The sequence below is a fragment of the Diadema antillarum genome, unplaced genomic scaffold, assembly GCF_040938485.1.
Source record: "Diadema antillarum isolate AM-2024a unplaced genomic scaffold, OU_Dant_1.0 seq00001492_RagTag, whole genome shotgun sequence".
In the NCBI taxonomy this organism is placed as follows: domain Eukaryota; kingdom Metazoa; phylum Echinodermata; class Echinoidea; order Diadematoida; family Diadematidae; genus Diadema; species Diadema antillarum.
This window is the reverse complement of record NW_027272230.1, coordinates 1-65,549: the sequence shown is the minus strand read 5'-3', so window position 1 is coordinate 65,549 and position 65,549 is coordinate 1. Positions and strand designations below refer to the sequence as shown.

The window sequence follows — 65,549 nt, the reverse complement described above, 5'->3', positions numbered from 1 at the left end:
ATGTTGGGAGAGTTCAAGCACTCCACTCTGTGGAGAATAGCATACCTCATGGGTTATTTTCAGACTTGAGTCAAAGAGGATGTACACATTTTGAAGCAACCAAGACATTCACCTTGTGCACTTATGCTACATAGAGGCGTCCCTAACAAAACAGATCAACTCTTGCTGTTATGGCATAGTGTGTGTTACACTCGTTCTTCAGATGTCAACAGCTAGTACGGTATGTTTTTAGACCACTTTGCATTCAAGTGCTATCTCTGGCACGGTACATTACAGTATGCTTCTGGAGTACATCAAGAAGTGGTCCACTTTTGGCAGAACAGTACGGTACAGTACACTTTGGGGTGTTCCAAGCACTCCTCTGGTACCAGGACATAACCTCATCTGTGTAAATAGGACTTTTGAGTCAAATCTCAAGATAGCAATGCACTAGAGTAAACAACTCTGTTTTCTGCAGGGAGCCTGTTTCTGGCAGGGGCACTTTCAATCATCAATAAAACAGCTAATGAGCATCATGTGCGCTTAGTCCCGATTTAGAATTCACAAGCAAGAGTTACTCGCAAATGTTATGGAAGTGACACATGATTGGGCCTTTTCATCAATGAATGAAATTGCCCTCGGCCGCAAATAGGCATCCTGTACAAAGCCTGCCCTGTACCAACAGGGTTGTTTATTCTAGAGAATTTTGAAAACACCATTTCCTCTAAATGGATAATGAACGATGCCAAAATGCATTTATCAGCAAATCTGTATGTTGTACGGAATGAAAATTTTTCAGCAGGATTTTAATACTTCCTTCATTTTTTGTCAAGGAGAAATATAGATAATTTGGTAAATAGAAAATACAGAATTTCTCACCCTTTTTCTTTTTCTTCTTTCCTCCTGCAGAACTCTTGGCCGATGCTGGTTTCTCCTTCGGCTCAGAGTCGGATAAAGCAGTCTTAACGCGTCCTCTCTCCTTTTCTAAAGCAGAAAAAACAAGCAAGCAAGCAAGATAATACCAACTGCAGAAAGAGAAGTAAAATTCACTCCTTCTTCCTCCCTCGGATGGAATATTATTTGAAAGTAATACATCCTTACTTCATGCAGGAGAAAAGCTTCTGAAAACTGTTCATCCAATAAAAATGAGTCAATGGTGCAAAAAAGGAGTCAAAACAGGCCAGAGCTTTCGATCCTGGCAGAATTCTCAACTTGTGCTCTTACCATAAAGATTTTTTTTAACCCAAATAAAAATGGCTTCACACAAAATGTTGTGTCTGCATGAGTGTAAATGGCAAATAATCTAATTCTGAAATGTTAGCAAAGTAATAGCACTAAGATAACAGCTGCAGGCTTCAAACTCTTCCACCGTTTTCAGATGCAACTGATTTGGACCAGAGAATACAATGAAAGCTTGCAGTACCTTCAAGCATTTTCTGGGCCTCCTCTTCAGCCAGCCTCCTGGCAGTTTCTGCTCTCTCATAGCTCTCCCCTTCAGCATGATCCACGGCAAGCCGGATCAACTCAGACACGCCCTCCGCCTCCAAATTATTTCCATTGATGTACAGCTCTCTGGATGATCACACAGTAGAGAGTTTTGTTCCCATTGATGAGGATGAATAAAGACAAGTGATATCGGAGAATGGCAATGTGTTTTTTGGTCACACATTTATCTTTGTATCGCACATCAATTTGTGATTTTGTGTTTTCCTTTACTTTCTTAATGACGGAGGAGAAATCCTCACCTAGAATAGCTTTCCTTTCCAAGGCATAAACCTTTCACAAAATGGATCTTGATATAAGCACAATTTAAAGTGTCATTCATAGCACCAGAAAATAAGACACATAATGATAATAATATCTCGAGATAAGTATTCACACAGCCCCGTGCAAAGTCATGAGGTTTTCCATGGTTTCTTGTAAGAGCAGTTTTGAGGCCCTGGTTATGTCAGTGGTGTTTACTATAGATTTAAAGTGTCGGTATAAAGAGCTCCTATCCAGCAAAAGCAACTCAGCATACATATGGACTTATATCTTGTTTATTGCTGTGGCACATAAAATCAATGCCATCTGCCATGTTTGTAAAGTGTAAGCCTCAGTTCCCACATTCAGCTTGTTGCTGGACAACCAACCTGACCGCTGTGGTGGACATCACACCTCCAAGGGCCGTCCCGCTCTCGACACCCAAGTCACAGTAGCACAAGCTGAGGCTGAGCATGGTTTCATTCTTGATGAGACCCTTACAGAGTCCAATGCATCCTTGGTCTCCAATGCTGGGGTTAGAGACATGGGATGAAAGAAAGAGAGAAGAGTACAGTTAATTTGTGGTACTGTATAGCAAAATGTTTTTGTGGCATGAAATTTTTGCAAATTGGAGCTGACAGTCTTCTTCATGGTACATACGAAATTTTCATGAATTGGAGCTGACGGCCTTTTTTGCAGCATGAAATTTTCCCAGATTGCCATTGGCATTCAATACATATGTGTAGACAAGAACTGTTGCATGCATTGTAATTTCGCAAATCTTGGCTCTCGCGAAATTTATGTAATTAAAATGCAATGCACGTGGACATTTCTAGTTTTCAATTAATCACTTTTACTTTCAGTAAACACATGGATACACCTAAAACAAAAATCCAGTCTTATTTGTTGCTTTTCCTTCTACAATTTGATTTGCTCAGTTTTGATTTGTTTCGGGTGATATTTTTGGCAGTATAGTATCTATAAAAGTATAACAGCATCAGACAGTAGACCTATACTATTTATTATCTCTTACATTTTATTTTGCTTACAATCAACAGCAACTTTTCATATAAGGAGGTACCAAAGTTCTAGAATTGAAGCAAAATTTTATCAAATCAAGAAACTTAACATTTACAGATGCAACAAATGAATCTGATCACACTGTACCTGCTTGAATAATAATTAAAAAAATGCTGAGGTAAGTTAGCTAAGCTTAAGTAGATTGTGATTATGTGTGATTAAAACACAGGGATGCCAACCTTGTAAACAGCATCAAAGTATTTTTAGGGCTGAAAAGGCATGGTTTTGGTGAAAACAAGTATTTTTACATATGTGTCTTTCCAGCAATAGACATGAGTAGTAATACAATTTTGGGGGAAAAAAGTATTTTCTCCATGAAACCTGCAGTATATTTGGCACAGAAAAAAGGTTAAAAAAAAGTAACAGTTGGCATCTCTGAAAGCATATCAAAAATGCAAATGACAGGACATTACCAAAGGGATGATACTTCAGAAAAAGTGGACATTTTATTTTTTGTGCTCTGATGAGTACAATGAATTTTGCACGTTTTTAATTCCGCAGAACCAAGACAATACATAGTGGTACATACAACAAGCAGAAATATTTGAATGTTTTTATTTTTGCACGAGTTTGTGGTAGCGCACAATGCCCGAAAATTTCCATTTTTAGAGTAAATCAAGAAGGGCAGTGTGTAGACCACAGCCGACTCACTCATTGTAGTCCAGACAGAGAGAGGTGAGGGTGGAGAACCCGACGCAATTCCTCATGAGTCTCTCCACAGCGTACGGCTCAACTTGGCAGTCGACCAGGTCTATCCGACTGATGGGGTATGGTCCTTTCTCCATCATCAGGGCCTGTATTAAAGAGAGGTTGGAGTTTCACTTAATGTGGCAATATAAAAATACACACAGTTGGTTCTAGCACAAGTATGGAAAAAAGTAATTCATCATATCTTAACCTTTTATCTAAAAATTGTGCACTTGCTCCTCCTTCTCTATCTCTCTCTCCCTCATTTCCCCTTTTTCTATCTCAGTCCACTTACATCTCTATACTTGCATCTATCTATCTATCTATCTTTTTATCTATCAATCTAGATCTATTTATCTATCTATCTATCTATCTATCTATCTATATCTATCTATCTTTTTATCTATCAATCTAGATCTATTTATCTATTTATCTATCTATCTATCTATCTATCCAGATATCTATTTGGTCTTTCTTTTTTCATTTTCTCCCCCTTAACTCTCTCTCCCATTCTCTCTGTGAGTGGCAGGTGATATAAGAAAAATTAAGTTCAAGCGGATGCAATCAGCATACATCATAACCACCCCGCCCAAAGCCACAACAAGTTTGCCTTTGGAGATTCCTGCATGTAGTTCAGCTGATGATAAATCAACAGTATGGTAGGAGAGGACGAAAGAAAATAATATTGCCCACGAAATATGTTAATCTGTGATATATTGTACTTCTAAATCCCATTAATTACAAATTGAAAATATCATCTAAAAATAACACAATCAACTTAAGGGCAAAATATTCTGTGGACATATCATAACTACATCAATGATAACTCTGATCATGAAATATTCTAAGTATCCATTCCTTTAAAAAAAAAAAAAAGAAGAAAAGATGCTGAAAACAATTTTAGTGTACAGTTGTAAATGTAATTACCAGATCAGCAATGTTGACATGAGATAAGGGGATGTCCCACACATGGAGTTCCTTGATGTACTTGTACCTCTCTGACCTGATGGCTGCAATGAGTGGTTCCAGCTTGACATTGGAAAGGTCTGGATCCTGAAAATCTGGGATGGGCTCTAGAATGAACTGATTGAAGAATACGAGACAGAGAGAAAAATTGGTATGTATCACTTTAATAAAGGAACTTATATTTCAATAACGCCTTGCCTCAGATACATTCTCCTGTAACTATCACTTGTATCTGGTCATTCTACACTCACATCATATATGAAATTATCAAAAACAGTATTGCTATTGCACAACAACAAAAATTTCTTCAGACTATAGATAGATCTAGAGCACGGGTCAGCCACGTATACATGTAAAGACAACTTATCTTTTCTCAAAGTCCTACCACAACAACCCTTTGTTTCATACTTGAAATGGATATATATAGATGCACTGCAAACTGAACTTTATGTGTATGCTGTTGTTTTCTTTTCCTTTTTCCTATTTGCCGATGCTATTCCTACCATTTTGCATACATGCATTTGTCATAAAATGGTTTATTCAATTGCAATTAACTGTAAACTATAGTGACAAAGGTTACTACAAAAATTTCAAAAGGAAAGCAACCAAAATCCTAGGATTACCTTGACTATCAGCCGATTGTCCTCATAGCAATCCTTCATAAACTTCTTGAGTCCCGGACAGACCACGGAGTTTCTGTTTTGGCAGTTGCTCATGTAAACCCTCTGCAGACTCTTGACGTAGTCGCCAGGATTTCCGATCATGCCTTTGGGCTTCTTGGATTTTTTCTTCCCCTTCCCCTTCCCTTTCCCTTTTCCCTTCCCTTTCTTGCCCGGCATACTGGTGGCTGGTAGTTGCTCTCGCACTCCGCTATCTACCTTGTGGAGGTTCCATGTTCACAAGAAACCTGTTTGGGTGGTACTGTATGAGAGATACAAGGATGTTTCATCCTCTGTTCAAGTTGCTAGATTAATTCAAGCAAATGCAACAGTAACAGTTTCATTGAAATCAAAGTTTGATAAATGATACAGACTAGAATTTGATACAATAATTGGTCATACTCTATGCATATTAGACACAAAATTTTGTCACCACTCCATAAATCATTCATTTGTATTTACATGAAACTAAGTGCATCTCAAAGTTACACAGTCCTGACTGCCATATTATTTGAACTTTGATTGGATTTTGATCTTGTTATGAAGGATAAGTTTATTCTTGTCAAAAAGTGAAACACGAGAAAGATTTGTCTGCGAGCATAAAGGAGAATTCAGAGGTAATGAAAGCATCTGACTGTGACTTATATCTTAAATTCATAAACATGTTTTTACCACTCTTACAATTTGTGAAATCTTAATATTTCATATCTCACATTTTTTGTTCCATTTTCATGAAATTTGTACTGATACATTGTATAATGTCAACTTGAATATGGAATGGACGTGAATGTACTTTAAGAAACAAAAGCACAACATTTCTGATAAACATCATGTGAAATATCTTTTTCTGAAATCTAAGAATATTGTTATTGGGAACATTAATTTGCTCACAAAAAGTACAAAACAAAAAACTCTTACAAAGACAGGTCACTTTCTTTTCAGCTGTTGATTCCCCATTGTTCTTAACAATATTTTGTATCAATTTGCAGATACTGTAAGTTGTTTGAACTTGAAGATATTAAATAAATAGGGTCTACCTAGACTAGTTGGTCTGTGAAGATTTTGGTCTGAAACACAGGCATACTGGTATGCAACATCCTCTGTGGAGTCCCCACAGCGCTCCCACAGTGCAAACATTGTGGAGCACCCTAGCGTTACATGTACAAACTAATTACATAACACACTGAGAAAACTTCCGCTTGGAAGATGGGCTAATCTACCAATTATAGTTATACCAATTACAGCAAGTACAAATAAAGTAGGGATAAGAGCTAAGCCCCATCTCAACAGGCCACGAAACACAGGGTAGCCTCCGGGTAGCCTCCAGTGAAGATTGTTACTCGGAAAAGATTGTGTCTATTAAGACGCAACATGGTGGACGGCCTCCGAGTAGCCGCCAGTGAAATCTCACCCTGCGATCAGCCAGGGTAGATGCGAGGTAGCCACTGGAGGACTGCAGGAGAACTGCTAAAGGTGTCTGTTAATTAAGAATAAGATGCTCACGGGGTGAATCTTACCCGCAGGCATCATGTGACCAGTGCTATGTCATGTGATCAGCACTGCACCACATAAATCCTGTGAACTCTCACACTCCCTATGTATTTGCCTGATCAGATGCCATGCAAAGCAAGACGACCTCTGTACAGTGACAGGGCTGTGATTAGTTACCTATGTAAATTATATGCAATCACACTCATCAAGTTCTGTGGGTTGAATGGTATCCTAATAGAGTCACATTTTGATGATAAAATATGTTGTTGATTTTGTTATTTCTACTATCTTTATCTTTTTTTAATCCTTAAGGAGAATTAAAACGTGTTTGCACGAAAAACGTGTTTTAAGAAACAGTACTTCAAACACCTCTGTTCTAATAGATGATATGCCTCTATCACTCACACTAGTCACAGTAAAGCAAGCCACCTATGATTCCACCATAATGCCATCCAAAATTTGACTGCCGACTACCGCCATGCTATCACGCGTGGTTGAATTTTGGTACGGGAGGTCGAACATGGTGCAATTTTTTTTTTTTACACATGTGCACAGCAGTATACAAATACAATCATGTATGCTACTGCAATGGCAATAATGTGATATGCTTCAATTTCTATCATATACATAATTATGTAATTTATCTGTAAACGAACTGGCCAAGGATAGTCTACCCGGAGAAGCTGGAAGGTTTTCAAGCAATGCCTGTTAAAACGTTGACCGAAAGATCAGTAATGGAATCCCCTTCTAGGAGAGCCAATAAAGACAAATAAAATGATAAAGGACTCCTCCGGACAGACGAATTTTTCTGTCTTCAACATTAAAAAGGTGCACTCATCATTCACTCGAGCTCCGTACCATGTTTTGATGGAATCTGTGGAATGCTACCATTTCAACCAGGTGATTCTTCACCAGAGAATGCCTGGAGAACCAGTTGGCAGTGTGTGAGTGAGTCTGTGAAGACGGGGCTCTAGATTGTTCAGGTTTCTACTGAAGGGAAAAAAAAAAAGTTTATGGTGCAATAGCCCGACCAAGACATCCAGACGCCGTGCACGTGCGAAGCAACAGGGCTCCTGTATATAATAATTATAATTAATCATCAATCATTTCACTGACATTGTGTGCAATCAATGGCAATATAATGGTAAAAATGCAACATTAGAAAACGTATGTGGGACTATGACAACCTACTGCGCGACTTCGAGAAAAGTACGATGCGTTGTGAATATCCGACTTTGTACATCGCAAACCTACATTCACAAATGAACGAAAGTGGTGAAACTTACAACGTGCTGCTTGGTGAATATTTGAACCAACTGACTTATACAAGATAAGATTTACTCGATGCATTCACCGAAGGGAATCGCAGAAGTTCATTCCGTAAATTCACAAATTGTTTACAGCTGTCGTCAATGCAACCTAGACTGTCTTGCCGTAAGTGGCGCTGTCGAAGAACTCCGTAAACTTGCATCAACCTGTCTCAGCAGCTCTCTAGACCAAACCTACTCAGTAGCTCGGCCTCCTATTTCAAAACGGATGTGTGGAGAATCGATACCCCCGTGGTAGTTTCACAGATTGTTTTAATTTTGGTAATAATTCTAAGAAAACAGATATTGTCTAGATTTCAATCCTCTCGAGCAAATATTCTCTTACTGTTGGTTTGTGGCAGCTGGTTGACGTCATGACGATGATGATGATGATGGTGAAGATGGTGATGATGGTGATGATGGTGATGATGGTGATGATGGTGATGATGGTGATGATGGTGATGATGGTGATGATGGTGATGATGGTGATGATGGTGATGATGGTGATGATGGTGATGATGGTGATGATGGTGATGATGGTGGTGATGATGGTGATGATGGTGATGATGATGATGATGATGATGATGATGATGATGATAATGGTGGTGGTAGTGGTGGTGGTGGTGCCGGTGGTGGTGGTGGTGGTGGTTATTAAAGACCTACCAAGTCTCATCAAGCCTATGGCCCAAGCAACCCATCTCATGCTCATCTGCCTAGCAATAACTTTCTCATGCCTCAACAACAACACCAACACAGTAAGGACACCACCAACAACAAGTGAAGAGTGGCATGCAGATCAATGATAAACGTTTAATGCTGAACTGAGTAAGGCAATCACTTTTTTCCTTTATATTTTTTTCTTTTTTACAAGCTCTCATGCAAACAAACCTAAAGGCCTTAATTACCACTTGCAGATGAAACAGAAACCCAGCTTTAGTGCTTTAAAATAGTTCTAAATTGTGAGTCAGGGATAGAAACAACCAAATGAATGTAAAAATTTGAATCATAATCAATGTTAAGTACCGGTACCAGTATTGTTGGATATGAAGAGTTTGTTCGCAAAAACCGATAAGTCCATATTTGCCAAATGGAGATACTTGCAATCAAAGGTCAAGAAAAATAAAGAGAATAATAAGAAAATTTTGCTTCTTTTGACCATAACTTTAAAAATGTACCTTTATTTGTAGTGACCAATATGTCATTTAAAAGGTATTATTTTGTACTTTATGACAAAGACAGTACTGTAAAAGTGGTTTCTTTCGGTACAGAAACTTTTGCGGTTTCCATCGGTTCCGACTTTTTCGTGTGTGTTTAAATTCGCGGTCGGTAATGATAGCATTGTAACAAGCGACGGGTTCAAAACATTTTCGCGTGATGTTAAATTCGCGGTTCAACCTCAAAGCGCGAAAATAAAACCACTCCGAAAGAAACCACTTTTACAGTACTTCAAAATCTTCAAAAATGGACTTATTTGTTTTTGCAAACAAACTCTTCATATACAAAGTGTGAACAGTTATCATAATAGAAATGCTTCTAGTTATTGTTTGTTGAGAAAAAAAAATAATACATGTATCTCCTTACATTTTAGGCTTTATCGCAAACTTTGTACATGGTAGGATGTTATGTGGAACAACTGACCTATACATACACGCATTAAATATGATATCTTGAACATTTTTGTTCTTTGGGAGTTCAGGCTGCACGTATTTGAGGTTTGCATGCGTGCACTAAAGTGCATGCTCTAGTTTCTGCTTAACCTAGGCGAGGCGCGCCGTGCAGCTGAGGGTTTACGATGTAACAAAGGCTTCTATATTGGGAAATCGGGCAACTTTCAGCACACAATGCTATATGGCAGTACGTGTGGGTGGAAATCACTGATATCTCTATGGAAGAACAAGATCAGTGGTGGAAACGAGCTGCATGCCTGGCAGAGGTCTGCGCTCTCAGAGTGCCTCTCTACTTATTATTTCTATTGTTGTAGTTGTTATTAATATTATTATTATTATTATCATTATTATCATTATTATCATTATTATTATTATTACTACTACTACTACTACTACTACTACTACTACTACTACTACTACTACAATTTTATTCATTTGACAATTCAACACCAAATTCAGAAAATGATATTACACGATATAAAGATTGTGGTGATTCTAAGTGAAGAATTTGTTCGCAAAAACCGATAAGTCCACATTTGCGATTAAAGGTCAAGAGAAATAAAGAGAATTATAAAAAAAAATGTTGCTTCTTTTGACCATAACTTAAAAAATGTACCTTTATATGTAGTGACCAAAATATCATTTAAAAGGTATTATTTTGTACTTTATGACAGAGACCATACTTTAAAATCTTCAAAAATGGACTTATCGGTTTTTGCGAACAAACTCTTCAAGTGCATACCACCGGTTGCCAGGGGAGGAAAAGGCAAACTTAATCACTGAGGCTCGAGGCCTTCCTGACCAGTGCACACACCCAGAATCAGCTATGTCACTGTTATAGTTATTAGGCCTTGTTTTCAGGCTACTCTACCATGTCTACACACAAACAAACACACATAAAAGCACACACACACACACACACACACACACACACACACACACACACACGCACACACACACAAGTAGCAGGCAACATTACATAATAGCAGATTGATTTAAACACCAATACCACTATGAAGATTTTCACTTATGTAAATGCACCAAATCTTTGGTTAACAGTCGTTGTGAGGTTCCAGTCCAGACACATTTTGACACTTTCCATGAAACATGTTTTGAGTAACATAAACTCCATTTAATTTATCTTGCGACATCGACAACATAATATGGCATCATTCCAAAGCAGATTCGTAATCACATGAAGCATTCAAGCAGAATTCATCATCACAACAACACAGAAAAATCAGTATAACAATGCAATTATTAAAATATTGGAACACAGTGATCGCTAGATAATCATTCTTGGATGAGAGCGATAGATATGATAGGGGGGTAAATGACATTGAATGTTTTTAAAACATTGAAATTGATCACATTCCTCCACAATACTTATTTTAGAAACTCAGAGAAGCTCATCATAAGACACATTTCCCTTGGGTTAGAATTCTTGGAATCAAACCATCAATCACTTTTGGTATTTAAGGCACCACTCAACCGGAGGTCTTTCCTTAGAGATAGGTGGGGGTAATCTAGAGCAGGGGTCAAACGGAATCAAGGCAGAACTAGGCATTATCACGATGTGACTGCCATCAATGTCTGCAATCATACCCATGGCCATTTTGACAGATAGTATCAGTGACTGCAAATGAGCCAGTATGTCGGTGCTATACATCTTCCGGGATGTAAATGTATGGATGCAGGCAAACCCAAGGATTGTAGCATTGTCATAATACAATACGGTAATGTGGAGTGTTCAATTTCTATATCAAGATAGCTGATCCAGATACATGTATATTGACGTTTCAGACATCACTTTCAGAACAACATGCACTGCTTTACCGTACCTTGACCTTGCTAACTAAGGGTGTGTTTATGCTCAAATTTGCAAAGTTTTTAACCACTGATCCAAAAAGCCAGTCACAGGGGTACTAAGCTCAAGAAAGAGTCGATTTCACGAACACGCACTGTGCATTGTTGAAAAACTATCCTATTGTTGCAAGCTGTTTTATGGCGTAAGTGAATTTGCATTTACGCTTACCTGTTAAAATGCATTTTACTTAGAATCACCACTCTTAAATGTGATTCACAATTATGCTTCCCCTACTAAATGTGATTAGAGAGAGTCCATAATCATAAACACAACTTTTTAGTGTGTGCGTTTTGAATCGGCATTTTAAAAAGGCATTGTTAATCAAACTGAGTCAGGCAGCACATGTGTTTTTGATTAATCACGTTTCAAAACACCAATTACAGTTCAAAAAGTTAAGCACAAATGCACTATGTGTCAGCAAATTCAAAGTGTGATGCCAAACAATTTGATTCTGACATAATTTCTCTGTATGGGCCTTGAAGGGAATGCATATTGAATAAAAAGAAGAGAGAAACATTAGCATTAAACAAGCTTAGAACACATCAGTACAACTTTGCTTAAAACATTTAAATATATATCTACTTAATGTTAGTATCATGCATATATATTTTGTTTTATATAATACACTATATCTATATATTTGCATCTATAAATATATTGTGAGAGATGAAGAGAGTCAATATATCACAACTCAGGCTGCTCTCCTGTGTATTATTGAACATGGTCTGTGATTTGGGAAAATTTCTTTGAAAACACAAGAGAAATTTGAGTCTGTGAGTTTGGAACTTACTTTTCAAGAGTGGCACTGTGGCCCGAATTCACGAAGGTGGTTTAAACTTAGACCATGGTTTCTGCAAATTTCTTCTGCGCAAATACGATTGGACAGATTGCATACACCAATGTACCACAACAGACGTCCAGTAACAAATGGGCGCTGATGCACACATGTCAAAGGTACGCCTATTTCATGCTTATTTTAGACCAGGTTTAAATTTGAACCACCTTCATGAATTCAGGTCAATATGTCTATTACACTTCACATACACCAGCTATTCGATGAGGGAGCTAGCTGATGAGGTGTGTGAGTGTAAATCAGTCTTCAGCCTTTATATAGATCCACAGAAAGCAGACATGCCCCCTCTCCTTTAGAGGGAGAGGTGCCCAAGAATCACCCCTACTCCCTTCTTGAATGTATGTCTTGCTGTCGAAAGGAAGAGGTTGGCACAGTATCGTTCAACAGATGTGAAATGCACATCAAATACTTGTATTTTTCAGATGCCCCTATTCACATGAAAAGTGTAAGCACCACCATCTACTGACAATCTACCTGAACAGTCTACACTAGAAAAGCTACCTCTACAACAGAACTACATTGTGCTTGAGCAAGGCATATTAAGTATATTACTTTATGTACCAAGAGTTAAAAGGCAGTTAAAATATGCACAGATATTTGAAATATGTGACAATGAATAAGAGTATATATTTGTTTCTTCCTTTGCTACAAGAATACAGCATATGATACACAGTGGTTTTGCAGCAGTAGAAAATACACATTATATTCTTTAGATGTTTTCAGGTACAGATACGTGATTAGCTCATTTTAATGATAAGTAAGAATGCTCCTAACTTGTCACATATCTAACCGATAAATGGGAACATCTCATTCTTCAATCATTTCTTAGTGTGAGAAAACAGTCCTAAAATTGGCGATGGCTTGGAAACAAATGACATAAATCTAATTAAGTACATTAGTTGAATATAGAACAATGCAAACACATCATCAAAGAGTTCACAGGAGTGCTAACATGATCTAGATCTACAGTATCTAACAATGCATCAACATGAAATATTTTCTCATGTACGAATACATGCATTACATGATTTATTGTGTCTTTTCAGACAAAAGAAATAACAATACCAACAATATTGATGAAAACAAAAAATGTACTGTCAGATATAGCCAGATCACCGCCATGGGCAAATGGTGATTCTCATATGGTACCAACTGATTTTGTGTGACACTCAAGTTAACCAGTGACATGATCAAAAAACAATCCATTACTGTCACCAGCTTCACAAATGTCCTTGACATTACCTACAAGTACCTCACCAGCAGCAGTTATTATAGCTCTTCTGCTGTTGTATTTTTTCATTGCTATTTTTACCCTTCAAACATATACCAAAGTATTAGTGCAAACGTTAACACACAAGCCTCAAACTGGAATTATGCAACATATGGCACATTCTATGACTTGTTCTCAACAACAACAAAAAAACTGTGAAAATTTACCCCTTATATACTGAATGTTACGAGTACATCTGAATTCGACCTGTTAACACCAATTGTATACAAATGTCAGATTAACATACACACAGCCACATTTCAAGGGCAGTAGCAGCTACTTCATAAATAATCTATTGGCAGAAAAATGACATTGCAGTGTTCACTCCTGCATATTCCAGACTAGTATTTTAGCTTGCTCAGCCATAATGCATAGGACCGGTGCAACATGTGCTGCATCTTGAAAATATACAAAGGTGGACCCCTAAACATTCAAATAATTTCTACTCCCCTCCTACGAAATGTCAACATAATGCTGTTATCAAACAAAGAACAGAAATATCATTCTAAAACAAGAAACAGCCCCTTACTGATTGCAATAAGCAACTGCTGCTGTATCAGATGTTGTGTGGTCTAAACACATGTTTACTATTAAATGTGAAAATGCATAACAATACTCTCTGCATAGAAATCAGGTACTTTTTACAGTCTACAGTCAATGATTGGGAGAAACTGCAAAATTAGCATTATAGCAACAGCACATACTTCGGAAATGGAAATCTATCAGAAATATTATGAAGCAACCTTTTCCACATTCCAGTTAATATATCATGGGAATAACTATATATTTCACATTTGTTAAATACACGGTGGTAAAAATAATGAATCGAACATGCTGTATGAAAAAGATCTGTACAATTGCACTCTAAGAGATGTTTTTTTTTTCTTCAAGATTTTACAGAAGAGAGCATCATCAAAAATTCAAAGCAGCTCGATGAAACTTGACGTGAGGACACTTCCTTTACTGATTAATTATTTCTTGTTATCTATTTTTTTTTTTATGATTGTGTTCAAATACATACACGTATAGTAAACCTAAGTTATATTTCGAAGAGAATCTCCATTAAGGAAAATATGTTTGGGCCAAAATGTATAATTAATGACAATTACATAGAAAGAATGAATCAAATTTCATCAATTGAATTTCTTTGCTAGGCGTAACTTGGCTAACTTTGAATTCTACGCAAAGAAGACTCGTGGCGTGGGGGGGGGGGGGAATTAACTTTGAAATTTTGACTGTTTTCAGGGATGGGGCAAGTTTATGGGAAAAGTCATCATATTCAGCAACATTTGGCAAGATAGTGTTGTAACAGCATCAATGAATTTTAATGAACAAACAGCTGAACAGATGTTCATAATTGTAGAACAATTATCTGATGTCATGATTGAATTACAAATGTCCTACAGGTGCTTTGCAGGACTAATTTGAAGACTTCATGGTGTGAGTTCATTTGGGAAGATTAAAACGGTTTCAACTTTTGCTCCTTTTCTTTCTCCTTCCTCAACAATATCCAGCAGAGAATTGCCTAGTACTGGTAGCATTCTATAATTCATATCCCCGTCAGAAGTCTTGTACAGTGTAATAAGTTAAAATGTACACAGCTTTCATACCCAGAACATCTCCTCTTGATTTTATGAGGGAGGACATTACACTTGAAGGGAGCTGTTAGATTGGACCACACCTTGCTGAAATCCTGCGCAAACCCTTTTTAGAAGGTATATAAGATTTACTGCAGCATTATGTGTTATCAACTGACCATGCTGACAACTTTATCTGATGGTTTGACAGTCTACCAATGTAAAGTGGGGGAAAAAAACACTCTCTAGCAGTCAATAAACTTTCCTAAACTACAGCTGCTTCATCTTTATTTATGTTTATTTGTTGTTGTCTTTTTTTTTATCCAGAGCATTTCCAAGAACCTAGTTATCATGTGTTATATTCTGCACACATTTGATTAAAGTCCAACTCGCCGACTGGGATCCACGCAGACAAAGTCAGAGCTAAACCTATCAGCACCACCTTCATTACTATCCTTGTAAATCTCTGCCCAAAAGCAGAGAAAACGGAATTAGCAATGCTGTGAAACAAAAAACCAAACCACCATATTCTGCTTCTATATTTTTATGATGAGATCCTCCAATGCATTAAAGAAGAAGGAAATGCCACGCAGCATAGTCACATACTAAGCACAACATAAAACAGAAACCCTGTACTACGTAAATAGGAAACCCCAATCATTCCAAACCGTGTTGTGCATAAAACAATTCGTTTTTCCCATAAGGGGAAAAATTGCCCTGAATTGTTCGTACGCAGTGTTGTTACAAGAGGTACAGGACGAGCCATGCAGCACAGTGTCATTGCGGAAATTTATGTGATTGGACATAAACTCGTGAGATGTATAAACCCATTTGAAATGAGAATCATGATTAATGTACATGCATACCTCTTAGAGCACAAGAGGAAGACAACTGTTTTTACAGACACAAATCAACATTGGAAACCTATCTGGTTAGTTAAATGTGACATAATCCATCCTTACAGCTTCAAAGATGTTATAGGGCATTCTTATTGTTGTTGCTTTTTCCTCCAGATGGTATTAGAACATGGAGTGAGCTCTTGAGAACAAACTTAAGTGTAGAAATGCCCTCTTTTGGTCACTGAACCATAAACCTAGAAAACCGTATCTTATCTGGGCCCCATTTCATAAAGAGTTGATATGATAGCAACTCTTGCTGGAATGGCAATTGTCATGGTAATGACAAGAATCCAGCTTCCTGATTGGCTGTTGCTATTGGAAGTTGCCATTCCAGCGAGAGTTGCCATCCTAACATCTTTTATGAAATGGAGCCCTGATGTAACACTTGTCTCGTGCTCACTGGCTCTCGATAGATTTACATCATAGCTTCTATTATAATTCCCCAATTCTTAGCAATGCACGCTACTTGCCATACCCACCAATAATAAACATGATCAAAGTATATTCCCTTCTGCACATCCTATTTTCAACTGATATGACAAAACCACAACAGAGCTGATTTTCATTTTGAATTCTGAGCCAAGATACAGAAACAAGGTGTCTGGGCATATTGCATCTGTAGTAATATTGGTTTTTGGACAGCAGAGAATGAATAGAATACAATGTCTTCCCTAGAGAATATGGCTACACATTCATTTAAACTTTAATGATTGACAGCGACACAAAGACAAGATAAGGAGTGATCTTGAGAAGAAAAAAAAAAATCAATGCACATTGTTTTCATACACCCTGTACTCATGCATTGCAAGCCTAATCGTTGACATCAAGTTAGTATGATACAGAGATGTCTACACAACATTCAACTTCTATCTTTTTCTCTTTTTGCTTTTTTCTTCTTCTTCTTTTTTTGATGGTGGTTTTTTAGTTTTTTGATAGAAAAGCTACACAAATAAATAGTGATTTACAGGTTTACTTAAAGAACAAAAATAAACAGACTCAGGTACAATGTTGGCTGAGGGGGAAAAAGGAAGGTGATGAACTTGTGAAAAAAAAGGAGACTACAATGGTTATAATATACTGAATACCTACATAATTTACTGGCTACATACAATTGCAATTTGCTGAAGTGTGTGAGTGCACATACAGTGTATATATATTATATATATATATATATATATATATATATATATATATATATATACGCACTCATATATTCTTTTGAGAGTTTCCTTTGTCCACACATCTCATCTCTCTTCTGTTGCTGTTGTTTTAAGTTTTTTTTCCTCATTGATTATCAAGCATCTGGATGTTTTTTGGCAATACATGGTGTCTTGCTGGGCAGGGAAGGGTTACGGAGTAAGGAGGGACAGTAGATGGCGCTCTCCGTCTCTCCCAATCTCCTTGGTCTCTCTCCCTCCAGCTCATCACATCATCTCGTACTTGTTGGCGTTGATCATCTTGGCGAGGCAGCAGGAGAGTACGATTCCAATCAGCTGTTGATGGAGAAGGAGAGAGCCCCCCAGGGGCAAAATGTCAGTCAAGATTTTAACCCTTCTATTGCCGCTATCTTGTTGTGCCACTGACATAATGCATACAAGTAGAGCGTCAATAGTTATGACAGACTTAAAAGATGTTTTTGAACATGCGGAAGGAAAGGGGCTTCATTCTCTTTGATATTACCCGGTAAGATTTCCCTTACCCTTAAATGTTAAATGTCCCTTAAATGTTACAAATTGAACCACAAGGGCAATATTTTACCTCATATTGGTACAATGCTTATAAATCTACACACTTTTGATGAAATAGACTTTTTTTTTTCATGAAAATTGATTGATTGTTCAGTTTAGTGTGTGCTGAAATCTTAGAACGCAATGGCGCGCAGCCAGTTCTCAGCTGACGATATACTCAAGAACATTAAAAAATTGTTACATGTTCTGTATACACTGTTATTTTCTCGTACAGATATTTTCGCAGATGAGGAGGTTATAGACATTTTCACGAGATATTGTGTTCGCGAATTGACGCCGATGCTGAAGTAAATGCACTATCGCCCAAGCACACTGAGACATTTTCGCGTGTTGTTTAATTTGCAATCCACCTATGATTCGCGAAATTTGCAAAAATTAGACCCTCACGAAAATAACAGCTTATACAGTAACAAAAGAAGGCTTTAGGCGACAATCGAAAGGCACACAAACAATGCTGAGCATAACTTCTGCTTGAGACAAAATACAAATATGTCTGTGAGTTCCCCATGAACTAGCATAATACAAAACTAATCAATTGATCGATGGAATTAAACACCAAAACTTACAGCACATCATTGCTAAACAGATCCTACAGATATCTCACAGGTCCTGCAAATGGACATGGGATAATAATGAACACTTTCATTTCAATCCATCTTCTGACACTACTAGTATCGCATATAACATGAAAAAAAAATTTGAGCACTTTTATACTGATACTAGGTTGATGTTGCAAGAAATGAGCGAAAATTTCAACAATGCAAAAATAATCCATTCTGGATACTAAACAGTGAATACTTGCCTGGAACGCTCCAAATGCTAGGGCACTTCCTGCAATGATACCCATTTTGCTGCTTAGAAAAGATGTCACCTTGGCTGAGCAACCCTGCAAGAAATTTGGGGTTACAAAATAATGCAGTTTGATGAGTAGTGCTATATGACTTGAATCACAAATTACTTTCAGAATCATCATCAATGTAAGAATCATTACTATTGATGCCATAATTATCCTCATGATCACCATCATCATTATCTTTTTTACCTTTGTCATTTTCATTATCATTATCACAATCACTATCATTACTGCAACCCATCACTGAGACATAATTATTATGCTCTAAAGTTTTAAACACATCTGCAGAAAACTAAAAGGTCTGCCAAAAAAGTTTCCTCCTAGTCAAGGGACTCTGTCCAAAGCTTGCAGCCTTGCACAAGAACGACCAGCTGGACTGGCCTAAGAACTAGAGCTACTGTTCAAAAGTTTTGTCTGTTTTTGGTTCGGGGAGTATTATACATGACATGCTCGTATGCAATCGAACAATTTGCTCTCAATGTCTATCTGCAATGTTTTGGATCATTTGAGTTGTTCTCATCAAAATTTGGGCAGGCCTACTTCAGTTTTGCCAGTTCTTTACCAGCTCCATCATTTAGAGGTCAAGCTGTCAATGTTTATTGTAACAGATCAAGACTAACTGAATTTTTGGCTAGAGTCAACATGAATGTCACTGATGACTAAAATATGCATTGATAAAGTGAACTGAAAATTGGATTGCTCCTGTATTGTATACTACCCATTCAAATCTCGCGTTAACTTGGAGGGTGCTTCCATGAATGATATTTTGGATTAAATAAGATGAAAATAGGAGATGATGAAATGGCTAAACATTATAAACTTTCCTTCTACACCAGACACTTCCACCATGGGAACTGTTATACTGGAATGCCAAACATACCTCTTGGAAGATGTAGACTGTCCCGTTGCTGTTGCTAATCATGACACCCTGGCCAGGGTTGGCGTCTTGGCACACGATTTCATCCACGGTGCGGTTACAGCAACTGACTGGAACGGTAGTCGTATGGCTCTGTGACCAGTACGTGCCCGTCAGCCAGTCAGTGTAGTTTGTCGCACCGCAGCAAAACAACTGTGATGGATGGAGGGATGAAAGAATGGAGAAAGCAGAGAGAATAGAATGGATGGAACTCAAATCAAAATAACAAAAGAGCATCTAGTGCATTTGAATTCAATTATAATAATAATACTAATAACAATAGCACATTCTCCATATATACATACATGCTCAAATGTGCTTTACAATGGTATCATCAATGAAACAACTGAGTTTTCAGATGTTTTTTAAAGATGATGAGGGATTGCTGGTGGCAAAGAGATTGTGTCTAATCATGTCTAATACTAGGGTAACTCCAAAGTCTACAGTTGTAAATTACGTACAGTGTTAATACACACAGTCAACAGACAATATACAATACATACAGCTTCATATCAAGGGATCACTTCTATTCAACAAGTATGGAGGGGAAAAAAATATGGCTGCTGCCATGAGAATACACTGTAGGGTCAGCCACTGCCATTGGCATTTCATTGGCAAAGCCCTTAGAAACATAAAAGATCTGATGCTTCTGACAGTAGCAGAGACGAAATGTGTGGTGCAAATGAGGCGATTCTAAGCTGGTAAAAATTTGAAATCTGAGAGAGAGAGAGACAGTCTGAAATGTATTACAGTGTGTACAGGTAGTTGCATTCTGTAATAACCAGACAGAATATGAATTTGGTGATCCTGACTCAAAATGAGGCAAATTATGATGAATAGATATTTTCAATAATCAAATCCATTTAATTTTGTCAAATGTCAATTCCATTCAAGCTTTAGCCTACAACATAAAAAATGTGTACACCTGTAAATTGTTAGAGTTAACAGACTTTGGCACGCCTCCCTAAAAGCCTATGAAAGGCATTGATGGTACATCTATTTTGCAAACTGAACAAATTTATTAAAATAAAAAATTACTTCTATATACTTCTATATATTAAGTCATATATCTCACAAATATAAAATTTCCCATATAGAGAATGGTAAAATAATTTAATGAGTACCAGTCGACGGCAACTGAATTTGCAAAATAGCAGTGCATTGATAAAATGAAAGTATTTTCACTGTTCAAGAGAAAAATTAGCAAACCCACCTCAGATACAATATTCAGGGCATTTATGTTGCAGGTGGTGATATTTTTGCTAATTGTTAATTTTGTGAATATCACTCTGCTCTCAAAATTTGCAAACAAAGCAAATGCCCATGAAATACATGCATTAATACCACTTACACACAGAATTGCATATTCAAGGAGTGACAAAAAGTGACAAAAATTATGACAAGCTGGATATAAACAAGGAACACTTCCCAGCAAAGTGGCAAGGATGATGCTATTGACTACAGGAATTTAACTTTAAAAAAAAAAGAAGAAGAAGAATTAGGGACTTACACTTTCTTGAAGATTGTCCACATAGTCATCTAAACCTTCATTGTCACTGCCAAAATCCTTGATGTGTTTGGAAAGCCCACTTTGGAAACTTGCTGTTAGCTGTTCAAACATTTCAAATATAAACAAAAGCATGCAAAAATGAAAGATGACATCATGATACCAATTTAAAGGGGTGTTTAATTCTTAGTATAAATATTGTCACATATTCATACTAAATACAGAATGACTGCTATCATCAACTATAAGTCTTGTCAAACCTGGAAATTCCCCCCCCCCCCCACCTTAAAAAATAAAATCATTGCAGTATGAATATTACAAAATATGAAACAAAAATACAGGGAAGACTTTAAAAACTCTAGGTATAGGATAGCATTGTGTCATAAGATGAAGAAAATACTGCTGTCCCATACTCCTCAGAAATATACAACCAATCAACACATAACAATGGGCATTTTAAAAAAAAGTCTCTGACAGGTTTTATTACCAATACTGTTCATCTGGCAAAGAAACAAGTCAAACCCTCTCAAGGACATTTTTTTTTTAAGGTATACTGTCAGAGTGGAAATTTTCGCGGTGTTGAAATTTTCGCGCATTTCGCGCAACTAGAAACTAGCGCGAAAATAAAAGCACGCGAATATTTTTGCTTGCCATATGTTCCTGTGCGTGATGTCTTGATTCCGCGGAATCAAAAACTGACCCGGCCAAGCACGAAAAATTAGTCACGTGAAATTATCCACTTTTACAGTAATGTTTTTACATTTCTTTTGAGCTGTGTGTAGCAGAAAAAAAAAATCAGCTTATATGTAGCTACATAACACAACTTGACATGCAAAATTGTTTTCTCAATTTTGCAATATGCACAATATTGCTTTCTCAATTTTGCAATTTGCACTTGGCACAAGCTAAATACTAGTAAAGGCCGTGTCACACCATTCCGGGCAAGCTACGCGGGCTTGTGGCGAGGAGGTAGTTTCCAGCACGTAGAAGATTTTCAGCGGGCGAACAAGAATGTTTGCAATTTTCATTCATGCCTTGTCATACCGTACGGGGGAACTTCTGCGGCTTGACTTGCGGGGAAACAAATTTACTCCCCGGAGCTCTACGCAGTTGGTCCGCACCTGACAGTATCTAGCGCGTAGTTGCCCGGAGGTGCTCACGCAAGTCCGATTTAACCGCAGCCAAGTTTTGAGCATGACCAAAACCTTTTCCGGGTGAGTCGCGGGAATGCCCGTAGAGGTCCACACAGAACGCCAGTAGGAGACCCTTAGCGGCAGTACTTCCCAGGCAATTCCCACACAGGTACTTCGCAGTCCCGTACGCAGCCAAGATAATGAAATTCTGTGAGATTTCAGCCATTCCATTAGAGGAATTCCTTCACTGAGTTGTCAGCCCCCACGCGACTGGTACAAAGGTCACACAGTATACTCGCAAGTATAACGCGTCCAGCAAGTAAGACACATGCGCTGACTCGCACAAATCCTTTTCCGCCCTCAGGAATGTCCGGTATGCTAGAAAATCCCTACACGTAACAAGCCCGAGTAGCTTGCCCGGAAAGGTGTGACAGGGCCTAAACACGGTTGCGGGTAAAAACATATGCGTGCGCACCTCCGGGCGACTACTTTTGAGATACATAATAGGTACTGTCATGTGCGGATCATCTACGGGGACCTCCGGGTAGTCAAAATTGTTCTTTGCAAGTCGCACGCAAGGCTGGTGTGACACGGCCTTTAGATTCTGCATGTTCAATGTTAAACCTCATATAAATCTCAAAATAAGCATTACAATGCACAGTTCCAAAACTGTTGCACCTTAATACGGTCAGAGTACTGATATGGGCTTCAGATAAACATGTTACTTCTGTTGCTTTGAATACTGCAGGATTGTAGAATCGAATTATTGCATAGGGGAAGAAAAGAGTCCACCACAAGGCAGAATCACTTGGGACGTTGATTACCTGGGGACAATTCATACCCTCCAATATCACCTGTCCTTGTCCTCGGTGTGAAGATTACACAGAGCCTATTCAGGCTTATCCGACACCTCTTCAAGCCTTTGACAGAGCGCTACCTGAATACCTTGGAGGTTAAGTCTACAAAGCCTCAGACAGTCATTTTTATTCAAATGACAGAATTGCCACAAAAGAGCAGAATTGCCCTTTCCACTGTGCAAGAGTAAGCACGATAAATTCCCCACAAGAGATAAAAAACTAATATTTTGAAGAAGCAAATACCTTGACTTATTGTGATTTTCTCTTTCTTTGCTTTTTTTTCCCTTCTGATCAGGGCATATTCAGCTAACACTTGCATCTCATTCCATCCATTCCCCACCCACAAAGAGAAATGCTTAAAAAAAGCCCCACTACATTCAGGGCTTTACACATCATTCATAGAATGAGGACAATTATGGTATTGTAACAATTCTAATCCTCTTTTTCAGTTTCCATACCGGACGATCAAAATTATCTTTCCCACAAAAGAAGCCGAGGCTGATCCTATTCAAGGGCGTCCAAGTGAATACTCACCCGCTTCTCGAATATAAATCCTGCGATGCCACACGCGAAGAGAGCGATGAATACAACGAAAACCATAACGGTGTACTGTGGGGGAAAATGACAATGAGCCAAAGAGATAGGAGAGAGGAGAGAAGCAGCAGAACAAGAAAATGAAGAAAGAAAAGGGAGAAAATGAGACAGTGAGATACAGATAGGAAGAGAGAGAGGGAGAACATATAAATTATAAATGGTTTTGTTGTTGTTGTTGTTATAGTGCTTCTACACTCACTTCAAAACTAGCCAGGAAGGTTATCCCCTTAATGTATATAGAGAGCAACGAATGAAAGATGTACATTGTAATATATATACACCTACAGTACTCCTATATCATAGCAAATAGAAAGACGGGAGATCTATTACATTACCACTGCAAATCACTGCACTTTTGCACTGAGATGTCTGTCAAGTGTGCAAACAAACATAAATGCAGTTATATTTATTTCTTTCTCTCATAAAAATGAGAAACCACCTCCCTTTCCTCAAGAAATAAAACAGGCAGATTATGTCATATGTAGCACTGTGGTTCAGAATATTGAATAAAATTTCCTGGTCAGATTGATTTCATACATTGTAGCTTCACTTGGAGAATGTGCATATAAGTATATCTTCATGTTGCTATAACAGCATTGTTACCATAAACAAACTACAAATAGAAGAAATATCTTCTGTTGGAAGATTCACAATTAAAAAGGTATCAATGTGCTTTGATATATTCCTGCACAAGACATTGACAGGAAGTTGCACATTTTCTGGTCGTTACTAATCGGCGTCCATGCCATGCCTATATTGTGGGCAGTAGGAAGCAGCAACCTCCCCTCGGAGACTGCAAATGAATGAGACAGGGGGATAAAACATCACACCTGTCTCTTCCGGGGAAACGGTATCACAATCATCTTTATGATTCATCTCCTGGTGACTGTAAGATGTCTTTCAATGTCAGCTCTCAAATGAAATTGGGTGTGTGTGTGTGTGAGAGTGTGTGTGTGTGTGTGTGTGTGTGTGTGTGTGTGTGTGTGTGTGTGTGTGTGTGTGTGTGTAGGGGGATCATAACCCATTGAGGACAGACTGATTTTGCTACAACACACATTTACTCAAATACTCGGGACTACTCTTCAATAGATGTGAAATATTGTAGAACCATAGCTCAACTCATGCAAAACTGCCTTTATACCATTTTAATAGGACTTTTGGTTTAATACACTATGGATATTTCTAACAACACTGAAGCCTTACAAGTAATACACTAGAATGACTAAATACTGCATATCTGAAATGCAATACAGTGCATACATGTAAATCAGGGAAAGCAATCAGTGATGGCCTCATTTTATTTGCACCCAAGCTGTGTGCAAGCATTGACATCAATAAATGTATGAATATTATATGCATAAATATGTGCATGTATAATACACATAAATGTAGAGAGCATATCTCAAATACTGGGTATATTATACACATACATATAGGTATAGGGGGGGGGGGGGTAGTTTACCACAGTGGAAGATAGAGGGAGAGAGAGAGAGGGAATAGAGGATGGTGAGTACATGGAAAACGTGCGACTCATTTCTATGATAATCAGCTTCCATCTATGTGGAGGAAGAATGAGCCGGTTGGCATGGCAACAACAGTCTGCTGCCAACATCCTGCGGCACAGAAAAAAATTCTTGTACTGCCTTGTTATGTACATGTGTGTAAACACACACACACACACACACATGCACGCAAGCAAAGGCACAAAGAGTTGTGTATGTGTGTGTGTGTGTGTGTGTGTGTGTGTGTGTGTGTGTGTGTGCACTAGAACTACAAGATAGCAGCCTAGATATGCCAAGATAAGCTGGGCGGGATGCAGTCAGTGTTGAATAATTTTAAAGAAAAAAAAAATCTGTCTACTGGATGTATGCATGGAAAATGTATAAGTGCATGGAGATGTGCATTCACAGCCTGCACAGATGTTCGTGTATAGATTGTTCATTTCCTGCGCTCCTAAGAATCAATCCAGGATCACTTTTTTTTTTCTCTGGTATCTTTGATACATTCAAGCTGTCCTTCAAGGAAATTGTGCAGGACATAAGTAAGAGTTTGAGTGCAGCATTTACATTGTCATGGTGACATTTTCATATGACAATTTTTTTAGAAAGTGCTTTGCTACTGCTGCAACTGCTCAATGACTACGATTTCACCATAATTTCCTTTGGGAAATCTCTCTGTTTTGTCCTTAAAATGTTACCCAAATTCTTGTAAATGGCTCGGGTGCAAGTATTAATACCTTGCTTTGCCAGATAATTGATCCTGGAAGAAATTTATGGTGAACAATTCATCCTTGAAAGAAATCATTGTGAACAATTTATGGAACATATCATCTGGGATTATCCTGCAAGACATTCATAGGAGCATTTAGCATAATTCACAAATTTCATCAGCAATTCACAGAATTATTGATTGATTGATGCCTCATGTCACAAACCTTTGCACGCTTCTTTTGCAATTACAAAAGCAGAAAGCCTTTGACAAAGGCTAAACTTTACAATCCTTCATGCTAAATCCTCACAGGGTTCATGTGTATTGTATTGTTTTGTTCTGTCTTTGAATAACTCTCTTTCATACATTATATATAGTTCCCTTTCAACTAGTACTTCCAAGTATGCAGCAGCTGGATAATCACCTTCTCCAGTCATAGCATATTGGTTTGTAACAGAAGGCATACCTCATCTTCAATGACAAATGCATTACAACATCCTTGGCAAAAGTATGTAGTAAGTTCCTTCAGTGAAGAGAATGCTGCCCCTTACTAACATTTGCAGATTAGAAGAAAAAAAAAAACAGCTTCAGTGCTTCAAAATAGTTAGAAAATTTGACTTGGGGACAAGCCTATCCTACATAAAAATGTTAGTCAGTATAGTAATGTTACATTTTGTTAGATAAACAAAATGTAAGCAACAGTTTATATCAAAAACCATTTCCAGAATAAACTGTCACCATGAAGGTTTATTGAGAAAATTAGTGAAATCTCCTTAAACATATTTGCAGCTTTTTGAAACATGATTCTCTCTCTCCCTCTCTCTCTCTCTCTCTCTAGTCTAAATGCAACCTCTGTGTCTCTCTCCTAGCCATCATCCTCTACCCTCCCCTCCCCCATACCTTTATTTCTCCTGCCTCTGCATACCTCCTCTGATCATGGACACTACAGTAGGGTCCATGCTCTGATCAAGGAGGTACTAGGCGACCCTAGTACCTCCTTGCTCTGATAGCCCAGAATGCAATACACATGCACGCAGTAGTCCAATATTTAGCCCCCTGAATCTATTTAAATGACAAATGAAAACTTGCCTCATGTACCTCACAGGATAGTAAAGAAAATTCATGCATTCAAATTTATTCACTTCTCACTGCTTTTAACCTGGCATAGAGATTATTCTTGAACCCAAAAGGGGCTAATAAGAATGCCAAATATTGCCACCTGTGCATGAAATCTTGAGAGAGATTGAGATGATTTTCACTGTGGATGATGTTCACATAAAGACAAGCACTTTCTCCTGCTGGCTTACTGTGCACAGCCTGGTTAATATTTTTTAATAAACATGTCATTCAAAATGACGCAGTAAAAATCTGAGAGTCAAGAACTGAAAAGTTGCCACTTTAAAACACTTCCCAAGGGACATGACGAGAGGAAATTCTCCAATATGGGCACTGGAGGACCGGTAGCTTTTAGATTAAATTCTGGAGAAAGAGAAAATATATATGAGACTGCTGAAAATTTTGAGGAGGATTGTTTGTGCCCATATCCTGTGTGCCTTGCAAGGACGCCTGATAAAATATTACAGAGAAGATGAGCGAGTATATTTTCAAGTTTCTTCCCTCCCCCCCCCCCCCCCCCCCCTCTCTCTCTCTCTCTCCCAGCAGCAAATTTTGTACTGGAGCCAAATGCAGGAAATAATATGCCTGGGGTCACACGCAATGCAGTACTGTGTGATAAAACTATGCCTCTGTCGTTGCTGTTTCTTTAAGATCCCTAAGAGGAAAAGTATTGTTTGGGAGAATGAAATCAAAAAACCGTGTAAAACTTGTTCAGTTTTTATCATTTTATCATTTTATCATTTTTATCATTATTGCACAAGGAAGACAGGCTATGCTACGAATGACAGCCAAGCTACTACAGGAAAATGTATGTTAAACACCATTATATCTTACAGTGTAATATTTCTGTCATATTAATTCACATTGCATACAAATATGATACCATGAAATACCAGTCTTGTACACACAGAGTACCAACTACAGTGTATGGCTGGTGTATTTCAAAAGACAATGTGTACTCTTTCTTGAGGTTTGAATTGTTCCTTAATAAATACATAAATATGAAAAAATCATATAATCTACATCATTTTCTTGTTACTTATAAAACATGCCTGTTATAATCAAACATCACATAAAATTTATTTGTCTTGAAACATAATATTGCCATGAATTAAAGCATTCCATGAGCTAAGGTGGGAAAATACAACCTTGCACAACTCACTGCATCTTGTCATTTGGTGTAAATCTAATTACACAGAAAATTCAACCATGAACATTTGGTTTTCAACTTTTCAGCAGTCAAATGGTAGACACTAAAAATAAATGAGGGCCTTCCTCTTTTTTCAATAAATGTTACATGTACTTTGATCACTCACTAATTTCGCTAAATGTAGGACAAACAGAAAAACTGACCAGAAATGAATATTATTTTCTTTGCTCAATTTTCCACTAAAATATAGGACATGTTACATGAATTCGGTTTAATTTCTGTCAAAGTTTGGTATCACACAAGCTATATGAAAACAATGTCCATGGAATCTAAAAAACATCGTGAAGAAGGAAAAAAACAAAAGAAATCCTCATACCTTGATTATGTCGGTAGAAGTCAATAAATCCTTCCATTTCTCATTATTTTAAACTTTGTTACGTGGCAAGAAAAAAATATATAAAGGCAATGGAAAGTCTTTTTATCTTTTCTTAGAACAGGTGGCATCGCCCTAATTTCAGCGAGTCATCAATATTTGATGAGGATCAACAACTCCAGCCTCAAGCTCTCTGCCAACAAACAAATTAAGTCAAGGTTTAAAGGGAAATTATCACTTTGCAAAATAGTTAAGGGATGAGTTTTTCTCATCCTCTCTCTCCTCTCTCTTCTCTTTCTCCTCTCAATATCTCTTTCTCAAACTGTGGTTAAAGGGATGGTACAATATGGGTGGAGATGGGAGTTGGGCTTTTAACTTTTTGCGAGATACCAAGAAAACACTTATGATATAGTACAGAGCATAACATTTTAAGAGGAATTCAAAGTTTATTTGATGAATATCAGGTTTGGCATGACTGAAACATCCAAAAACAAAGTAAAACAAAGCAATCATAATAAAGTGTGGGTCCCACACTTTATTAGAATCACTCTTTGGATATCTCAGCCATTTCAAAACCAATTTTTATCAAATAAATGTTGAATTCCTCATAGAATTGCATGCTCTTTCATTTTCATACGAGATTTCTCATTATCTCACCAAAAAATGCTACAAACCTGAAATTAGGTCTCAACCAAAACTATACGGTCCCTTTAACAAACCTTACCCTGACAATGTCAGGATAACGTCCGGAGAACAAAATCCCTCATCCCGGATAACAAAACCACAGGAGAGCGAGGGGTACCATCTTCACAGACACATACCAAAAACCATCTCCTGGTAGGTTTCCATAGCAACCTACCCATTCATCCGCAAAGAGTGTGTGGTTACAATCCATGCATGTGATTTGTGCAGGATGTGTTATTCTGTCTGAACTACAGCACTTCCATGTTGAGTGTATCATTGGAATGTTACCGCGAGAGCATCACAACAGAAGGGTTGTCAGGGTAATGTCAGGTAATGTCGGGGTAATGTCTGGGTAATGACCAAGTAATTTCCCTAGCTGGTGTGGGTAGAATTTGGCAAAAGTTACCACGACAATGTCCAAGCAACATTTTGAGGACGGACTAATTCTGTTGAATCCCCATCTTAGCCAAAACTATACCATCCCTTTAATGCATGATACTGAACGTTGTAAAGAAGCTGTGTTCTTGGGTAGGTGTGTGTTGCCTTCTAACAACAGTCTTACCATCATTCTTGTCAACCATTCCTGTTTCTAACAGAGTTCACTTGTATCATAGAAAGTGTGAATTTTGCACTCTCACAGCTTCACTCTGTTTTTTTAATAATATGAAGGCCCCAGATGATAGATTTACAATGTATAGTGGTGATGCTGGCTTTCTCAACAAGTCTTTTTCTCGTCCCTGATCAAATTCTACGACATGCATATCTTCCCCCCAAATCCAATATTTTACTCTACCAACTTTTACTTTCAATTAGTCACTTGGCATTACAGTGGCATCAAAGCAATTTTCAGTGATCATCAAGTAGTTTTGAAGTTGGAAATGAAAGTGCTTAATCACTTACAATGTCCTTCACAATGACAGGTTAAAGCTCAATGTGTATTCCCATTACCTGAACATGAGGGAATACATTATGTGAAAATGTTTCATGGGCACTATACAACTAACGCTGTGAAACTTAAATAAATTTTGTACAATATCTCTTGCATATATTTCATCAACTGTCGTGTTTCGCAAAAGGAGGACACACTTGTCTACACATTATAATTTCATAATTACATCTACACATGTAATATAATTTTGTTCTAATATTCACAATACCCCTCCCCATCCCCCTCCCTCCTCCCCCCCCCCCCCCCCTAAAAAACAAACAAACATGATCTGAATAAGCGTGGGTAAACATCATCTTTCCTTTTGGGGGAATGCAAATGTAAATAAGTAAATTTTTTAACCATTTGAAGACAGACTCATTTAAATCTCTTAAAAATCACAAACACCTGCGTCTCTTGTCATCAATATCGAGACTGAGCTTCTTCAGAACCAGACCTTCACCCATCCCTACCACCCACCCATCCTGTTTTTAGAAGTCGAATCATTCATGGTGGAAGAGAAATAAGCACCTCTGGCTCACATGAGACCCCATGTGACATCTCCCTCCACTTCCTCCGCGAGGTCTCCGTGCCCCATGATGAAATGAGGATGGGACAACAAGGACATCAATCCTAGGACAGTGGTGGAGCGAAGGAGCAATTTGGACACCCCCCGACTAGTCAACCCCACCCCCATCATCTCTTTCTCATTCTCCACTACGGGACTGGATTTACTTTCCTTTAGTCTTTTACAGATCAGCGGGCTCTGTCACGATGGAAAGACTCGGGCCTTTACGCAGACAAAATCTGCATAATCCATGGGCTGAATTTAAGCTACCTTCATGAATTCGGGCCTCAGAGTCTATATCCATGCGACATTCTCCACCTGCCATCCATGAAGACATGCATCACACAAATATACTTTCAAAAAGGATGGTTTGCCCTATCTTCTATTAGGGCTAAGGAGCTCATCAACAATACAATTCATGAGAGCTGTTACATTGTAATCCATAATGTGTATGGATCTCAATTGATCCTCTTTCCTGGTAGCATCATGTCATTACAAAAACAATTAGACATTGCTACATGGGTGCAATCCCCAAATTGTAGATGTTAGAATCCTCAGTTGGAGCTGGTAAGAAAAATCTTTAAAAAAAAACTGTTTGAAGAAAACTATTTAAAAACTCATCAATGTGTAATACACACTTTCATGAGGACAAAATCAAACAAAACACCTTATAGAATCAACATCATTGTTGTCTGTACACAGGCTCTAATTCTATCTATTAAAACATCAATCATCAGGCTACATGCTTGCATTTCATTTGCAAATATGAGACAGGAAAGTGAAAGGCCATGTTTGCTATGAAATTATGGACCAAAGATGAAACATAGTGTATAGCTTTAGTTCCATTTGCACTTCAGCAGCATTCCCAACTGAGTCATCAATTTTTAAAACAAGTTTCCACTTTCCATTATTTCTTGATACACTAGGGGAAACTCGTACCATGCTCCTCCACTAAACTCTAGATTCTAAATTTCTGTAATCCATCAATACAAGTTCCATTCTGAGCTAATAACCAGAGCCATTGTAATTAAAAAGCTATCAACAGTGGATGCTATGACAACAGTAGGCAGCAAACCCATGTGGTCCTTTGTCTGAGTCAAGTTAAAGTCACTGTTGGACAAGTGATCTCAGAGGGTGCTTGCCCCTTTCATTTACAGAACTCTTGTAAAAATGGCCTTTTGGGCAAGTGGAGAAACATTTTCAATTATACCATTGCTAATGATCAACTTTACAGTAAAAGACTGACACATCGTTTAGAATTTAAAGGACAAGTTGATCTCCATAGACATGTGGATTGAGTGAATGCAGCAATATTAGTAGAACACATCTGTGAGAGTTTGAGGAAAATCAGACAATCCGTTCAAAAGTTATTAATTTTGAAGTACTTGCTCAGTAACCGTTGGATGAGAAGACTACTACAGCTTGTGATGTTACATGTGTAGAACAACTTTAATATAAAGAAAATAGAAACTTTTCTCGCATAATACAAGAACAGTTGACTTGCCTCTTTCAGAAGGCAGGGGAATAATATAACCCTTAACATACATCAGTGACAAGTCGAGGAAACGTGCACTTTTTTTTTTTTTAATTGTGAAATTCTCTTTATATTTTCCTAATATCATTCTACGCATGTGACATCATACAACCCAGTAGTGTTCTCATCCAGCAGTGAATGCGCGAATGATTTAAAAATTCATAATTTTAAACTGATTGTCCAATTTCTACTAATATTGCTGCATTCACTCAATTAATGTGTATATGAAGGTGGATTTGTCCTTTAATATTGGCCTTTGTCCCTGGCCGAGTGATGCTGAATAAATGTCAACAAGCCTGTTCGTAATTAGCTCATATGCACATTTGGACAAATGACCTTTCTGTTTTTCTCAGTTGGTTAGGCGCTTCACTTGTTGTCAAAGCAACATAATGCCTTTTAACCTCGCCCGACACAACAGTTTATGGCATTCATGTTCAAATGAATGAATATGCGTACATATTGTAGACCAGGGGGGCATTTCACGAAGGAACTTGTTGGATAAAATGTCCGACAAGTCAATTATATCCGACAAGTTCAGAGAAATCAGCCAATCAGATGAAAGAATTTCTAAAAACTTGTCGGATATAATTGACTTGTCAAATATTTCATCCGACAAGTTCCTTCATGAAATGCCCCCCCTGGTGACTAGAATGGCTCATCAATGTACACTTGGAGAATCATCAATTTCACTGTTTTGCATTAAATGCATTAACAAAACTTTTTAAAGAATTTGCCAAATATTTGCGCTAGCTGTAATGAACACTCTGTTACTCTCAGTTGGATGTGCTGGCAAGCACCATTTATGAGGATTATGCCTTGAATAAAAATAACATCATGCACAGATGCTTATCTAAGTGAATTCAATAACTAACCTGCCTGTAATTACAAATGACCTTTTTCTGATCATGCAAAAAATGGAACCACAAACTAGCTTACACTTTGAGAGGGCTTATCCTTTATTTTGAAGGGTGTAACAGCTGCACTGTGCCTGTAGTTTTAGAAATCACATGTTTATAATATGAGCTTCGGATGCTTTACAGGTTGTGCCCCCATGTTACACTACTCTCATACCCCAGTCTACCTTGGCTTACCAAATGCAAGAACCAGGTGATATTCTTCATGATGGCATAGCAACCGATGAGCCCCGTGGCAATCATGAAGCTACCGGTCCCAATGAGTACATAGGGCACGCTGGAATAGTCCTGGTCCGACAGGGCAAGGTAGTTCTTCAGCTCTATCACTCCCCATATTCCAAGAGCCAAGAGTGCAATTCCAACCACCTGTGTTAAAACAGAAAGGAACATAATCATTAAAGAAGAAGAACAATACACCATGCTCAATTATGACCTGTTCAAAAAGTCTTTTGCTTTTCTGTTGTCTAAATGATTTAATGCTTCAAAGTGCCCTGCCCATATGCATTTTACATCACTGGTACCCTTCATTCATCCAAGTTTCCATAGTGATTTTGATATACCTTATGTACCTATCAATTCCCACTGTATTCTAATTTTTCTCTCTGTTTAAAAAGAGAGAGAGAGAGAGAGAGAGAGAAATATTAGACTTCATGTGCATGTTATGCAGAGGCATGTGGTTTGAAACAGTAAAGATGTTTAACTTCATTCAATGCAAAATTACATAGGTTGACTATATCAGCAGAAGCAATGCACATGTACATGTGCCCAGTCCTTATTACCATCTTATAATTGCCATGGAATCATTTGTAACTCTGGCTAATAGATCAAGCACATAACATTTTTTGTCCAAAGGTGCTCAAGCTGGGCCACAAAGAAACCTGTCATAACTCCTGGCAAGTTGTATGAGACTCAAAATCATATCAATTTCTGTCTGCATTTTACCTGAATATATCTGTCATTCTTAATAGTTGTACTTGTGTACATTATCCCAGTATGACATGAGCTACTGGAACTCAACAAACAGAATTTGATTGTCGAGCAAACATTCTAATCAATGATGTACCAACAGATGGATCCACAGCAAATTAATCTTACATTGATCTGTTTATATTCACTATCTCATGTTAATATTTGTTCTCAGATAACCAATATCAGTCAGTGCAGTATTTGACACAATGGTAGAAATCTCTGTCAAGTATATTTAGTGTACTTTACTAGACGCAATCCTCAGCAAACACACAACAAATACAGGAGCAGTCAAAAGAAGTACAAAATCTACATATTCATATACACTATCACTATAAATCTAAATTAATCTCAAATCTAATTGCAGGGTAATTTGACTAGAAGTTCAAGAGTGCTCTGGAACTCAATGTTCACTTGGTGGACATAAGGCACTCACTCCTAGACTTACTGGAATGTCATCCAGTGCATTTCTGCATACCCTTTGTGAGGTAGGATCGCAAATATACAGGCAGTTAACTGGATCTAATGCCAGCACCCTATTACTTTGTGGTTATTTCAAATTAGCAGTGTTTCATTTTTTTCGATATCATTACTTACACCTATAAAAAAGGCAAACATATCTACCTGGATACATGTCACTAACTCTGGAATAATATACCATTCATATTTCAGGGCCATCGCACATGGAAGTTCTGCAACATCAAACATCGCAATAATCTGAACAATACAACCGCACTTGCCTCATTTGCAGAATGACCAAAATTTTTATAACTCATTTTAATGGTTGTAGACCATTGTCATAATAATGCATGCATACACTATATAGCTCAGGTTTTGAAGAGCTATTTACACAGCTCTTTGTAGCAAACAATCTATACGCAGATAATGTGAGAAATGCTTCAATAGGCTTGTGGTACAACTCCAGCTCAATACAAAAACGTACTTCATGCTCCGCTTCAGCAGAAATATACCATCATTATAGAAAGGTACTTCACTGTGGCATTTTTGTTCACACAATGCATAAATTTGTTTTTCACAAGCATTGCTAGCAAGTTTTATTCCACAGGACGTAAGGAAATATGAGGCTATTCAGCTCTTTTAACAGCAGACTTTGCATTAATTAACCCATTGAGGATGAGTCCTGAGTATATACTCGGGCAGGTGTTTATGGGAAATGTGTGTTGTAGCAAAATCAGTCCATCCTCAATGGGTTGACACTAAATCCATTCATTCATACTACAGAATCTAAGTCACTGCTTCAACAGAGCTATTCCCTAGCAGTTAAAAGTATTGTGGCCAATTTTGATTGCAACAGTCATGGCAAGGGCTAGAATCTTCTTGGAAATTCCAACTGATACCATCATTGGTTATAACCACTCAATGAGCAAGTCTCGAGTTGTGCACACAGCCCTCTGAATGCACAGAACAAGCTTAAAGGAAATAAGACTTGGAAAGGGTGTAGATACTGTTTGCTGTTTTCCTCAAACAGCATTCAGATCAAGGAAGAAAAAGAAACATTTGATTTCAGACACATTCATTATCACTGTATGTCAAATTGTGAACCATGTTCTTCAATATGCACAAACTACTCAGAACCCATTTAGAAAATAATACAGATTTGTTGAGGAGAGGGGGGTGATAGGGCCTGATTTCCTAGAAAGCTTCAGAGCAGCTAAAATGAATAATGACATTCAATAGATTAACCAGAGATTTATATGTGATATAGAAATTAAGTTCATGCCTTTGCAAACTGCTGGCAAAAAGACACATGTGCTATGATGTCATCATGGTAAGATGTGAACTCATTTGCATACATTTCCTCTGTCCGGAGCAAGAAGGGTATTAATCCTGCATGACTTGACAACACTCATGGCCTTCTAGCTATCCAAGGGTGGCATACCGCTGAAGGAAAAGAGAACTACGTGATTCTTTACAATTAGTTCACTTGCTCGTTTTTACAAACCTACCCCTCTCACTCTACCCTATTCCTTCTAAAGTTGATATCAAACAGATGTTGCTTTGCCCCAGCCTGCCTCAAACTACACCTGGGAAATATTTCCACGCATCTCTGCTGTCCCGAAAATTTGATAGCATCTCCTTACAGGTATGATAATGAGCGTGTGAGGGGATCCCTGTCTCGGTGGAGACAGCACCCCTATGTGGCTCGACGGAAGAAAGTAGCTTGAGCGTGAAAAGATACATTATTGATGCATCGTGGCACTCTGGATAGCTGGGCCGAACCCGAGAGCGGTTTTGGGTTTCGCATCTGCGGAGTCGGGAGATGAATTTAATTTCAACCCCCACCAGTCATCCAAAAAGTCCCTATTCCTTCCACGCCTGTCATGGAACACTCCATGTACTCCCAAAACGAGGATGTCTTCATCATATTTTCTCTAGCTTTTATGAGCAGCACAGGAGTAATCATCATAAAATTATAAATATGCACCATATTTATTTGCTCTCGGAAAAAAATATTATCATACTCTCGTACTGATATGAAAACAGAAATAAGAACATGACTCTTTTAGTATCCTCATTATGATTGTGTAAATGTAGCTTTCCCAAAATACATGCAATGCACTACTTGGAAGAACATTGAGAATTCGGACCTATTCCATGGCTTTGTATTTCAGTTACAATTTTTAAAATACTATACAAAGCAAGTCATTTTATTTGATCTATGCGCATAGGCATTTTCTTTCTTTAATATATATTTGTATGGTTTCATAAGTTGCTGATTTGCCATTTCATCGTAGCAGGAATCTTGTGAGGTATAGCTGAGTTCATCCCTACACTGTAATTAATTTTCAATGATTTAAGATATTCTTTGGCACTGATTACTGAGAATGATGCAATGAAACATTCTAAGCAGAGGAACGAGAGCCTTCAACCATTAAAACATTCCACACATTCTATTCTTAACTTAGCCTTTGCCTTGATTCAAATACTGTATATGCCAAATATTTCATGAGGTTTTTCTTTTCACAAATTTCATGAGTCCGGTGGTATTCGCGCATTTAAAAACACGCGAAAATACAGACTCTGACGCCAACATGAATGTGACATGCATACATACATTTCTCCATTCGATACTGTATTCTGCAATCATGAATTTAACCACATGCGATATCGTTGGGAAGTCCCGATTCCCCCCAAAATATGACTTGTTAAATATCTGGCATACACTGTATGATAAATCTGGTGCATGTGTGTGTGTGTGTGTGTGTGTGTGCATGTGCATGTGCATATATGATGATGTGAGTGTATAGATGCATGTATGTACTGTATGATGTGTGCACAAAGTAATGAAGGCATTTCGCTAATACTGAACATGCACCATAATTATGAAAGTAAAGTCATTCCAGAGTGCTAGATATTCGATAAAAACAAATTTACATCTCCCATGATACAAACCCTTTAATAAATCCACTATATAATCTCAATTTCCCTCTCATTAGCTTCCTGCAGCCGACATGACACGATATGTACTACTATCACGTCTACCTGCATCGTAGAGCGGGCACGTAAATTAAATCCTCGAGCAAATGTCACATCACAACCATGAATCAAATTTAGCGCTGACACCATGAGTCATTACTTTCAGCCACAATAAAAGTTTTGTTCTCTTTTGAAAGACTAAATCTTTCTCGGGTGGGTACGAACATGATGGCGGTGAGCACATGCCAATTCTAAGGCAGATTTTAAAGTAAAACTTAGCTCCTAGATGGGTTCAAAAGTTCATCTTCCACCATCCCATATCACTTGTAATTGTTGAAAAGGCTCCAAGAAACTTGTGTGGTACACATGGTAGACGCGATTTGCAAGGACAATGAGCTGTTTTGGAACATCTTGAGATCAAAATTGTATTTAAATTTCGATAGCACTACACAACTTTAACTCCTGAAGTGCCCTCCTTGTTCAGAAGTGGGTAAGTAGAGCGTTACCAGTAGTAGATGATGATCGAATCATGCCCGAGCTCGCAGTAGTAATATTGAATTGTAAACAAGCTGTATGTGATTCAGTCTTGTGTGATATGGATACTGGTATGGCCCAATATGTACAATCGATGTACATGTACTATAATCAAGTACAAAACATCACATAGCAACCGGGATCGAGTATCATCACCTGAGACTGCAATACTCCTTCGGCATACCTTTTGGGGTCATATATTCCATTATCATCATTACCCAACTGAAATGGTGTTGTCACAGCATATTTTTTCACATAATTCTTATAAATACACATATACTTAGACAGCAAAAATTGACATTTCATGCAGTCAAATGGAAACCATGTATTCCCTTTCAAGACCCAGTAGCGTGAATTACTGATAACAACTCACAGTTGCAGTGAATTGTGTAGCTTTATCATAGAACGTATCTAGGCTATGTAAGTACACATGCAGTCGAAGAATCTCGACTAGAGTTGAATGTTACTGATGAGCACATACCTCGATGCACACATTCACTGATGTGCATTTATTCTAGCAGGCCTGCGCTATTTGTGGTTTTTATACTTTTCGAATGTACAGCGGTGGGCAGTGAATGAGGATTGGTTCAACCATGATAGGGTCCATGATTCAACCATGGTATATTGTAGGGTCCATGATTCAACTGGGTGAATACACTCTCCCTGTGCTACTAGGGTGGCATACCAACCCTAGATCACTACTGAAAATGTAAAGAAGTAATACACACTTATTGATCAGTCCCATGAGGTACATTTTTAAAGCAAAATATGGTTGTACACTTTAATATACCCTAATTCAGGAGTTGAGGCATGATATATAATGAGGGGAGGGGGTTAGAAATAATGAATGGGAGAGTATTAACCTTCAAAAAAGCCATCCATGCAAATTGTATAGCTTCAATAGCAAAAAGCTGGGATACCATTTTCATCAATATGACAAGCAATGGGCTCTGTAAGTCAGTGAACCGAAGTGATTTATGACCTTATCCCCAAAGAGTTCTAGATGAGATGGAAACCATAGCCAGGGTGCGTTCACACTGTCACAATGCCAAGCAGTGATTTAAACACCAATTGTATCTTGGGATGTGTTCATACTGAGATTGCACCACACAGTGCAATCAGAGAACTGTAATGGTACCATGAGGGATACAACCAAGGAGGTACAATGTACTAGACAACTGACTTCAAAGTAATGGTATCCACATGGATGCGTTCATATTGTATGTGAAACATGGTATTTTCATGTTGTCATTAGGTACACGTACTGTATCTACAGTGTACGTATTTTGATACTGAGTAGGTACCCAAGGATGGATTCACACCGACATAGTGCCATACATATGGTACCTGCATGTTGTTCTGGTACCATGTGGAACTTAACTATTATACATTGAGTTGTTGCCCCCCCCCCCCCCCCCCTCCATGAAAATTAAATAAATAAAAATAGATGAAAAATCTGAGATCTTTTGACTGACCTAAATGGAGATGCTCAAAAGGGAACATAAAAAAACACTAATGCTAATATGTATCCATCAAAAATTGAAATGATACTGCCACCATGATCAAGACATGACTGAAATGATTATGATGATCTGAAAAATTACTCAGTAAACTACTGTCTATGGAAATAGCAAAAATGCAGTCACTCATTGATTTTCACTTTTGTCTTTTCCTTCTTTGCAGCAGTAAGATTCCTTTTGCAGCCTCCAAACTAAATAGCTTTATTTTCTGACACAGGCAAATCGGCCCTCTTTCACTTTTGCTCTGAAATGAATACATGGCAGCAGGGAATTAAAGATGTTTGCAAACAATGCAGGTCAAAATTTCTTGTTAAAGCCTTTCATTTTTCACACATCGGTGTTTAAAAATCAACCTCGAGGCAGCTTCCTGAAAAACATCACCTAATTTTGAATTCCTAGGACCCCCTAATACGCCTACAGATACACCTACACACACAAACACTACCTACTTTCTCAGGGATTAATACTCAATAAAAGATAAAAAGCTTCTGTCCCTATTTACAAAATGTCAAGGGGTTCAGTCGTAGATTATTATTCATATGGAATCAGGAGCATTAAAAAGAAAATGATATTGCTGAATATCTGCAGACAAAATGAGATTGTAAAAGGACGGATGGTGTCAACCCTTTCCAATGAGAGGATGTGAGGTTCAACACACTCTGCAACACAGATGTCTAGACGGCTAATTACAATTAAAGATCTTTAAGAGCTGAAGCAGTGAAAAGCAGGACTGACACTGCAGATTGTGTGTAAAATTGGATCGACTGTTAGATGTGCTGTTCATTTCACAGCGGTTCCATTTTTGTGAGCAGTGCATGCGGACTGAATTACTAAAATCAATAACAATGTGAAGATGTTACATTTCACAACAAAAGAAAAACTGCAATGTATGGATCATCTTCATGGTGGGAAATTTGCTTGCTAGAAAAGAAATGATACTTGCATGTATTTCCCAATCATTATTCTAATTCTGTGGTACTCCACTCTGAATTTAATCACTCTCTAAAATTGCTTTTCAAGTCCCGATTCACAAGACATTATGCTCAGGAAACAATGGCATTATATGATACTCTGTGAAGTGGAACACAACTTTGCAGCTGACAAAAGTCACTGATATTTCTTGGGCAAAAACACAAAACATGTTCCCACCCAACACATCCTATTCCAATTACCTTCCTTTGTGATAGTCAAATGTCATCATTTAATGACAGTTCCATTACATATCTCATGTTTGTGAGAGAGAGAGAGAGAGAGAGAGAGAGAGAGAGAGAGAGGGAGAGAAGTACACTGTATCAGCGTGAGAGAGAGGGGGGGGGGGGGAGGGAGAGAGAGGGAGAGAGAAGCACACTGTATTAGCATAAATAATAATAATTCATAATATTTACATATATATAGCACATTATCCCATGAAAAGTCTCTAGCGCTATTAAAACGTGCTAAACACACAATAAAATGTTTCCTCTGAAACATAACACATTAGTCACCCATTTCTTATAGTGCTGCATTGTCCTTTCATGGTCTTTCACAGATAATGTCTAAATTGACATTAAAAATGCAAGACTATTTGCTTTCAGCGTTCATTAGAGCTTAAGAAAATGCATGGCTCTGTTGTCATGGAATACTGGCATGTGTCATATTGACTCAGAATCTATATGGTAGTCTTCTAATCAGGCTCTTTGCTGGTGCACTCTGCTGTAATGCTCAATTATTCACTATGTGCAATACACACATTCATTCATTTTATACTCACATAACAGGTAGAGAATGAGCTGATGACAGAATATGCATCACAGCCTAATGGAAAAGGACAAGGTTTTCATTTTTTGATATTCTATCCAAAGTGAAGAGCATGTATATAAATCCTTAAAACTAAAAAGATGTAATTAGCAGTGAAGAAATTCTACAAATTCCTTTAAATCATCCTCAATAACTAAAGCTGGCAGTCTGAATGTGAGAATAGTGGCTCATGTGGCAAGAATGATTCTTTGATATTCAGCCTTCATCTTTGAATAATGTGGAAATGAGTGAAATGAAGTGTGACCACCAACCTTTCTTCTGCAGCACTCTGGGTAAAATCATCATGCCAACAGAATAAGGTAGTCCTTGTCTTGTCATAAAGCCACACAAGACAGCCAAGGGGAACTTCATTCTCCCCATACAACTGTAGTCAAAGTTCAGCACTATGTTGCATTGTCATCATGGCAATAAAGCCTCTTCTTTTCCCTGAAAAACTATCACAGCCATTCTTGGTAACATTTAATGTGTCGTATCAAAGCAATCACAAGATAGTTGATCAAAGTTTTGGAATCAATTTAAAATTTCTGCCATGAAGAAATATCTCATCTACTTACAAACTGTGTCTACGTACATGTGATCTTTTTGTGTTTCAAATAAAGAGCATCACTGATTTGAACATGTGATCACACATGTGTTGAATGATAGTAAAATCAAATGCATGATCAATCTTTGAGGTTTTCTGTCCACTGTAGCCATTTCATCAATACCAAAACAAATTAATTATCTACTGAAGATGAAGAAGAGTGTTTACTGTACCTAATGCTTCACTGATTTTAGCTTGCCATACCATGCTGTTTCTGAAGAACCCTCTCCACAACAGCTCGGGCATCCCTAGAAAGTGCATTTTGCTAAATCGATTTAGGTCTCAAAAGTACTCAGGCGGAGTTCTTCTTTTCAGGCCAAGTATCGCAATCTCCTGCTGTCTCTGGTGGATCACGTACGACCGCCCTCGCGCCACTATCGCGCTACATCACATTTTTACTCATCATAATGCACAGCAGCGTGCGATGCCTCGAGGGAGCTGTGAGTGCCTGAGGACAGGACGCTGGGGACGTTTCTCTCGACATGCTGCATGAATGATGCAGGAATAGACAACATCCTCATCATTGGTTTTCCTTCTGAGATTCAGATTCAGAATCAGAGTCACAGTCACAGTTACAGAAATGATTAGAGAAACTATAATATAAAATCCTTTTATTCATATTTTTCTTAATAAATTCTGCAATTGCATGAAAGAAAAATAAATTATGATTTATTGCAGAATTCATATATATCTGTGTTGTGACAAGCTAAATTTGTATAGGACTAATTCTTTAGCTAGACTCTGACGCCACACAGAAGAAAAAGTATGTGAATATAGGGTACATTTGATAACCACGACTAGCGGAGTCCTGCTAGGATAGAATTGCACCAAAGCCTATATGCTCATCACTAACAGTCAACTCGAGTCCAGAAAGATCTTTTGGCTGCCTGTGTGTGCTGGGTATAAAGCTGTACAAAATGTGTTACGGGGGATTGTGTCATAATTGTGTACTGTAAAATATGATATTCTCGCGGCAGGAAATTTTCGAGAATGAGAGCCAACGGCCTTATTCACAGCATGAAATTTCACGAGTTGCCTCTAACACGCAATGCATGATATAGTGTAGACAAGATCTTTAGCGTGCATTTTAATATCGCGAAACTCGGCTCTTGCAAAATTCGCGAAATCAAAATGCACGCAAACATTCCTCATTTTAGGCCTACAGTATATATTGTAAGTAATGTTTTCAAACTTATGAAATTTATTTAGGGAAAATAGTAAACTGATACATAGTAAACAAATGTCAACTTCACATTACAATGCAAACTACAGTGTACATCTGCGTCTACAAACAACACTGTCATTTCTCTCAAATATTTTTGAGTGCTTCAAAAAGTAAATACATTGTATGACTAGCAAACAACCACCATCAAATTTGCTGTATGATACATTTAAAGATGAACTGCCCTGCAAATCAACGTTTTTCGTCACAAAATAATAAAATCGCATTCACATTTGAAATTCAATGCTTGATTGGTGAAATCTCAGAATTTGATGTAGCTGTGGTGATCTGAGGAAGCCATTACTCCATATGGCAAAGATGAATGACTACGGATTATCCTTCCTCTTCGACAGGGTACATTTAAACCGACAATAAATAATTGTGACGTTTCAGTGACTGTTGCTAGGCAACTGTGCACCTGCTAATGCCACCCGATACATTGAAAGTAAAATCACACACTGTACTGCCAGTCTTTTCACTCCGTATTTAGTTCGCTGTGAGCATTTGCTATAGGAATGCTCATCATAGAAAGATTGTGATTCGTTGTTTTAAACACACATTTCTTTTGAACAACATTTGGATTCCTTCCACTGTCCACTCACAAAACTTGCAGACAGTCAGCCAGGGAATACTGTTTACATCCTAACAGCCATAATCACACACAGCAGACTGACAAGCCAACTATACTTCAGCGCACTACGATGACAAAAACAAGTTTTTCAGTGCAGTAGGTATAAAAAGATAAAGACGTAATCTTGTACTGCACTTCTTAATGTAGATCAAACTACCAACAGAAATCATACTTGCAGTTGCAGTAAGATTTGAAATTGCAAACCAATCTAAACTGTTCTATTTTTTCTGCCCATACAAGTACATATGAACAAGCAATGTTTGGACAGCAATTCTATAACTTCACTCTTTGCCTTTTTTTAATACAAATGTGTGAATGAACCTATCTCTCAAGCCTTTAAACTCCCTGATTATGGTGGATGGTAGAGCAAAACTTTCCTGTCATATTCTTAGCATGTTTTTTTGTGACACAACCAGTCCAGACCTGCAGTGGGCAGTGACAGATGTGGCAAGTTCGGCATGGGCTGTGATGCACTTGGGCCAAATATCTCTGTAGGGTTTGTCCTAATTTCTCTGCTGGAACAAAATGTCGTTCACTTGACTTCAAGACCACATCAAGCTTTTTGACTGCCCTCTACCACATTGTAACAAAAACAATATATATACAGGTATATACATATGTTTACTGTCTGATGCCTGGCATTAGAAAATGTAATTCCCATCTTCAGTAAGAAATTCCTTCCTTTGAAGTTCACAGAATCAAAATGTGTTCCCCCGTTACGCTGTAATTTATCCTTCAAAGTGTACTATAGGGACGGTGACTGTACATGTAGGTGAGTCACAATTATAATTTATATGTAGTATGTTCTATCAACCCTCTGTGATCCATTGACTCATGGTACTATCTACATTGTACATGACAGGCTTGTCTTTGGCCATGACAGGGTTATAAGCACATCATGGCCTTTACTAATGTTTGTTTCAGAGACTCTTTCTCATCCATAGATTAGTAAAAGAGAAGGCATATTTCTATGTATCTCTGTCCCATTAAACAAAAACAGGATGTAGGAATCGAGACAACATCATAATTCATATGAGAAATTCCAAGACCCCGTGTACAGTGGTGGGCCGGCCAGAGGCCCACCTACACTGCGGTACTCGGGCCCACATTTTCGTGCATTTCACTGCCTTGTTGAGCTGCACCCGGAAGTGAAGTTGTCTTCTGCATGTTCTCTTTTTTTCTCTGTTGTAGTAGTGCGGTGCTCTACATACATGGTAAACATTTTTTTCACAGCAATGTCTATTGAACAGTTGAGTGGGTTTGGCCGTGCATTTGGGGCTCAGCTTGCGTTTATATCAACAAAAGGTGGGCCTCAGGCCAGCCCAAATTTGATACTGCACTTGGGCCCATATGCATTTCCAGACCCTGAAATATTGCAGTATCAAGCGTCCAGCCTTGATACCGCATTTTTTGTTGTTGGTATAAATGGGGTCTAAAGGAGCATCCATCTGAAAACTATTACTAACCTTACCAAAGAAGAAGAAGAAAAAAAAAACTCTCTGAAGTGTACACACATGTAGAGGACTTGACACAAAAGAAAGTGCATTATCAACAAAGGGGAGACAGGAAGGTTACAGAAATACGAGAATGAAGAGCAGTGTATACGATGTAGGATCAGGATGGGAGTAATAGAAAGAGAACTACAGCTTTTATAGCAACTTATTCATGGCAAGTACGGGCAAAAGTGATGGCAAAATATGAAATCAATTGGAAAGAACATGGTGAATGCTTGAGAGCTAAATCACAAACAGAATATAGAACAAGATGAAGCAGAAGATGAAGCAGCAGCTGAACAATGATGAAAGTGAGGGAAAGAGAGGGGGCAAGGAGAAGGAAGGAGAAAGAGGAGGAAAGATGCATACTCTGTGTGTGTGAGTGCGGAGAATTCCATCAGATGTCTGAGGAAAGAGGCTATATCCAGACAGGAGGAAAATTGGAGTGATGAAGATCGAAGTGGCTGCCCACTCAAGGATGGTACATAATTATCTGAAAATGTGCAATGGCATTTTCGCTGTAGTCGGCGATAGTCTCAGAGCACAGACCCATTGTTGCATCACAGATCACGCCCTTGTCCTTCAGTCACTCAATTGGAAGCGAATACTTTGAATGACCTACATGTATTAATTCTGAGTAGCTAGAGAGAACATCAATGCTCTCTTTTCCCAGCTTTCTTCATGCAAGTGAGTTATGCTCAAAGGACTACACCCACTCCATTGCCCATTTATTATTGTGTATAGCATATATTTTGCGAACATACTTTACAAAGTATATATCAGAAATTATGAGTCAATTTTGTTATCGGTTCAATTCATGCATGAGACGCATACTTGTAATAGTAAGTCTCGAGAATGTGTCTAATTTCAATGTTTTTGTGTACATGTGTGCTAACCACATTCAAAATGGAAACTATATTCTTTAATATGCTTAATCATTGCATTCTGTCGGAATACTAACCCTTTCTTTTCTTCAGAAAAATGTAGGCTTGTGGTCCCCTCTTTTGTCATGATAGTCAATGTGTGTTCTATAAAACAGCTAGGAAATATAGATTTCATCATAAGGATACTGGAGTAGCTATGACATCCTGTCACATACTAATGTGAATCTTAAAGACAATTTTTTTTTCTATAGGCCTACTATCTACACCTCATCTAGATAAGGCTGAGTAAATTCTGTGATGCCACATACACTGTAGCATGCAAAGGAGATCTTTGAAGACAGCAGAAAAGAGGTTGAATACACAAGACTAATCATCTTACACCCTGGGTGCTTATGGCAGGCACTCAAGTGATAGATTCACCTGTACTATAATCCTTGCACTCTCCCTTCAAATTTACTCCTCCTGACTTTGCATTCCATTACAAGATTTCTAAACATGTCTCTATTCTTTACAATGGATTATGTTGTATAATTTGGCAAGAATACAAAGAGATAAAGTTAATGGGAAAGTCAGTCCTTAATGTATTACATTTATGTATACACACTGAATCAACTGTATTCTGTATGAAAAAAGAGAAATATAATAGAGGTAGACCAGTAAAAATTTGGGGGAAAATATCCAACAAGCAAAAAATGTTATGAACAATAAAATTTAGAGAGTACCAGTAAGACAAATTTGCAATTCTGTATGAAATGAGCAGCTCTCCATTTGTTTTTTACACAAAATTGTACTAAATGTTATTTCTCTAAAATATTCTGTCACAGACAGAACCTACATGTATACATTGAGGACATAAATAATGCAATTACTCTTTGTTATATACCAAGAACAGATCTGAAGAAAAGTTTTCTCATAAAAGAGAAATGACAATTTGTGATTTTTTGTGTACAAGTGTACAAACATAATGGAGAGCTGCTCATCATCTATGCCACACAAAATTAGCAACTTGTCCTAAACTTCAACAGTTCATAATTAGGTAGCTAAAATGTTTTTTCCAAATTTTCACTGACATAATTTTCTGAGTTTTCTGTTTTCACAGAAAGCAACATATAATAGGGATAAAGTTCCCCTTTAGAGGGATCGTAAAGTTTTGGTTGAGACCTAATTTCAGGTTTATAACATTTTTTGGTGAGATAATGAGAAACCTTTCAAGAAATATGAAAGAGCATGTAATTCATTATTTGATGAAAATTGGTTTTGAAATGGCTGAGATACCCAAAAAAGAGCAATTCTAATAAAGTGTGGGACCCACACTTTATTACGGTCGCTTTGTATTACTTTGTTTTTGGATGTTTCAGTCATTCCAAACCCGATTTTCATCAATTAAACTTTGAATTCCTCTAAAAATGGTATGCTCTGTACTATATTATAAGTGTTTGCTTGGTATCTCGCAAAAAGTTAAAAGCCCAATTCTCATCTCCACCGATACTGTACTATCCCTTTAAATAATTCCCTGATGTGTCTGTAAGACTGGACAGCATGCTGTGCACACAAATAGAAGGTGTTGCTGTTTAGTGAGACCCCTTTGCCATACTACAGAGCTTGGTTGCTTACCGACAGTCATTTTTTCTGAAAACAGCAGGATATGAAATCAATCCTTGTTTGTCAAAACACCCTGCCTCACCCTTCTCGCAAAGAGAGAAAAACAGAATGGAAGAAAGAAGAATAAGATAAAACAGGACTATAATATAGGGATTTCTTAATGCATTTCAAAACATGATTGATACAGCCACCCCTTTATTTACATGGGGAGAAAGAAAGTAGAGGTAACACATTTTAGGGAACTGGTCTGTGCGCACTCATCCTGAATTATGTCAATATTGAGAATTCAAGACTGACACTTACTCATGAAGAGATAAAAACATGAGTTTCTGAACCTACAACCTCCCCATCACTGGACAGGCATCTTACGCAGTACCCCTGCATGCTAAGGATTAGAACCAGCCATGGACCTAGCCTTTGCTAGGTCCATGGAACCAGCACAGGCTATTGGACAGAAGCTTGGAGGTCTAGTGGATAAGACGCATGTCTGGTGATCAGGAGGTCGTAGGTTCGAATCCTGCCCAAATATGTATGCCCATGATTATTTCTATCATGGCTTCTATTATTACACTGATCAATTTGGTGCTTATTAATGTCCACGTACATGTAGGGCAATTTGTCAATCAGCTGCAGTAAAAACAACTCGTCAATGGTAGAATTTCAGGAATTTCCCTCATTATGCAGTGCCTGCTTGCTATGAGGATTTGAATTAGCACTAGCTGTCAGGCAAGTAGTCTAGTGGATAAGGCGCCTGTCCAGAGACGAGGAGGTCACAGGTTCAAATCCTGCCGGAGTATGTATGCCCATGACTTTTTATCATGGCTTCTACTCATCATCTTGGTGACTGTGTTTATTTTAAAATGTCAAAGTAGGGCAATTTATCAATCGGCTGCACTCAAATGATCTAAGTATGTGGTCATACTTTCAACAAAGCTCAAAATCAACCTGTATTATTTGCATCCCAACACTGAGCCATACACAAACATATTCAAATGAACATGCAAGCCGATGAAGTAAACAACCATAACTCTTTTACTTCTTACAGAGTTAAAGGGAACCAACAGGCAGATACTTTATACGTAGTTCTTCAGTTGAATCGATCTCCATTCATTGCCTATTGCTATACAACATACATGTGTTTAAAAAAGCAATTAGCACAAGTCTGCTGAATAAAATTGCTCGTCAGCGTATACGTGCACTGAAGCAAATTACGGTGAGCCTGTTGTATGAGTTTTTTTTTAGCAGCATTACAGGAATTTCCGAATATATTTATAGTAGGACCATACTTCACAAATCATAACTTCCCCACAACACAGGCCCTTTAATGGGGATACTCCATCCTGTGCTCAACTTAAAGATGAAAGAAAAAAAAAGTGACATACTGCAGTACAGAGACATCATATGTAGTAAACGTAATCTCTATAATGGAGGCCATCAGGAGGACCCAAATATGATGTGAATTCTCTTATATGAATTAATTTTACCAGAAAATATTTCGCAAACCCTGAAATGAAACAAATGCAATATCGCTAGCATCTGGGCCAAAGTTCGGCGTATTACGAAAATGTTATCAGGTTTCCCTGAATCTATTTTCTTTTACCATGCATCAAGAGCAGGAATTGTGGAGTTATGTCATGTTGGAGCTATAAACTGCCTTTTTCTCAAAATAATACAGAATATTTCCAGAAAAAAAAACATATCCTAGATCCAAGTGGTGCTAACGATTAGCACAAAATAAAAAATGCTGAATCTTCTTATCGATCACTGACATACAAAATCATGTACTGGCTTTGTAAAAAATTGTCTTGAACTTCAAACTACATGAATATGTAGACTCTACTGAAGAAAAAAAAATGCTGGTAACGTGAAACAAAACTTCCTATAGCACTGTTTACCAATTGCTTTAATAAGAAATGTGATGTGTGAGTTTTCTTCAATTTGTCTCCCTCTATATCGTTCCTTTTTCCGACATGTTTGTTAAATTATGAATCAGCAGTTGCGATCTTTGTAGAGGGAGACAAAATGAAGAAAACTCACATATCGACCTTTACCCCTCTGCTTAATAATCTCTTGCTTTCAAGAAATGTGATGTTTAGAAACACACTACTCACTCATGTCGAAAAAAAAAATAACCTCCTCAAACTCATAGCATGCACCTGATTTCCTTTCCAAAAATCTATTGCATGTCATTTCTTTACAAATTCAGTCATCCAGGTGAACAGAATGGGTCAATTGGCAAAGAGCTAGACTAAAAACAAGACTGCACATTCCTTTAATAGAATTCATTGTTTTTACCCTCAATTTCATGTCCTATTGTTAGGGTTTTTTTTTTTTTCATATGATCCCTATCCAATTATACCTTAGTCACACATCTATGCAGATAAATAATAAATGCATTTTATAGACAGTATCCTATATCCACGCATATGCAGTAAATGCACACAACAAATGGTTGGTCACATGTTGTGAAATTCAATGAAACCTTTGTTCTAGGCCTATAATGTAAAAGCAAGGATGTGTAAAAGTGACAACAAAATTGATTTGCACGGTAAAATGAATTTATACGCTTGTATGCTACACAGCATGTTTGGTTGTTTGTAATCTTTCCTATCCCGTGCCAGTAAGTCTACTCAAGGTCAAAATGAGGAACACTTTTGTTTCAAAAAATAGGAAATAGATTTAATAAAATTTATAAACTTAGATAAGGTTACATACATGTAAAAAAAAAAACAGTAAAAGCTTCTCACTCAGTCCTAACACTTGGAATCTGCCAGGAAAATGTCATTTAAAATCAACTGTTTGGTATCAAAACTACATCAGGTGGAAGTAACAGGTGGCTTGTCTCTCCTCACCCTTATATTTGGCAACATTGTCACTTCGCTAGTGTGCCACACATTCAAGCCACCCTGCAAAATAAAGCCATAATTAAGCCCCCCCCCCCCCCCCCCATGGAGGAACATATCAATTAGTGATGCAGCCCTCACTGTTTGCATATTATATGACAAATTTCTTAAATAGGCACACGTTTGAAGGTAGCAGTCAGTTTGGCAAGCTTTCACAGTCACACAAATTTCACAACAAAAATACCACAGGCTTTAATATTCATAGGTGTCAAAATGAAAACTACTGTATGCCATATAATAGCGAGTCTAAATTTTCTTGAATCGGGACTTCCTGACGATTTCACGACTGGCTATATTCATGTTGAGAAGTACTGTACTATAAAACGGAGAAATGTACATGTATGCGTGCACATAACATTCATATCGGTATCAGAGTCAATAATGATTATACTTCCAGACGTCCTTCAATTCGCAAATAGCACCTTCCCACTTGTGAAATTCGCAAAAATAAAAACCTCGGGAAATATTCGGCATCAGTATCTAGCTGATTATTGCAATAACTAACACAATTAACTTTAGTATGCCATTCCAATAAATGGCACAAAGCACTTGCCAACTAACAGGATCTAAGAATTCCTTTACTTCGTACCTTACTGCCCCAGAAAAACAAAAAACAAAAAACAAAAAACAACTCTCTAATTCTGGATGAATCAAAGTGTATACTATTGTCAGTCAAGAAGCCAGGTCAGCATCAACTCCTTTCTGTTCTATTCCTCTATCCTTCTTTCATGGCACTACAAAGTAATTCACTGTGGCAACTACAACTTACAACTCTTTGTCGCTGACAGGACTCGAGGAGTACCTCACTTCAGGATTCATGGAATCCCATTTGGGCGGGGGGGGGGGGGGGGGGGTAGATATTTCTGCCATGCAGTGAGTGAGGTCACCAGATAATAGATATCAGATTCTATATTTTCAAGACTGTGAAGGATATTATTCTATTCTAATGTCTTTTCCATGCCTTAACATAAACAAGATATATATATGGCCTTTCTGCCACCAACAAAAACCCTACAGGGGCTATGCATGCAAAATGCAGGGGGAATGTCAGCCACTTTATTCTAATGGGTTGCTGTGTAAACAGGACCACGCTCAGATCGCAGGGCCATGCTCGCTTTTAAGCTGCCATTTGCGACAGAAATATTAAAAGGGAGTAGCGATGAACCATGAAGGACGGTGATGAGAATCAACTTTTCATATCATTCTGTGCTGGCATGCAATTTAGTTTGTCAATATCACTGTGTATGCATCTGGGATTTATTGTCTTCATCCTCAAGATGGTTGTAGAATAGGATGGAGCCATTTCAAGTAGGCACTCAGGGTGGGTGTCAGATGTGGCAAAAGAACTCATCAATACTCACGTTTTGAAAACACATTTCTATACAAAGGGACCTGCAGATCATTTTTAACTTTTCTTTTGAACAACCACACATTGGATATACTGGGTACAGAGTTTCAGAATTTATAGTGATTGGGATGAGGGATAAAGAATGTTTTCAAAATCTATAACAAATCATAATGAACAAGGATGATGACACGGCAGCTTCATCATAAGAATAGAGTGGGAGCTCAAGGAGGCATAACAAAAGAAGAAAGCATGCATAAATTCTAAACTCTGTAATGGAATACAATATCATATTGCTGCATTTCAGAAATATGTGAGTTTCCTATGTCATCATCCTTGTTCAGTTTAACTTGTTTTGGGTTTTCAGAGTATAATATATTGCTCTCTCAATGAATACCATAAATCTACAGTATACATGGAGCTGTCAATCTACAGTATTTAGAACATAATGTGAAATTATGAAAATCATCTAACTTCCCCTTTAACATGCTATGGAATATTTTGACCTATAAAAATGAGTCTCCAAACTAAAACTATCATACAAATGACATTCACTACCAAAGCTGCAAGCTCCATGGAATGCCAATAAAAAAATACAACACTCCATTTACTATTATACTGTACACATTTTATAGAGTATCACATTCACATTACGCAAAATACTGTGGTATTTCACTGCAAATTTAAAGTGCATCTACTCTGCAGCTCCACATATATTTTACGTACGTGGCATTTGGAGTGATCAAAATGTTGAGAGTAAGTAAGATGAATTACAATTTTTCTGAAGAGAGGTGTATTCTCTGTGATATCATGATGGCTAACTTTGTGTGATTACTGTGTGTGATTACTGTATGCCATTACTACTGTAGCAAGTCTAATTTTGGGAGAATCTGGATTTCCAGACAATTTTGTGAGTGGTTAAACTTATGATTTTGGAGTAAAGTATTAATGAACAGATATGCATGCATGTACTCACAATTCACTTTCATGTCAGGATCAGAGTTAATATTTTCGAATTGCTCTGAATGGTGTTTCAAATTGGTGTTTCTAAATGTGTTTGATAGCATGGTTGTGTTTATCTCTTGCCCAAAATGCCACAGAAGCCTTTAGGATTGTGATTCTGCCTCAGAAATTTGTGAAGATAAGAGCATCCTAAAATTGCTAAAGCTGAAAATAACACTACATGTAGGCTTACATAATAAATGAAGCTCTATGATATTCTGTGTGCTACTAAATCAAAACAGCTCAGTGGTCAGGGGCCGATTCAGAAATTCCGTAAAGAGGGGGCGCCTTTACAAAATTAAAGGGGGGCACACGCACCCCCCCCCCATTTTTTTTATTTCTTTTGTTTTAACAAAAAAATAAAAGGGGTGTTTCCCCCCCCGGATCCGCCACTGGTGGTTACAATGCAATTCATTGCCACTGAACTGTGACAAATGAGACCCACTCCTGCTCTGTGTACAGGACCTATGAAAAACTGCATTGTGTAATAATTACATAGAAAGGTGACATATAATCTTCACTTTATATCTTTATAAAACTAATTCCCATTATGCTCAATTTCAGTATCCACACTGCAAAAACCTCACGCTCAACAACTGTAGAAACAAGTGGGAGTCAGCTTCGCAAAGGTAGGAACTTCATTGATCCCCTACACCTCAGTGTAAGCAGATGTTCACAAAAACAAGAACGCAAGGTTGAATGAAGATTCTTTATTCCATAAAAATAAAGATTTTTTTTCCTATGAAATTAGAAAAGCTGGCAGGTGAAAGTGTAAAATCTACACAACACATTCAGGGACAACCCTATTCGTTCTTATCAGATTAACTTTAACTAGTTGGGAGTTGTCTTTTTAAAAAGCACTTCTGTTGGTATCATATCCCATACTGATGCTGAATAACAGCTAGGTGAAACTTATGAGGACATCCAGACTGTAACCCTGGGACGTCAAGGAAAATTATATCAACAGGCACTGGTGCATTTGTTCACATAGACAAGAATTCTTCAGTCTGGAGCTTTATTTGTTTGTCCTGAAAAATATTTTGCTCTGTAACTATCTAAACACTAATAATTCAGGAAAACAAACATCTCGAACACTGAAACATTTCCATATTCCATGATAGATCCTATTGACCTTTATACTAAATTCATGAAGGTCGGGATATAATAGAAAATAATAATAATAACAAATGCATTCAAAAGGCCAAACTTTGCATGAAACATAACAGAAACCTATTGTGTATAAATTTGAAAACCAAACCAACAAACATCCCCCTCATATTACACCATGACCCATAATCTCAGAAAACAGAATTAAGAATGGCTCCTGATTGAAGTTTTGTGTATTTATACCTACGCCTGGTCTTAAGAATACACTAGGGCAGGTGTCTATTGGAAATGCGTGCTACAGCAAAATTAGCTTGTCCATAACAGATAAAAAAGACAACCACTGATTAGCATGGACATTAATTACTCTATTGCAGATTAGATTATACTGAAAATTGAAAAGAAAAAATTGTGACATAAAGAAATACATTGTACAAAGCATAGAATTTGATATCATGAACTATCATAAAAGATACAGTACTGTACAAGTCAGCAAATGGTATCAACCAGGTGCATTATGCTATACACACAGAAAAAAAGAAGACAATCTAGATTGCAAATCATATGCATTGTAAATGCAAACAGATTCCTGAATTATGTGTACTTTGATATAATATATCAAAGTTACATCAGGAACAGTCTGGATCTTTAACTAGATACACTATCATCCACATCTCCAGCTGTTTCCTTTCACCATCTGAGAATAATCTGCTTATGACAGTAATCAGACCAACAAAAAATCTGCAGTCAGAGATGAGTCTGGATCCAGCCACATGTAATCTGCCCACAATGCATTCACATAATCCCAACTTTTCAGATTACTTGTTAATCATACAAGAAATGTAGCAAGCATGACAGTCAACGATTTTTACATATACCTCCACCACCAAGGTTATCATTATTTTTCTTCCTTTTTTATTCCCCAGCATTGGTTTGTTTGTCTTTCTGTTTGTCTGCAAAATAATATGCAGGAAATTTCCATCAAAAGTTGATGAAACAAGGAAAGGATGATTACACTTATTATTATTATGATTTTATGCAGTCGTCAATTATTCAGTCTACTTTAGTGTCCTTCACTTGCATGGACTTGCCCACTGAAATTTAAGATATACAGTACTAGCTCCTTTCTTCGTTTGTATTAAACTTTCAATGAAAAATACACTAAATTTCTGCTGACTTGATGGCTTAAACCAGACAGAATCTACTTCAGCTTGAATACAGGTAAACTTTGTTCCACTTTCACATGTACATTGCAACCCTTAAACCCTCTGAGTTCTATTGACACAGATGAAATTGATCTGTGAATATACAGTACTATTCAGTTTTTCCTGTATCTCATATTTGCTTTCATGGATAAATCTTCATTATCATTTGAAGAAACATATTGTGGTGATAGCTAAAAATACTAAGAAAACTACTTGCTATCATTTTTAAATGGGAGCTTCAATTCCAAGATTGAGGAAGAGCATCGATCTGCAAACATTGATTCATTGACAGGTTACAAGGACTGCTGAACTACTTCAACAATGTGAGGAAACAGTGACCGTAAAATGCTGACATTCTGATAGTTTTGTTGTATAAGAAGAGACTAGGAAAGTTGAACAAAATTGAGAGCAAAAACTGACCTGGATCTAAACACTTCTTTTTGTTCTTCCCTCTTGCTCTGTTTTCATTTCTCAAGTTCAAATCTCTGATCCCATTGTCATGTCTGTACTGGCCAGTGAGAAGATTGTGCAAACAAACACGATTTGTGGCTTTGAGTCAACTCTCACACTCTCATGGGAGACTCGGGCTGACTCATAACTTTCCCACTCCAGCCACAGTAATGCTCTTGACTCTCATCGAGTGAAATGCAAATTGGTTACAGCACAGCAGATGGTGAACCCACATACAATGTAGATAATAGATGTAAGATGCATGTTGATTCTTGAGTATAGCCTCGATCACAACCCACCGTGCGTGTTTATAGTCTGTATGTTTTGGTGGAGACCACAGTATTCACGTTTTTCTGAAAATGTGGGGAGGGAGTGGCAAGAACAGGGAGGGAGATACATGTCAACCCGTACTTAGTATGAATCCGTAGCCCAAACACAGCGAAAGTTCTCCACGTCCTAAGAGTGCTACGGCATGTCTGCATGCTCCAAAACCTGTAATGAGGCGGTAGTTACTACATATGGATCCCCAAATTTTGCCCACATTTTTGCATTGTAGACAGCACGCACTTGCAAGTACAGCGGGTTATAATCGAGGCTTAAGCTTGATGAGTATTGTACTGTGATGGGGACAATTCACAAAGCGGTACTTCACGATGAAAATTTGGCTACGAGATTGGAAATCAAAACAACATCAACTGGGCAGAAGTCAATGCAAATGGTGTTTCCGTAGTTTGCTGCTGTCAATATGACATGATTTGGATTCAACTAAACAACAAAATTGTTACCATCTAGACTATGAGAATATCTATGAGATGTTTCAATAACAGTTGTAGAACCTCCAAATGATGAATATAATCCCTCATTCATATTCTTATCTCACAGGCCGCATTCATGCACATAAGAGTGAAATCTGCTTTTGCAATGTGCTGCCCAAATCAATTTCTTTTGCCACCATTCACATCCCTAGAGTAAACTAAGAAAAAAATCACACTGAATCTTCAGACTGCTCAGTCCTGAGCAATGACTGGAGCATGACCCCAGGCAACCAGAGTGTTCAGACCTATCATGCTGAGTTGCATTATGGGATTTTTTTTTAATGTATTGAATGGTACTAAATTTTGTATGATTCAACGGGCAATCACCTTTAGTTTCTCCCTGCAGTCTCATATCACAATACTGTCTTCTCCCTTTTCCCACTATTTGAATTTATTTCGGGTTCCTATTTTCTTTTGTTTTAATGATTTATGGACATAATATGCTGATAACTTACATGTATTTCTGCTTAATGTTGTGTTGATATCATATCCTTTACTTTTAGTTTTCATGCTTTTAGGCATTGAACTTCACATTTCCCCACTTCCTTGCCTGCTCTTCTCCATCTTGCCATATATGTATTCCATCCTACACGTACATAATATTATCTCATTTCCTGTTGTGCAATACTCTCACCTATGGGCCTACCCCATTACTGTTCCTCAGGTCTGATGTGTATTAATATCACATATTTCATTCTCATGTAGGCTTATATTATCAGTGTTATTTTCATTTCATTTATGAGTCTGACGTAAAGCAACCGTATCAGCCTTCGAGCTGCTGAATTGTTTTTGTATATTTGCACAATAAACCATATTGAATTGAATTGAATTTAATTTAATTTTAAAAATCAATAGTTTGTTTGCTTGCAGTTCACACATGCCACGCAGGGTAAATTATTGCAAAAGTTTGTTGTTGTTTTTCAATCAGGTAGGACTGATTTTCATATCACAAAAGACAGTGATTAAAATTTGTTTTATGTGTCCACACAAGAATTTAGAGTTTTCAAAATCACATTTCAAAAATAAATTTTCATAAATATTGATTTCAGGTGTTTACAAACGTGGCTTGTACTGTCTATGGTAAAAGGGTGTGCCTCTGTATGCCACACGTAGACATTTCCATACCTAATAGCAGTGACAGCTTAAGATGATACATACAAGCTGAGACCACCTGCTATAGACCTGTAGCCAGTAAAGTCATAATTACAGCAAAGTATCAACAGGGGAAGCCAGCAAAGGAAATGGAGACTAACAAAATTAATGGGGATCGTCTCTGTAGGGGGGGCATAGGCTGTCACAGCTACAGTGTAAGAGTGAGAAAACTAGGTCACAACAATAGTGTCTTGCTATGGTCAAAAAAAGAATTAGGGGCCTTCATCTTTTCTATGACACCTACAATGTAGGAGATACCTGTACTCTTTTAATGATATGAGAGTAAATGAGGGGAAAAATGCCACTGATAAAGTGCAGTACCTTGCTAACTGTAATCTGCCACACCTGAAGGGCTACTCATCAACCAATAAATACCAATGCACTACTGTAAAACACAATATTTTAGTGGCATGAAATTTTCGCGAATTGGAGCCAACGGCCTTTTTCGTGGCATGAAATTTTCGCGAGTTGCCTCTAACACTCAATGTGTATAGTATAGACAAAAACTTTCACATGCATTTTAATTTTGCAAATCTTGGCTTTCGCCAAATTCGCAAAATTAAAATGCATGCGAATATTCATCATTTTACAGTAGTTTGATGCTAGTTACCATCCAAAGCAAGGAGTCATCACAGTTCTGTGATAACTCCTTGATCACAGGTACATGTACAATGGGCAGACTTCTACTGCTAAATGAGTAATCAGGCATGTACAGTTGTAGAGCCTACATAAAGTTCTTCACAACTATAACATAAACAGCTGAAACTTTGCTTCCTCTAGTCCCAAATAATTGTGTGTAAAAGACATCATATCATTGTTAGCAAAGCAAGCAAATAGTGTGCAAGAAAGTATTGAATAAAGTAAAAGAGAAATACAATCAACAATAAGGATTAACATTGCACGTTCGTCATTTAAACAAAGATAACTTTGTCATTCCACAATAATTCATATACCATGTGCAACACCTAACGTAATCAATCGATCAGCTCACTCTATAACTTTCTTGCAACATTTAATATTCCACTGCACTGCTAAGAATAAATGTGGAATCACATTTTAACATATTTGGAGCAAATCTTTCAGAGTCTCTTTAAATCAGTGTCCATCCTTTAATCTTGACTTGAGCTTCACACAATACCAATATTGCCCATTATTCTGGGAAAAAAAAAAATCTGAGAACTCAAAGTTGGTGACATGATACCGGAATATGTATAAACTGTATTTATAAACTCTTGTAAAAACGTGTATCTTTTGGCAACTATGCACAGCTGGGGAGAATTCCCATTTCACACAACCTTGCTCTTTGGAAAAGTGAAACTGGAGGTCAATGGATAAAGGTCATCACGTCAGACAAGGAGAAGGCATAGATGTGGGAAGGGATGGCGGAAATGGAAGGCTACAGCCCTCAGTAACATGGCTGGATGAAGATTGAGACTCTGTGGATTCATTCCGTGCCTGTGTAGGTTGTAGACTCTTTTGCAGACAGGCTGATGTCAAAAACACTTGCTGCTGGTGAGCGTGATGGCGGAGAAAGGGATGGAAAGTTAACCATGGATCAGTGCATTATATGGGATGGAAGCTTAAACAAATGGCAAGAAGGCAACTTGTTGTTGAAACATAAGGCCCCATGTGTAGAACAAAGTGAGGAGGCAATGTATCAAACTTGATTAAAGATATGAAGCAAGGCCTATGATGCCCCTTGTTCAAGATAAGAGGGAGAGAAGGCACGGAGAATCGTACTTTCGCTCCATGTTTAGGACTAGAAGGCAATGAAGCAACTCGTTTTAAATTTGCCAAATCTCCATGGTGTATACTTGTCCCATACAAGGTACCTACCAGTGAGAGTTTAAACTAGGTTGCCTTCTCATCTTATCGAGGAAACTAAAATCACACTTATCGAATCCCCTTTTTGTCACAAGTTCAAGCTTAGAACAACACACGAGGCATTTCATCAAGCTAAACATTGTTGGAGAAATACTAGTTATTATCAATACCTTTAGCAGTGTCTAATACGGATCACTCACATCTTTAAAAGTTCTTCGAGTAGTCTAAATAAACTTGCTAAAGATTGCAGTAAACTCTAATGATATCATTTTTCTATGATATCATTGATTATCACTGGTCATCAAGTATTATTCTAACAATCATCAATATTTTAGTCTCAATATTATTGAATTCCACAAGGAAAACCATGTATTCCAAAACAGTTAGTCAGAGATGGGTTTTGAGTCATCATTAGCCAATCTTCCTCCATTCTTCTATGAGAAACATGATTTCCCTTGAGTTGTTTCTGGAATGCTGAAGTACAAAGCCCTTGGGTTAAACACCTATCAAGGACAGAGGCACACATTATTGAGATGTCGGTGAACATACATACAGGTATGTTCCTGCTTTTCAGAGTCACATTCTCGGTATGGAGGATGTGGCTTTGATCTCACCATTTGTTGAATATATTTCCAGAGATGATACATGAATTTCCTTTAACTATGTGGTTTGTGTTTTTACCATATGGTAAAATATGCTCTTGTTCCATCCTATCAGTATTTAAAATGTACCAGTACTGTAGTCATGTGATACAGGTCTGTACTTCGCAGGCAGTTTACCATTGGTTGTACAGTCACTGTGGCTGCGTTTATCTAACTTGAGAGAGAGAGAGTCACATTCCAAAACACGCTTCAGGCATACATTGTAAGTTACTGTACAAATGTGGTTTGAACTGCGATTTTCTAAGTGTCGCATTTATGTTATCACCATATGCTTGCGATTCAAGTGTTGTCACTGCACAGCAGCTTTGTGCCGTTGGACCTGAGAAGTGGAGGTCAACTGCAAACCGCCAAGCATGCCTTCATCATTCATGCACAAATTAAGGGTAGAAAACACAAATGGCGCACAATTTCTCTACAATCGGAAACAGCTGGAAGGTGGCCCTGGCAGCTCAGAGATAATGCATTTCAAAACAACATTGCATTTACTCCCAAAAAGGCGATCATGGTCTCAAACATGTTTCAAATCTGCCTTTCAATGCTGTTTCATATTGGCAATTCTAAACGCTTTTGAAAACATGCATTTAAAATGTGTCGCATTTGTCTATCACCCCAAAATGCCTCAAATGCATCTAGGATCATGATTCTGCCTCTAAATTCTTTTTTAGATAAACGCACCCTGTGTCTCACTGGTTGTCACTTTTCATCGACCACCTCTACTGTAACAGTTATTGCTTCGGTGCTTTCATTAAAAACAATGCACTTCAAGAGGCACAATGTTATCTAAACCCTCTCACAACCACCAACTTCAAATCCCATCAGCAGTGTTCACACAAAGATTGCCATTGGCACTGACATGGTTAATGGATTCCATCCAGGGAGATTTGAATCCTTCTCACTCAGGTGGATGTAACTGGTTGAATGCATCAATGGGTTTGTCTGGGCAAAGCATGGAAGTCGTTTACGATGGGACCAGTCAGTGACCCGCCAGTGACATGCTCAAGTTTTTCTACTCACTAAACCAACCATGGCATGTACATGCTTCAGCAAGATTTTGAAAGCATCGTTTAACAGCATTTTCAGATTGAAATATCTGAGCTGCACTTACAATGCTATCAGAGTATCTGGTATAGTGCAAAAATGAAACCATGAAAACAAATATGACTGATGATTGTAAACGGCATTAAAAAAAATCGAATTCTCCAGATGTTCACACATGCATGCAGGAATTGACAGTGACACCTACTGATCAATCAAAGATTACAGATGCTCTTGGTGAAACATCTGGGTCTGGTTCTGCTTTTTACAACTAAAACAGCAAGGCTAATTTAGACATGTGCATACAACATAACAGGGAATACAATGTTGACATATTGCCAATACTGTTTTATTTTCTCATGAAAACTGCACATCCCCCTTTTTTCTATCCTGATGAAAACATTAAGGGTATAATATTTATCCACCTGTCTTCTACAGGAGGTATTAAAGTGCCATTTCATTATGGTAAACTTTGCTAGAAATATCAAAATATGTGGAATTTCCTTCATATTTTCCTAAAAATCTTTCTATCAACTGTGCCAACACAAAATTGATGGATGCTTTAGCCTTTATAGTGTATATCAAGTGATTATGGCACATGGATTTTCAAAGGGATGGCATAGTTTTGATTGAGGTGAGGGATTCAGATTTTAACTTTTTTGCACGATAGTAGAAACCACTTGTGATACTATACAATATTTTTGCGGCATGAAATTTTCGTGAATTGGAGCTGACGGCCTTTTACGCGGCATGAAATTCTCGCAAGTTGCCTCTAACATTCAGTGCATATGGTGTAGACAAGAACTTTCGTGTGCATTTTAATTTCGCGAATCTTGGCTCTCATAAAATTGGTGAAATTAAAATGCCCGCAAGCATTCCTCGTTTTACAGTATATTAAAGAGCATACAATTCCTAGAGGAATTCAAAGTTTATTTAATGAAATTCGGTTTGAAATGTCTGAGATATACAATTTAAGTAAAATAAAGTGGCCCTAATAAAAGGTGGTCCCATCTTTTACTAGTACTAGGACCTCTTTGTTCTTGGACATCTCAACCATTTCAAAACCAATTCCCATCAAATAAACTTTGAATTCCTCTTAGAATTGTATGCTCTTTCATATCTAATAAGAGGTGTCTGCATTATCTCACAAAAAAGTTGGAATCCTGAAGCCCCATTTCAACAAAAACGATATACAATGTACCATCCCTTTAACACATAAAACTTCAACAGTACTAAACAGACTGAGCAGTTCTGCTGAAACTTCACTGCTGTTTTCTGCATTCACTGAATCTGCCTATTTGAAATCATTTAAGTCAGGGTAAGTTCCCCTTGAATCATATTGAAACAACAACATGGGTTGAAAGTCTATGGACAATATTAATGTCAGAAAGCATCCCCTCTGCCCCCCCCCCCCCCTCCAAAAAAAAAGGAGTACAAGAATTACAAACTCTATAATAATTAAAGACAAAACAAAACAAAACAAAAAAATCTTTGGCACACTGAAACTTCCAAAAGAGAAATATCCGTCTTACTTTGTAAACTAAATTCCGAATGCATGGTTCAATGTCATAGACAGGATATGGAGTACTCATCCAGTCCATGACCTCAATATTTGTATCAGATCATTGCATGACTCACAGCATTTAGATTTAGATGAATGGTTCAGAGATTTTTCTATCTTTCAAATATTCTAATCCACAGCTCCTAAGACTCAATCTGTAATTACAACTGCTTACTGAAAACTGCATAGGAAGTGAATCTACATGTAAACACATGGCCCTCAGGGGGTTAAAGAAGAGAGCACATGGCCCCCTTTTGAAAGTCTTTCCAGTGTTCTTGAGATTTTCATCAGCAGAATATGATGATCTCTGGATTTACTGGGCCTTTTAACACATTATAAAAACTACTATCAAAGTATAGTTGTACAATGTACCATAAATGCCCAAGGCTTGCTAAGCCTATAAACACACACATACAGTACAATAAGTTATGGTATGTAAAAAAAAAAAAAAAAAAAAAGACTGATGACAGTAACGATAACACTTTATACAGATCAATTTACTGCAAAGTGTAAATGTATGCCAGGTGAAAGTCAGCTTTGATTATTACCATACTAGGTAGACAAACAGTCTCACATTCAATACAATACGTATTTTACAAGTGTTCCAGTTGTATCTTGATGTCTTGCGCTTGTTAAACTTTGTTGGGAAAATTAATTATCTTGCAGTTAGAACTATATCTAAATTATAATTTGTCTCTCTCCCCCACCCCCCCCCCCCCAAAAAAAAAAAAAGACTTGGAAGGCAAGTTTATTTAGTGTATGGGGAGCAGGCAACTGACAATGTGAATTAGGAATCTTATAGGCTTAAAAGTAAAAGGGTTTCCTCCTTGGACAAGGGGAGATTAGGGGAAATGACGAGGAACTGCATTTTTGCACAGTCTAGTGACAGGGTCTCAAGGCTTGTCCAATACAGGAGCAACAAACATAAACCCTACTCACAAACATAGCCCTTACCCTCTGTAATCCTAATCCTCACATCAAACCAAACCTGAAACCCCATCACAACCCTGGCTAACCCTAACCTTAACCCTATATTTTAAGTCCTTGTAGAAAATAAGATCTTAGCAATTGTCGCAGGAGCAAATATCATGCCACCATTAAAGTTATTTATTTATAGGAAACTGGCCTAATTTTGTCCAGAACAATCTTTCTACACACACACATACAATCCTGCGGACTCAAAGAAATAGGTTACATACATTCTGTCACAACATGCTGACCACAAATTACAAGCGTAGGGCAGGAAGTGACTTGTTCTAACTCGGGGAATAATTTTCCTGGTAAATGCATCACAATTTGCTATGCAATTTCATACCACTGCTACACCATGGACCTTGGCTGCACTTAGGTGCCTATTTTCTTTGTGTGTCAGTTTTCTTCCATAGAAGTGTACAGGATACCATTTGAAATCTAATTCCTCCGCTGAAATTGCTACTCAAATTCGACTTTTAAAATTATGCCCTGTAACTCCATATATTCAATTCACTTCAGTCCAATTCATTTCCACTTAAAATTCATTTCATTCTCAACACAACACATAATAAATAGGTCTACAAATGAGATGATGTTACAGTAAAATCAATTGGCACATCATTCTTTTAATAATGCTTACCATAGCGATGAAAGTCAGTTTAAGACAAATTCAGAGAAAATGAAGGGAACAAGCAGTGCTGGTAATGTGCAGGTCCCTCAAAGAAAATCCAAGTAAATGGATGACACATACATTTGCACATATAGATACAGACATATCATAAACCCACAACTCAAGAAAGCAATATCAGGACAAGACATGGGGCAATGTGATAAAAACATGAGTTCCATTTCACATGAACTCAATATGAGGGGAAAATAAAGTCCCCTGAGAGGTTTTGCAATTATCTTTTTCTGCTGATAACCCAAAATTATAATCACCCCTTCAAGTGTTCATGTGTTCTTCTTTGTTAGTAAGTTGTGGCTGTTATTTTTTTTTCAAAGTTCATGCTTGTGTGTGTGTGTGTGTGTGTGTGTGTGGGGGGGGGGGGGGGGGGGGGAGTCCTCCTGTGCCAGATGCTAAACAGATGGCCAGAATTTCAGTTGAACCATACCATGAAAGCACCTCTCCATGTATGGAGTGTAGAAATTCAAGGCTAACATGTTTTCAGCTAAACTCTGCTTTGCCAAGTCTACTCAAAATCTTAATTGCTCGCTGTATACATGACTAAATCAGATTAAAGACTTTACACAGGGCTTTCCTAATTGTTCTTACAAGTACCCATACGCAGTAAATCAAATTTGTCTTTGAGTAACAGTTTTTTACAGACAAATGGCACCATATATCAATGCTGTTCATTATTATCATCATCATCATCATACATGAAACTGAGTCACTGTACATGATTTTAAATGTGTTTCCTATGAATATTTACAAACACAAAAACATACACAAACAAAAACAAAATGATGGGCCATGATGCATTCAGACATCACTTTTCATGGCTTCATACTTTTTCCAGTTGCACATATATTGCAAGTCATGTCCAATGCTCACTTGGGAAAGTTAAGAACAGATGGATAAAAGTGAGTTAGTTTTAAATGCAACTTGTCAACTGATCCAGACAAACTGAAAAAAAAAATAGATATTTCAACAAATATCTTCTTCAGGTAAACATTGACACAATACCATAGTACATCATACAATCTCTTTCCTTTTTGTCTAC

The 65,549-nt window shown here is 37.7% G+C and overlaps 2 protein-coding genes across 2 annotated transcripts in view; both read right to left on the bottom strand.

The window, feature by feature from the left end:
* Positions 1 to 5,294, bottom strand: part of LOC139710016 (uncharacterized) — an 8,494-nt gene extending 3,200 nt beyond the window's left edge. The window contains exons 1-6 of the mRNA XM_071621967.1: positions 5,079 to 5,294; positions 4,417 to 4,572; positions 3,454 to 3,596; positions 2,112 to 2,252; positions 1,403 to 1,551; positions 859 to 963 (exon numbers count right to left, since the gene is read on the bottom strand). Of these exons, the coding sequence (XP_071478068.1) occupies positions 859 to 963; positions 1,403 to 1,551; positions 2,112 to 2,252; positions 3,454 to 3,596; positions 4,417 to 4,572; positions 5,079 to 5,294 (910 nt within the window). The remainder of the gene's footprint in view (positions 1 to 858; positions 964 to 1,402; positions 1,552 to 2,111; positions 2,253 to 3,453; positions 3,597 to 4,416; positions 4,573 to 5,078) is intronic.
* An 11,972-nt stretch (positions 5,295 to 17,266) lies between these two features.
* LOC139710015 (tetraspanin-7-like) lies at positions 17,267 to 33,515 on the bottom strand. Its single transcript, XM_071621966.1, has 6 exons — positions 33,303 to 33,515; positions 23,594 to 23,668; positions 21,073 to 21,171; positions 19,527 to 19,715; positions 18,596 to 18,679; positions 17,267 to 17,538 (listed from the first exon to the last, which is right to left on the bottom strand). The coding sequence occupies exons 1-6, from the start codon at positions 33,513 to 33,515 to the stop codon at positions 17,470 to 17,472; spliced, it is 729 nt and encodes a 242-aa protein (XP_071478067.1). The 3' UTR covers positions 17,267 to 17,469.
* Between the last annotated feature and the right edge of the window lie 32,034 nt (positions 33,516 to 65,549).

What these genes read in the sequence shown, in the direction of transcription:
- LOC139710015 (XM_071621966.1), bottom strand. Translation starts at nt 33,515, where the DNA reads ATGTTCCTTTCTGTTTTAACACAGGTGGTTGGAATTGCACTCTTGGCT. An exon ending in GATTTATATTCGAGAAGCGG is followed by an intron (nt 21,172 to 23,593) that starts GTGAGTATTCAC and finishes ATGTTTGAACAG; the next exon opens with CTAACAGCAAGTTTCCAAAG. An exon ending in CAGTCTACATCTTCCAAGAG is followed by an intron (nt 18,680 to 19,526) that starts GTATGTTTGGCA and finishes AATTTCTTGCAG; the next exon opens with GGTTGCTCAGCCAAGGTGAC.